At 42.8% G+C, this 72089-nt stretch overlaps 2 protein-coding genes and 1 pseudogene across 2 annotated transcripts; 1 reads left to right on the forward strand and 2 right to left on the reverse strand.

Annotated features, from left to right (window-relative positions):
* The first annotated feature begins 12808 nt into the window (after positions 1-12808).
* Positions 12809-15977, forward strand: LOC122052187 (annotated as a pseudogene).
* Positions 15978-24217: 8240 nt separating this feature from the next.
* LOC122053920 (probable WRKY transcription factor 49) lies at positions 24218-25999 on the reverse strand. Its single transcript, XM_042615824.1, has 3 exons — positions 25515-25999; positions 25296-25442; positions 24218-24894 (listed from the first exon to the last, which is right to left on the reverse strand). The coding sequence occupies exons 1-3, from the start codon at positions 25649-25651 to the stop codon at positions 24405-24407; spliced, it is 774 nt and encodes a 257-aa protein (XP_042471758.1). The 5' UTR covers positions 25652-25999; the 3' UTR covers positions 24218-24404.
* A 3542-nt stretch (positions 26000-29541) lies between these two features.
* On the reverse strand, positions 29542-36140 carry LOC122052188 (transcription initiation factor IIA subunit 1-like). The gene is made up of 11 exons (XM_042613597.1): positions 35859-36140; positions 35569-35733; positions 35325-35477; positions 35105-35159; positions 34931-34989; positions 34614-34739; positions 30897-31022; positions 30748-30802; positions 30499-30674; positions 30334-30417; positions 29542-29827 (listed from the first exon to the last, which is right to left on the reverse strand). The coding sequence occupies exons 1-11, from the start codon at positions 35973-35975 to the stop codon at positions 29804-29806; spliced, it is 1140 nt and encodes a 379-aa protein (XP_042469531.1). The 5' UTR covers positions 35976-36140; the 3' UTR covers positions 29542-29803.
* Positions 36141-72089: the final 35949 nt, after the last annotated feature.

The raw sequence follows: 72089 nt of genomic DNA on the forward strand, positions 1-72089 counted from the left end.
CCATCTGGATTTTCCCTTGCCTGGCTTCACTCACCAGGACTTTCACCTAGCTTCACTCACTATGGTTTTCCATCTGCCTAGCTTCACTCACTAGGACTTTCACCTGGCTTCACTCACCAGGATTTCCATCTGCCTAGCTTCACTCACTAGGACTTTCACCTGGCTTCACTCACCAGGATTTCCATCTGCCTAGCTTCACTCACTAGGACTTCCTTCTGCCTGGCTTCACTCACCAGGACTTCCTTCTGCCTGGCTTCACTCACCAGGACTTCCCTTCTGCCTGGCTTCACTCACCAGGACTTTCATACTGCCTAGCTTCACTCACTAGGTCTTTCATTTTGCCTAACATCCCAGTTAGGACTTCCCGGTCAAGTATCCGGTCAACCTTGACCTACTTGACTCTTCTTCAATCAATATCTTATTGTCAAACATCTAAACCCAAACCAAGACTCAGCTTGGTTACCCAGGTCAACCTTGACCTGAGGGATATTGCACCAACAGAGGGTGCTCGGCGCCTTGTTCGGACGTATGGGATTCCCGATAACTATGAAATAGTTGTAGCCGACCCGTCCGATCGGCCCCATAACCCGCCGATCGGCACCATTTACTTTTTTCTAGACCAATTCCAGGGCGGCCTTAGATTTCCTACCCATCCCTTTATTTTAGAGGTTTGTAACTATTTTCGCATCCCGCTCGGCCAACTTGTGCCGAATTCCTTTAGGCTGCTGGGCGGGGTGGTCGTCCTCTTTAAGCTGCACAGTATCCCTCTTGACCCCAAAATATTCCACTTCTTTTTCTACCCTAAACAATCCGAGTTGGGCACTTTCATTTTCCAGAGTAGAATAGGCTTTAAATTTTTTGATAATATGCCGACCTCCAACAAGCACTGGAAAGAATTTTTCTTCTACATCCGACTTCCCGAGCGGCCAGCATTTCGAACCAAATGGCAAACCGCCGTGCCGACCCAGCCGGAGCTCGGCAAATTACAAGATAGACCAGTTGCTTCTCAAGGGGGTGTTGTATATTTTCGGATTATCTCCCGTTCGGGCCAATCTCCCCTTCCGCATGAGTAAGGATTCTTTACTCTCTTAGTCTTTTTTGTCTAATTGATTTTAATTTCTTTTACTGCAGCTGAAGTCATGTGGCGCTCCAAGGCTACCGCTCATCTGAAGTTGAAGGCCGTGGAAATTGAAGCGGCCACCAAGAGAGAGCTCGCCGAGCGGGGTCTCATCCCCAGCCGCCCTGCAGATGCAGGAGAGGGGGGGGGGGCGCAGTCCGCCCCTGAAACAGAAGCTGCCCCATCCGCTTCAACGGAGGTTGAGGCGGATCCTGTTTCCTCAGCCCCCGCCGAGCTGGGCGTCCCCCAGGCCGGGGATCCACCACTGGAAGTTCGGCGAAAACGTAGAAGAGACTCCGGCCCTCCGCTGTCCCAAGAGGGGGAACCACAGGCGCCGATCGGCGTAGCTTCGCCCGATCGTACGCCGTCGCAGATCGGGATTCCTGTGACATCGCCCACCGCACAGCCCTCTGGCTCTCCTCCACGGACTCGTCGTCGCCTGCGACGGTTGGGCGAAACTTCCACCATAGGGGAGTCCTCAAGCCAGGCGACTGCAACTGAAGAAGCTCCGGCCGGCCACCATTCCATCAAGACTACCCTCCGATTCCCATCGGAGGAATATTTACTATCCGCCGATCGGCCTTCGAGCCCCGTTCACGAAATAACCCTGACTGGTCCGCTCGCCAAGCTCTTCGAGGACGCCCAGATTCAGGTGGCCCTCATGACGCCCAAGCAGCTCGGCGATAACAACATGCAGCAGGCCACACAGGTAAATTCATCTTTCTTCATGTGCCATGCTATTGTTTGATTCCTGATTTTATTATTTCCTTACAGCGTTGGGCTGAGCAAATCGCCACCAGCCACCGGCTAGCCGAGCTGGAGGATCTCCTGGAAAAACTCCAAGTATCGGGGGGTCCATCGGCCGAGCGGGAGAAACAAACCCTCGAGGCCGAACAGAAGAAGGTTGTCGATCTGGCTGCAGAGGTGGCCCGCCTCGAAGACTTGGTGAAGAAGCGGGACGGGGACGTGAAGCGTGCCAGTGGCCGGAAGAGGCGGGCGATTGCTGATCTGGATAAAATGAAAGTTGAAGTCCGGGCCCAAGATCAGCAGTCTAAAATGCTAGAGGCCGAGCTGAATGCCGAGCGGGAGATCCGTTCGGCAGAACACACAAAGGCCGAGGTGGACTTGAAGGCTGTCCAAGATACCTTAACCGCTTCCCGAGCGGCACTCAAAAAATATAAGGAGGGAGAGCCGAGTCGCTTAGCAGCAGCGCGCCAAGAATATCTCCACTCGGAGCGGTTCGGCGCAAAATTCGGCGACAACGTCTCCTCAACTTTCGCCGAGGCGGTCAAGGTCACCATGGCGTATTTGAAGAAGAGTGGCCACCTTCCTGCGGGAATGCATATTCCCGCCTCCGACCTGGCGGCCATGATTGATGACATCCCGGACGCCTTTTTTAATTTTGAAGACCCGGAGTGAGGCGAGTTCTTTCAAGTGCTTTTTGTATTTCATCCGCTCGGCGGATGCAAAAACTTTTTTGTACGTGCCGTTCGGCCTCCTTATGTTCCTTGTATTTTTTGTTTGCCTTTCATTGCCTCTCTTTAGTGCGTTGCTGCTTATTCGTATAATCTGTTGGGCTCCCCGGGTTTCCTACTAAACAACCGATCGGGTTAATCAATTGACTCGTTTCCTCAAAATCACTTAGCGCTTAACTATACTGTTTGCATTCAGTGCACGCGAAGTATTGGCAAACCGACGGCCGACCAGCATTAATCAATCTGGTACTTGTGAACGATCATGAGCTCGTCGGCGTGGATGTTTATAGCCGATCGGCGCGGCTCTCGATCTTTAACGACGGTGCTCGTCGGCGCGGATGTTTATAGCCGATCGACGCGGCTCTCGATCTTTAACGACGGAGCTCGTCGGCATGGATGTTTATAGCCGATCGGCGCGGCTCTCGATCTTTAAAGACGGAGCTCGTCGGCATTTCGCTCGGACATTTATAGACGTCGGCTCGTCTCTCGATTTTTAACGACGGTGCTCGTCGGCGCGGATGTTTATAGCCGATCGGCGCGGCTCTCGATCTTTAACGACGGAGCTCGTCGGCATTTCGCTCGGACATTTATAGACGCCGGCTCGTCTCTCGATTTTTAACGACGGTGCTCGTCGGCGCGGATGTTTATAGCCGATCGGCGCGACTCTCGATCTTTAACGACGGTGCTCGTCGGCGCGGATGTTTATAGCCGATCGGCGCGGCTCTCGATCTTTAACGACGGAGCTCGTCGGCATTTCGCTCGGACATTTATAGACGCCGGCTCGTCTCTCGATTTTTAACGACGGTGCTCGTCGGCGTGGATGTTTATAGCCGATCGGCGCGGCTCTCGATCTTTAACGACGGTGCTCGTCGTCATTTCGCTCGGACATTTATAGACGTCGGCCCGTCTCTCGATCTTTAACGACGGTGCTCGTCGACGCGGATGTTTATAGCCGATCGGCGCGGCTCTCGATCTTTAACGACGGTGATCGTCGGTTTTCCGCTCGGTTTTTATAGCCGGTCGGCGCGGCTCTCGATCTTTAACGACGGTGCTCGTCGGTTTTCCGCTCGATTTTTATAGCCGGCCGGCGCGGCTCTCGATCTTTAACGACGGTGCTTGTCGGTTTTCCGCTCGATTTTTATAGCCGGTCGGCGCGGCTCTCGATCTTTAACGATGGTGCTCGTCGGCATTTCGCTCGGACATTTATAGACGCCGGCTCGTCTCTCGATTTTTAACGACGGTGCTCGTCGGCGCGGATGTTTATAGCCGATCGGCGCGGCTCTCGATCTTTAACGACAGTGCTCGTCGGCATTTCGCTCGGACATTTATAGACGCCGGCCCGTCTCTCGATCTTTAACGACGGTGCTCGTCGGCGCGGATGTTTATAGCCGATCGGCGCGGCTCTCGATCTTTAACGACGGTGCTCGTCGGTTTTCCGCTCGATTTTTATAGCCGGTCGGCGCGGCTCTCGATCTTTAACAACGGTGCTCGTCGGTTTTCCGCTCGATTTTTATAGCCGGTCGGCACGGCTCTCGATCTTTAACGACGGTGCTCGTCGGTTTTCCGCTCGGTTTTTATAGCCGGTCGGCGCGGCTCTCGATCTTTAACGACGGTGCTCGTCGGTTTTCCGCTCGATTTTTGTAGCCGGTCGGCGCGGCTCTACGGTTTAACGTCTGGGCTAGACGGTCTTCAAGGCTAACTCCTTACCAGGTCGAGCGACCTTGGCCTTCATAACTTATCTCGCGTTTGAACAGTCTTTGTGCCCGGCCGAACAGCCGGGTCATTTGCTTGCGAATCCAACCAGCTGGGAGGCCTTTACTATTCGGGCGCTTGGCTCGGATAATCCATATGCCCCTTTCACAGCTGGGAGAACGTACTCCTGGCCGAACGGCTCAGGGTCTGCTTCGTCGAGCATTCTAGCTCGGATAATTTATATCCGTCCGGAAGGTACCGGGTCTTCGATCTTCGAGCGCTCGGCTCGACCCATTTACCTCCGGCTGAGCGGCGTGGGGCCTTCGTTCTTCGATGACGATGCCTTATATTTGTTCTTTTGACTTTTCATTTCTGCATTTCAAGTATTTAGTCGAAAAAAATACACAGGATGATTTACAGTGGTACACCTTTCATCCTGCCCGGTAAGGCTGGAGGTGGTTTGCGCTCCACGGCCTATCTAGTTGCCGACCGTCCTCATCCTCCAAATAATACGCGCCCGAGCGGAGCTTTTCGATGATTTTGAAGGGACCTGCCCACGGAGCTTCAAGCTTGCTGACGTCGTCGACCGGCTTGACTTTCTTCCAGACAAGGTCGCCGACCTGGAATGATCGGGGAATGACGCGCCGGTTGTAGTTTTGCTTCATCCGCTGACGGTATGCCATCAGCCGAACGGATGCCTTTCCCCTCTCCTCTTCTACCAAGTCCAGCTCCATGTTTCTCCGTTCGGCGTTGTCATCATCATAGCTCTGGATCCGGGCGGACTCAACGCCGACTTCAACCGGAATGACGGTTTCGCCGCCATATACCAAATGGAACGGTGTGACTCCTGTCCCTTCTTTTGGCGTCGTTCGGATGACCCACAAGACGCTCGGTACTTCATCCGGCCAACTTCCTCCCAAATGGTAGAGCCGAGCACGCAGAATATGGAGAATTTCCCGGTTGGCCACTTCAGCTTGACCGTTGCTATGAGGATAGGCCACGGACGTAAAATGTTGCTCGATGCCGTAGCTCTTGCACCAATCCTCTAACATCTTCCCTGTGAACTGCCGCCCATTGTCAAACACTAGTCGACGAGGGATGCCGAACCGACAAATGATGTGTTGCCAGATGAATTTTTTAACCATTTGTTCCGTGATCTTTGCTAGCGGCTCGGCCTCCACCCACTTGGAGAAATAGTCTACCGCCACTAGTAAGAATTTCCTCTGCCCGGCCGCCATCGGAAATGGACAGACAATATCCATTCCCCATTGGTCGAACGGGCATGAAACGCTTGACGCCTTCATTTCTTCGGCCGGTCGGTGGGAGAAGTTGTGATACTTCTGGCATGAAAGGCAGGTAGATACTGTCCGAGCGGCATCTATTTGTAAAGTTGGCCAAAAGTATCCGGCCAAGAGGATCTTCTTGACCAATGAGCGCCCGCCCGGATGACCCCCGCATGATCCTTGATGTACTTCCTGGAGGATGTAAGCTGAGTCTTCCGAGCTTACACATTTCAGCTTTCTTGTAAAGCTGATCTCCGATGAGTGTAAACCGACCGGCTCTTCTTCTGAGGAGCCGGGCTGCATATTCATCGGTGGGTGTGGTACCCGAACGGAGAAATTCTATAATAGGTGTCCTCCAGTCGCTTGGAAACGTGAGGCCTTGCATCCGATCGACGTGCGCCACCAGCAGTACTTTTTCAATTGGTTGCTGGATGGCAACTGGTGTTATTGAACTCGCGAGTTTGGCTAACTCGTCTGCTGCCTGGTTCTCCATTCGGGGGATCTTCTGTATAAGAACCTCTCGGAAAGTAGCTTTGAGTTTTTCAAAGGCCTCAACGTAGAGTTTAAGCCGAACACTGTTGATTTCAAAGGTTCCAGAAAGTTGTTGAGCGGCCAACTGTGAATCCGAATAGAGTCACCCGAACGGCACCCACATGCCGGGCCGCCTGCAATCCGGCTATGAGGGCCTCATACTCTGCTTCATTGTTGGTAGCTTTATAATCCAGCCGGACGGATAGGTGCATCTTCTCTTCTTGAGGTGAGAGCAGCAATATTCCAATCCCACTTCCGAGCCGAGTGGAGGATCCATCCACATATATTCTCCACATAGCTTCCGGCTCTGGCCTTTGCACTTCGGTCACAAAATCAGCCAAGGATTGGTCTTTGATCGCCGAGCGGGGTTGATATTGGATGTCAAATTCACTTAATTCTGTCGTCCACTTGATGAGCCGTCCGGACGCTTCTGGATTCAACAGTACTCTTCCGAGTGGACTGTTCGTCCGGACAATGATGGTGTGGGCCAAGAAATATGGTCGAAGGCGCCGAGCGGCTAGAACCAAAGCAAAGGCCAACTTCTCGAGCCCGGTGTAACGAGATTCAACATCTTTTAAAATGTAGCTTAGAAAATACACCGGCTGCTCTTCGCCGCTCGCCCTCACAAGTGCCGAGCCTACAGCATGCTCAGTTGACGACAAATACATATAAAGTGACTCACCCCCGATCGGCTTGGCTAGCACTGGCAGAGAATTAAGATATGTCTTCAATTCTCCGAAAGCTCGGTCACATTCTTCATCCCACTGGAACTTAGTAGCCCTGTGCAGGATCTTGAAGAATGGAAGGCTCCGGTCGGCGGTTTTGGAGATGAATCTGGACAAAGCAGTTATCCGACCGGTCAACCGCTGCACTTCCCTTGTATTTCTTGAAGGCGGCATGTCTTGCAGAGCTTTCACCTTGTTGGGATTGGCTTCGATTCCCCACTCGGTTACTATGTACCCCAAGAAACGCCCTCCTTTTGCTCCGAAGAGGCACTTTTGGGGATTTAGCTTGACTCCATATTTGCGAAACGTTCGGAAGGTTTCTTCCATGTCCTTGAAGAGATCGGCCGCTCGGACGGATTTAATAAGAATGTCGTCCACATAGACTTCCAGATTACGCCCGATCTGCTCCTTGAACACCTTGTTCATCAAGCGTTGATAGGTGGCCCCAGCATTCTTCAATCCGAACGGCATCACATTATAGCAATATGTGCCGTCGGCCGTTACCTTCTCGGGCGAGCGGCACTTGATGATATCCTTGATAGGCGTCAAGCATGCAAATTAATTCGCAGCCGGCCGTAGAGTCCACCAGCTGATCTATAAGTCCTTGGGGCATGCTTTGTTTAAGTCCTGAAAGTCGATGCAGACTCTCCACTTGCCGCCCGGCTTGGAGACTAATACTACGTTAGCCAGCCAGCTCGGGAACTGCACTTCTCGTATGTGGCCGGCCTCCAGAAGTTTCTCTACTTCCGCCCGGATGATGGCATTCTTCTCGGCACTGAAATCCCTTTTTCTCTGCTTCACTGGCCGAGCGTCCGGTCGGACATGCAATTCATGCTGCGCCAGGCTCAACGAAATTCTGGGCAACTCATGTGTCGACCAGACGAAGACATCATGATTTCGTTGGAGGCATTGGATCAGTTCCTTCTTCTGCTCCTCCTCCACATCAGAGGCGATAAAAGTTGTAGCCTCCGATCGGGTCGGGTGAATCTGTACTTCCTCTTTTTCTTCATAAATTAAAGAGGGCGGCTTTTCAGTGATGGCATTTACCTCGATTCGGGGTGCCTTCCGAGCAGAGTTGGATTCTGCTCGGACCATCTCGATATAGCATCGTCGAGCTGCTAACTGATCTCCCCGTACTTCTCCCACTTTGTCTTCAACGGGGAACTTCATCTTCTGGTGGAAGGTTGAGACAACCGCTCGGAATTCGCCGAGCGCCGGTCGTCCCAAAATGACGTTGTAGGACGAGGGAGAGTCAACCACCACGAAATTTATTGTCCTGGTCCTTCTGAGCGGCTCCTCTCCCAGCGAGGTAGCCAATCGGATCTGTCCGACCGGCTGAACTTCATTGCCCATAAACCCGTAGAGGGGGGTCGTCATGGGATGCAGCTCGGCTCGATCAATTTGCAGCTGATCAAACGCCTTCTTGAATATGATGTTGACCGAGCTCCCTGTATCAACAAATATGCAGTGAATAGTGTAATTTGCTATTACCGCTTTAATGAGCAGCGCGTCGTCGTGGGGCACTTCAACTCCTTCTAAGTCTCCGGGCCCGAAAGTGATTTCCGGTCCACTTGCCCGCTCTTGGCTACAGCCGACTGCGTGGATCTGTAGCTGCCGGACGCCCGCCTTTCTGGCTCGGTTGGAGTCTCCTCCAGTCGGCCCACCAGCAATAACGTTGATCTCGCCTCGGGCAATATTACTTCTATTCTCCTCTTCCCGAGCGGACGGTCGGGACCGTTCTCTGGACGCCCGTCGATTCTCCTGTCTCGGAGACCGACGCCGATCGGGCGTCTGTTGATGTCGCCTCTCGGTGCGTGTCCGGTCGGCTTCATGGGTCCTCTGTCTCCTGTCGATGGGAGGAGACCGCCGTTCGGCATTCCTAGGAACGGGATTAGCCACGAAGGGAAGACTTCGACAATCCTTCGTGTTGTGCGTATCGTCTGGTGGAAGGAGCAGAACATAGGGGTCCACCTCTTCTTTGGCTTGGGCCGAGCGGCAGCCACTTCTTGTACGTGCGACCTAGCGTGGGGGGATCGGATTGCTTCGGCTCTCGGTCCTCTAGGTGGCTGCTGAGCGGCATGCTGTTTCCGCTCGGCATGAATAGGTGCCCGCTCGGTAGGAGTTTCCTTTTTCCGGGCGGCTTGTGCTTCTTCCACGTTTATGTATTCGTTGGCCCGATGTAGCATATGATCATAATCTCGGGGCGGCTTTCGGATAAGCGACCGGAAGAAGTCCCCATCCACAAGGCCCTGCGTGAAGGCATTCATCATCGTCTCCGATGTGGCCGTTGGGATATCCATCGCACTTGGTTGAATCGTTGGATGTAGGCTCGAAGGGATTCTCTCGACTCTTGCTTAATGGCAAACAAGCTGACACTTGTCTTCTGATAACGTCGACTGCTAGCGAAGTGGTGGAGGAAGGCCGTTCGGAAGTCCTTGAAGCTAGTGATGGATCCGTCCGGCAGCCTCCGAAACCACCGTTGAGCCGATCCCGAGAGAGTTGTAAGGAAGACGCGGCACTTTACTCCATCTGTATATTGATGGAGTGTAGCTGTGTTATCAAACTTACCCAGATGATCATCCTGGTCCGTTGTTCCGTTGTACTCGCCGATCGTCGGAGGCACGTAGTGCTTGGGTAGAGGGTCTCATAGAATAGCCTCCGAGAATTGGCGATTGATCCGCTCGGGAGATGAGTCCGTCCGGGGAGCTTTCCCTTTTCTGTCATCCCGCCTTGGCATTTCGTCTGAAGAAGAGCCTCTATCTCTTCGAGCTGGTGCAGCTTCAGGGGTGCGAAATAAGGCCCGGTGGAATGCGACGGTGGCTTGAGGTGTGTCCGCTCGGCCACCCGATGCAGATGTTGCTTGTTGCTCCGGCCGCTCGGCTGATGCTTTTTGTTTTAACTCTACAAGTTTGGCGGCCCTCATCTCGACCAGAGCGTCGAGTTCTTTCGTCGAAAGCGTCACCGTGTGTTGTCGTCCAGCCTCGTCCATTGTTCCCTTTCGGATACAGGTGCGTTCCCACAGACGGCGCCAAATTTGATCCTGTTCGAACCAGGAGTCAACGAACGCTGGGGACGTGGCGCTCCCTGATGGACCCTCGAGCGCTCCGGCGAACCTGCAACAAAACCGAGCCGGGAGGGGTGTCCCGGCGACGGCCCTCCGACGCTCAAGTCAGGCGAGGAATAACAAACAGATGGCCTCAAGATGAAGACTTATGTACCTCCGGTGAAGAAATGGAGACCTTATATAGACCTCTCGAAGAAGCCTGGGCGCGCCAATCAAAGCAACCACCCGCTTTTGACCATGCCCAGGTATGGGTCTGTCAGAAGGGCCGTACCCAGATATGGATCTGTCAGGAAGACGTCCATGAGGCCATACTGCTACTGTATCAACCTTTCCATGATGTGATGGCAAGATCCTCCATCGTGCGATCTTATGTACGGCCTAATCATCAGACATGCTTCTGCTGATATCACATATCCCGAGCCGAGCACATAGGCCGCTCGGCCACCTTTGTACCCTCGCCCTTATCTTGGCCGCACGGACAACCCGCTCGGCCCTTTGGTCCCAGCCAAGCGGACTCCTGCTCGGCCTTCCGGTCCCAGCCGAGCAGACTCCCGCTCGGCCCTTCGATCCTCCTGCCTTGGCGTCGGAAACCCAAGCCCATGGATGGGTTATCTCTAGCTCCGCTCGGACCATTACCCGCTTGGCCAGCCCTCCATCCGTCCTTAGGCTGGGACCCTTCAGAAGGTGGGCCCCCCACTCTCACCGCCGGATCAGAAAGTATAGAAGCTTATATCGGAGAAGGTTTTTCCAAGCGAAAGAAAACCTAGCGGTGCGGTTTGGTGCGGAGGGTTGATCACGGCATAGGGAGAGCTTGTGTCGACAAGTGATGCCCTAGTTCGTCGGCAAGTGATGAGAGACAAGAAGGAGAGGGCTTGTGTTGAGGGAGAGCTCGTTGAACGGGAGAGGACTCGCGATGAGCAAGAGCTCGGAGAGGGCTCGCTGCGAGAGAAAGAGTCGTAGCTTCAGCGAGAGAGGGTGACGCGAGGCCGAGAAATATAGCATGAGATTTATGCTATAATAAGTCTTCCATTACACGAGTGGAGTTTATAATTTTTTTCTATAAACTGATTCCAAAATCTTGGGTCGGGAGTATATATATATATATATATACATATATATATATATATATATACATATATATATATATAAAGAGTTTATGCTCTCCCTTTTGACCGCAGGCATGAAGACAATATGTAACAAGGGTCTACTGTCCTATTTAATATGTTTTTATTATTTATTTAATTTTTTATCAAATTATTATTTTTACATAAATAAATGTGCAAAATTTAAAACACTAATATAATTATAAAACTTAAATTAAAATATTAATTAATATTATATATAGTAAATGAAAGTATAAATAAAAAGAAATGAAATATATAAATATAAATAAATAAATTGAAAGTGTGGTGAGAAAAGTAGAAAAGTTATTGAAAAAAAAAATGATAATCGCACTATCTCTAGGATGATCAACCTGGTGCCACAAAATTATATATATATATATATAAAGAGTTTATGCTCTCCCTTTTGACAGCACGCATGAGGACAATATGTAACAAGGGTCTAATGTTCTATTTAATGTGTTTTTATTATTTATTTATTTTTTTATCAAATTATTATTTTTACATAAATAAATGTGCAAAATTTAAAATACTAATATAATTATAAAACTTAAATTAAAATATTAATTAATATTATATATAGTAAATGAAAATATAAATAAAAAGAAATGAAATATATAAATAAATAAATTGAAAGTGTGGTGAGAAAAGTTATAGGAAAAAAAAAATGATAATCTCACTATCTCTAGGATGATCGACCTGGTGCCACAAAATTTGCGCACGACCAGTTCAGAAGTCCAGTATTCTTTGGTTACACTCCTCATTTGAAGGAAAAATTTTTATAAATAGGTCATAGTTAGGGTTCGAACCGCGGGTATCTGAGTGACAATCTGTATATCTTACTGTGATACCATAACCCCGAGAACGATCAGAGAAGTTATTGGAGAGATTTATAATAGTGGAGAGAAGTTAAAAAAAAAAAGGTTATATTTTAACTTTTGATATGGCGAAACGTAAACTTATATAAGTAGAGAGGTTTACAACTACAAATACTCTTATACCACTATTTATGATTCTATTATAATTTTATAATAGCTAATTAACTAATTATAACAGTTTAAAAATGATTTTGATCCCTTTAAAATGATTTAAATAAAAATTTAAATAATTTATCAAATTGATTGGATTATTTTATATATAATAATTTTGATTAAAATAAAATAATTAATTTTTTATTAGCTGCTATAATAATATTGAAATAAGATATATTTTTGATATGTTTTTTAGTTTTTCTAAAATAATATACTCTTTCTTTGGATAATTTACATAATTTTAAATATTTTTTAAATTTTTATACTTTTAAATATAATAAATAATCATATTTTATATTATTTTGGAAAAGATTATAATGTGTTTTAAATTATTATTATTATTATTAAATGATTTTTTTTTAAAAAAAAACGGTCTATTCTATTTTTTATCTTAAGAAAATTGTATTTTAATATTTTATGTCAGTCATCATCAAAGTTACTGTACATAATAAATATAATAAATTTGGTTATAATTATTCTTAATTTGTAATCTATCATTTTTTGTGTGTTTAGTTAACAATATTTTAAAATAATTTTTAATTAAATTTATAAAAAAATAAAAAATACTTTTAATCAAATCTCCGCCACATGGCAGTATTAGAAAGCAGCATCTCACGTGCGGCACTGACACGTGTCGGCTAACAAAAGAGTTTCAGCACCTCCTCCACCCCCACTCTTCGACCCTCAACTCTGTTGCCTTCGCGGGCCCCACGCGGGAATGGGCACGGTGGGTACTTTAGGTAAGTTCGACACGAGATCTACCACGATCGAATCAGGGAACCCAACGAGCATTTTGATTTTTGGGTCGTCGAATTCCCTTTGGACGGATGATCTTCGCCTACGCCGCCTGGTTAAGCGCCGATAAAAAACCTATATTAATCTTACGCCGAAAAAGGTGCGGTGGGGAAGCCATTGGAGCCTGCTCTTCTTCTTCTTCTTCGCGAGCTCGGCGTCGGAAAGAGGTTAGCTTTTCCTCCTCCTCCTCCTCCTGCTCTTCACTCTTTGATTCGATCTGTTCCGTAGCTTTTTCCAAAGTAAAGTTGCCGTCTTTTTTTTTTCTTTTGTGGGTTTTCGATGCCAGGTGAAGTGATTCCGTGAACACATAAGAGGTATCCTTAAAGTTTTGCTTGATCTTAGTGGGAAATCGAGTTTCGATGCGTGCAGCTACTAGCTTTGAAAAGGCCTTTTAGGAATCTGAGTGGTTGATTTGACGATTGTTGGATTCTTCTTCTGGACCTTCTATACATTGCTCATGATCTAGAGATATTAAGTTTTGCAGGGACTGTTACAGCTTCGTGATCTCGCTGCGGCATGATGAGCGGACTGACCTATGATGATTCGTTCTCCGATCAAAACATTCTTCGGGCTAGTGGATTGGGAGAACTGCAGCCTTGTCTAGGTCATAACAACAGTGCGGAATTGCCCCAAATGTCCTCTGGCACCAGCACGATCACGGAGGGAGATAATCCCGAAGATAGTGATATCTTCTATTCAGACATGGCCCTTAGCTACATTAGCAAAATGCTCATGGAGGAAGATATAGATGAAAAGATCAGCATTCATAAGGAGGAAGAGTCAGCCCTTAGAGCCGCAGAGAAACCCTTCTATGACATTCTTGGACAGAAGTACCCACCATCCCCAGATCTACCACTGCTTCAAGTTCAGCAAAGTTTGGCAAATCTCAACTATACAGACCATGGCTGTGTTGGCAATAACTCTCTCTGCAAGTCTAGCAATCGCCATCAGTTGGGTTTGCAATCTAGTTCCTTTAGCAATTCATTTTGGTCTCCGTTGAACTCTTGAGCAGTATCAGCAGCGAAAAGAAACCCGGTGTTGATGTTTTCATGTCTCCTAGTCTGTTCTTCAAAAGTATGCCTGCTTGGCAATTCAAGAAAGGAGTTGAGGAAGCAAGCAAGTTCCTTCCCAGTAATGATAAATTGGCAGTCAATTCAGATGTTTCATCATCTCAGCTACTGAGACGAGATAGACCAGTCAGTACCACGGCTAAGATGGACAGTGAAGAATCTCCCTTGCATGGCTCTAGAGGTCGAAAAAATCCAAGCAGATATGACCTCGACTTGGCTGAGGGGAGGAGTAATAAACAGTCAGCTATTTCCTTTGAGGGGGAAGTGAGGTCAGAAATGTTTGACATGATTTTGCTTTGTCAAAGAGGCAAATGCCAAAAGAAAATATCTGACTTAAGGGAAGAAAAGCAAAATGAAACTATCAAAATAGCACAGGATTGTTCCTCAAAAGGATCGAATGGTGGCAAGACACAGGGAAAGAAACAGACCAAGAAAAAGGTGGTGGATCTTAGAACTCTTCTCATCCTTTGTGCTCAAGCAGTGGCCGCAGATGACCAACGTACTGCTGATGAACTACTGAAGCAGATTAGACAGCATTCTTCTCCGGATGGAGATGCGACGCAAAGGCTGGCATATTGCTTTGCAGATGGTCTCGAGGCTCGATTGGCTGGTATGGGAAGTCAGATTTATCATGCCCTTGTGGCTAAAAGGACAACTGCCACCGATGTATTGAAGGCCTATCATCTATATCTCGCCGCATGTCCTTTCAAGAGAATTTCATATTTTGTTGCTAATCAGACAATCCTTAATGTTGCACATAAGGCATCCAAAGTGCATATCATAGACTTTGGCATTTATTTTGGGTTTCAATGGCCATGCCTTATCCAGCGTCTTTCGACTAGGGATGGCGGCCCTCCAAATCTGCGGATAACTGGAATTGATGTGCCACAACCAGGTTTCCGTCCCACAGAAAGAATCGAAGAGACAGGGCGTAGATTAGCAGATTATGCCAAAAGTTTTAGTGTCCCTTTTGAGTATCAGGCCATTGCTTCTAAGTGGGAAAATTTTCAGGTTGAAGATCTTCACATCGATAAAGATGAGGTTGTGGTTGTCAATTGCCTGTACCGCTTCAGAAACCTTGTCGATGAGACTGTTGTTGTAGACAGCCCCAGAAATAGGGTCCTGAACACGATAAGGAGGATGAACCCTGATGTTTTTATACATGGAGTAGTGAATGGATCATACAGTGCTCCCTTCTTCGTCACACGTTTCAGAGAAGCTCTATTCCACTATTCTGCTTTGTTCGACATGCTTGAAACAAATGTGCCGCGCTACAATGAACAAAGGTTGCTGATCGAGAGGGATCTCTTCGGCAGAGATGCTCTTAATGTTATAGCATGCGAAGGCTCGGAAAGGGTTGAGAGACCTGAGACTTTCAAACAGTGGCAGGTTAGGAATCTCAGGGCTGGATTTCAACAGCTCCCACTTAACCCGGACATCATCAAGAGAGCAAAACACAAGGTGAAAACTAATTATCACAAAGATTTCGTCTTCGAAGAAGATAACCGATGGTTGATTCAGGGATGGAAAGGTAGAATCATTTATGCGATATCAACATGGAAGCCCTATTGCGCTTAGCATCATAATCTGAAGCCTTTCATCAAGCTGTACATGCATTAGTCAGGAGATAAGTTACAATTGCACATACAAGCAATTCAACATGATTCATCTGGACCAATATATGACGAGGTACATCCTTTAAACTGACTGCCTTTCTATTGTGTACTTCAAGTGTCAGATAAGATTCAGATAGTGCCTTGCTAGCTATGCACTCTGATTGAACATATTATCCGTATTTCCAAAACCTAATTAACTTGATAGGAGATGTTGACAACAGACCAAGAACAACCAATAAATTGTGGTGCTGCTCTTGTTGTTTGAACTATTAGAAATTGGAAAATAAATTAGTTAGCCAATGACTTGTTCTTGAAGTGATGTGGTAAAGATGCCCACCAGCAATTTTGTAGTTGTTTATGCATGGTGGATTGTTCTGTTATTGTCTAAAGCATATGCAGTTGCATGGTTGATGTAGGGAACATTGCATTAATAATAAGAATAATAAACTGTTTTTAATTGTGGATGATGGTGCACTTTGCTGGTTTTGTTTGCCATTCAGTGGATGGCTCTCACAATAAATAATTGGGCAAAAATAAGAAGGACGCCCCAAATTATATAAATTATCAAAGGGGGTTTCTTTTTCAAAAAAAAAAAGTTCAAAAGAGCATTTCGTATTTGACGTGTTATCTCAAGAATATCCCTTATTCCAGTGTTATTATAGCAACTATCAGTAGCTGCCACCATAATAACATCTAGAAGTTACATTATAGTTGCTCCAATGTGTAAGAGTTAACTTGTAGTTGTAATTAAAGTACAATAGATGATTTTTCACGTTGTTACACATACTTAGTGGCTGTTATACGTTGTAACAGTTATTGATAGCAGCTACACTTATAATTAAATTTTAAAATTTTGAACCTTAAATTTTAAATTTTAAAAATTATTATATCAAAATATTTTTTAGCAACTTTGTTAAAATTATTTAAATTTCATCAAAATTATTTTAAATTAATTAAAATTACTTTAAATGAATCAAAATCACTTTAAAATAATTATAAAAGCTACTACAACAGAATTGTATTAGATGTGAATACTTTCTATACGTTTTAGCAACTAATGGTAGCCACTACAATAATGTTGAAATAAGGAATAATGTTATAGTAGTTATTTTATAGCTTTTACATTTTATAGTATCTACTTGTTGTTATTACAACAACTTTTGAATAAGAGGTATTTTGGAGATAAAACATCTATAGGGTGCCCTTTCGTTTTGATATTTCTTTTAATTTGGGGCATCTTTTGTACATAGGAAGTTTTGTGAAAGAGAAGATGCCCTACTGTTGAAGTGATATTGCACTTCTCCCACTTTTAAGGTGATGATTGGTGTGTATGTGATAGTTATATTTATTATTATAGTTGATATTTTTTTTCTGTAATGTATAATACAAATATCATAAAATGCCTGGCTACTTTGTTTCCCATTTTTTTTACTTAGTTTTCAAATTTGATATTAAGGTTAAGCTTTTATACTTTTTGATTAAATTATTTAACTATCCTTTGCTCAATATTAATATAAAATTATAATCTACTCCTTTGACTTTTTATATTCTAATTTAAAAATTTTCTTTATCTTTATTTTATTCTTGTTCATTGTTCTAAAAATCAGCCGAAACGGCCGTCTAGACACTAAACATTAGTCAACCGTACTAAAAACATACTAGTCGACCAACCACGTGGGCATGAGATTTTCATTGTGGTGTTGTGAACAACATATGAGGTTGTGAACAATGTTGGATAACTTTTTAGTGAGAGAGTTTTTGATGTATACCAATAGAGGGAGAATGTAGGGTTTAAGTTAGGTTTTTGCCCCTCTAGAAAAGTTAGGGGGAGAATGCAAGGTCTGTACTATGCCTTCATTACCTTAAGAGAGAGTTTGCCCTCTAGGAAAGGGAGAGAATGAAGGAAACCCTCATTCATGCTTTAGCACGAGGAAGAAGTTGAGACTATGGATTAGTCTAACTTAAAGGAATTGCCAAACATCAAAAGGGGGAAATAGTTGGTGCAATATCCCCTGAGTCAAGGTTGACCAGGTTGACTAGGCTTGAGTTGGCTCGAGCCTGAGTTTTGATGTTTGGATTTCAATGTTTGACAATACGTGGAGATTGTTGGTGCAATTTCCCTCTGATCAGGGTTTGACCAGATTGGTGTGAAGAAGAGTCAAGTAGGTCAAGACTGACCGAATACTTAATTGGAAAAGTCCTAACTAGAGGTTAGACAATTGAAAATCCTGATGAGTGAAGTCAGGCCAAGGAAAATCCCGATGAGTGAAGCTAGGTGAAAATCCTAGTAAGTGAAGTTAGGTGAAAGTCCTGGTGAGTGAAATTAGACAGATGGAAAGTCCTGGTGAGTGAAGCCAGGCAAAGGAAAATCCTGATGACTGAAGCCAGGTGAAAATCATAGTGAGTGAAGCTAGGTGAAAGTCCTGATGAGTGAAACCAGACAGATGGTAAGTCTTGGTGAGTGAAACCAGGCATGTGGAAATTCAGGTGGGTCAAGGTTGACCGGACACCTAGTGTTGGGAAGTCCAAGTAGGTCAAAGGATTGATCAGATACTTGGCACGAGGAAATTTAGATGGGTTAAGGATGACCGGACATCTGGTGGAAGTCCAAGTAGGTCATGGAGGACCGGACATTTGGCACGAGACGGTAAGTCCAAGTGGGTCAATGTTGACTGGATACTTGGCACGAGGAGAAAAGTCCAAGTGGGTCAAAGAGATTGACCGGACACTTGGTGAAGAAGTCCTAGTAGGTCAAGGTTGACTGGATGTTAGGCATGAGATTCCAACAGGTCACGGTTGACCGAATGTTGGATTTGGAGACACTATACTTGGTTTAAGCAAGTCAAGGGGAGACCAATCGATCAATCAATCGATTGAACAGTGGTTCAATCGATCAGTCGATCGATTGGCACTGTGCTACGACAAGCATCGACCTAATCGATCGACCCCAATCGATCAGTCGATCAATTGGGAGCCTTTGTCATAAGCACTAAACGCTTCCCAATCGATCAGCCGACACCTCCAATCGATCGGCTGATCGATTGGGGGCTAGTTTTTCTCGCGCGGTCGCGAGAAAGCCTGAATCGATCGGTCAATCAATTCAGGCATTTTCTAAAGAACACAAAAGAAGGTTGAATCGATCAGCCGATCGATTCAACCGGTTGATCGATTGGGAGGCGACTGTTGCGCAGGATAAAGCCGTTGGCGAACATCTTTCTTCATAATTCTTCCACTCCACTTCCAGCGATCACTCTCAGAGATTCAGGCCAGTTCTTGAAGCTTTCTTGGAGCAAAGTGTTGCTGCACTTTCAAGATCAAGAGACATTCCACATAAGAAGAAGAAGCTAGGGTTAGAGTTTTATATTAAATCTTGTAAGATTTTACTTGTATTTGCTTTCCTTTTTTTCTTCTTGTATTGAGAGTTTGTACAAGGCTTCTCCGCCTTCGGTAGTTACCGAGAAAGAATGTTTTGATTAGTGGAGTGTGTGTCGTATGTAAATGTTGGTCCCTTTGGAGGCCGGCAAGAGGGGAGGGGTGAATTGCCCTACAAAATAAAACTCGAACCTTTCTCGGATTTCAACTATATAATGAACACTTGTAATAAATAAATAAAAGAGACTAAGTAAAGAAAAGCAGACACCAGAGTTTTACTTGGTTTGCAATCAGGGGATTGCTAATCCAAGGAATGTAAGCGCACTATCTGATTCTTCTCTGGGCGGAGTAGCCTCTTTACAACGTTGACAGCACAAATGAAAAAGAACAGAATTGAAAGCACAGAAAGAATTGATTACAAGTGAGTTGTCTTGAATGTACGGATCAGTACTTTATTTATAGTACTGGTCCGGGTGCCTGGAAGGGGTTCCGGGCGCCCCCGGGGGGGGGGGGGATAAATTTTATCCCCCAACGGTCAGCTTGCGATCTGGTCAATTATGAACCCCCGGGCGCCCGGAATGGTTTCGAGCGCCCGGAGGTTCGGGCGCCCAGAATTGATCCGGGCGCCCGGACCTGTCAAGTCAACAAAGTTGACTCTAGTCCAGGCTCTCTGCTCCAGTTCAGCTCGTCTCAGTTCGGCTCGTCTTGGTCCAGGTCTGTTCGCTCCGGCTCCGCTAGCTTGGGTGATCTCGGCCTTCTGGAATAGGGCTCACCCGAACCCATGTTCCGGCCTTCTCCTCGAGCAGCCTTCCTTCCCGGTTTCTCGTCTCTCGAGCGCCACACACGCTCTTCTCGTCCACCGGTGTACTCTTCCGCGGACACCTCGTCCCTCGGACGCACCGAGCCGGTCGGCTCTCTCCCGTGCCGTCTTTCTCGCTAGCCGCGTCTTCCGCTCGACTTCCTGTGTTCCTAAGCTCCTGCACACTTAGACACAGGGGTTAAACACAACAGGACCTAGCTTAACTTGTTTGATCACATCAAAACACCTCGGGGTTCCAACAATCTCCCCCTTTTTGATGTAAGCAATCCAAGTTAAGCTAGGGTAACACATATGCAATAAAAATAATTTAAATTGCAATTAAGTCCAAAGATTTTGCAAAAATATGTACCTCCCCCTAGACTTAACATATACTTCTCCCCCTTTGATCGCATAAAAAATGGGGTTCTGTCTAACAAGTCTAAGGTAAAAAAAACTTTAAGTGTAAAATATTTAATAATGTCTAAGTAAAGACACTCTTCAGAATTTTTCGTTCGAGAAAAATTTAAGTAAAATATTTTTTAGATAAGAACAGTCATAAGTGTTAAAACAAATTTAAGTTTGAAACTTATCTCAGCATTCCCAAATTTTTTTTTCTAATTAATTAAAAAAATAAGTTAATATTCTAAAAAAATTTTAAATATTTTCTAACACAAATTGAATAACTCTTTTAAAGCATTAAGTAATTTAAATTAATGCTTTTTCAGTTAGTCAATTAAACTTTTTATTTCGATACTTAGCTTCCAGGTCGTGGCGAGGCACTAGGCCTTCTTGGTTATTGGAGCAACAACCACTTCCTTAGACAAAGCCTCATAAAGAAATTAGTTGTTTAATTTCCTTGCTGAAAATGTTAAGTCTAATTTTAATTTTAAATTAAATAGGTTTTTGGAACCCAATAGAGGTTCCTACCTATAGGATTAACCAAGTATTTGCTAGGTATATAGATTTTTGATATATTTCTAATTTGACTTTGATGAAATCTATAATACCAATTTAAACCTCTATAATTTCTAAAAGTAGAAATATTTGAACCATTTGATTTTTTCAATCTTTCTATTTCTTCTTTTAGTTTTTCATTTTCAATTTTCAATTTTTCAAAATCCTCTATAAGACATGATTTTGCCAAAATTCTCTTTGTTTCTAAAATTTTATTTTCTAATTTGACATTTTTATTTTCTAATTTATACATGGATTTAGTCATAGCTTTGATACCAAAGTAAAGTTCATCAGGGGGTAAGAGGCATACCTCACTTACTATATCAGACTTGAAGCCTGAATCTCCCCCTGCTTCACTACTTCCATTTGAGGTCGCTCCCCCTTCATCGATGCTGGGTTCTGATGTACTTTATCCTTCGTAGCTTGCCATCAGTGCTATCCCGGCATATTCTTGAGCTTCTGATTCGGATGAAGAAGTGTCGTCCCAAGTTGCTTTTAGGTTGTGTTTCTTGGGAGACTTCCTTTTGACCTTTTTGAGTTCTGGGCAGTCTTCTCTTAGGTGTCCCTCCTTCTGACACTGGTAGCACCGCACCTTTCTTCCACCTTTTTGATTCTTTTTATTCTGCATTTTAAATTTATTAGATCTATAAAACTTTTTAAAATTTCTTACCATGTACGCTTCTTGATCGTCTTCGGAGTCTGACTCGAGTTCATCCTTCTGAGTTGCGTTTAGCGCCATAGTCTGGGTTGTATCCTTTGTCGTTGCTGCACACCTGGTTTCATGCAATTCAAGAGTAGAAAACAACTCTTCTAAAGTACTTACCTCTAGGTCTTTTGAGATGTAGTAAGCATCGACGATTGATGTCCATTCCGGAGTTCTTAGAAACGCGTTGAGCGCGTAGCGTATAGTGTCCCGGTTTGTTACCGTTTCACCAAGGTTCTCGAGACCAGTAACTAGTTCTTTTACCTTTACATGTAGACCGACTACTTTCTCACCTTTCTCCAGACGGATGTTCATCAGTTTGTTGCGGAGGATGTCCCTTCTAGCGAGCTTCGCTTCGGACGTGCCTTCGTGGAGTTCCAAGAACTTCTCCCAAAGTTCTTTAGCAGATAAATAGTTTCTGATGCGGTTGACCTCTTGAGGTGGTAACACGCTCAGCAGGTGATGTTCCGCACGGTTGTTTGCTACCGCCTCATTCTGCTCCTTCTTTGTCCAATCGCTCTCTTCTTTTTCTTCTCCATCTTTATCTATTGGAGCTACAAAACCATATTTCATAATAAACCGAATTTCAAAATCTATTTTTAGGAATACCTCCATACGACGCTTCCAGTCTGCGAAGTTCCCCTCGAATTTTGGTGGAACAATGCTTGGTCCGGCCATCTTTGTTGCTTCGATCGGCGGTTAGTCCTCCTGAAGCACCTCGCTCTGATACCACTTGTTGGTCCTTTTGGAGGCCGGCAAGAGGGGAGGGGTGAATTGCCCTACAAAATAAAATTCGAACATTTCTCGGATTTCAACTATATAATGAACACTTGTAATAAATAAATAAAAGAGACTAAGTAAAGAAAAGCAGACACCAGAGTTTTACTTGGTTTGCAATCAGGGGATTGCTAATCCAAGGAATGTAAGCGCACTATCTGATTCTCCTCTGGGCGGAGTAGCCTCTTTACAACGTTGACAGCACAAATGAAAAAGAACAGAATTGAAGCACAGAAAGAATTGATTACAAGTGAGTTGTCTTGAATGTACGGATCAGTACTTTATTTATAGTACTGGTCCCGGCGCCTGGAAGGGGTTCCGGGCGTCCGGGGGGATAAATTTTATTCCCCAACGGTCATCGATCAGTTCGATCTGGTCAATTATGAACCCCCGGGCGCCCAGAATTGATCCGGTCCAGGCTCTCTGCTCCGGTTCAGCTCGTCTCAGTTCGGCTCGTCTTGGTCCGGGTCTGTTCGCTCCGGCTCCGCTAGCTTGGGTGATCTCGGCCTTCCGGAATAGGGCTCACCCGAACCCATGTTCCGGCCTTCTCCTCGAGCAGCCTTCCTTCTTGGTTTCTCGTCCCTCGAGCGCCGCGCACGCTCTTCTCGTCCACCGGTGTACTCTTCCGCGGACACCTCGTCCCTCGGACGCACCGAGCCCGTCAGCTCTCTCTCGTGCCGTCTTTCTCGCTAGCTGCGTCTTCCGCTCGACTTCCTGTGTTCCTAAGCTCCTGCACACTTAGACACAGGGGTTAAACATAACAGGACCTAACTTAACTTGTTTGATCACATCAAAACACCTCGGGGTTCCAACAGTAAATTCTTGGATTAGTCATCTCTTCTTGAGGTGAATACCAAGTAAATCCTATTGTTAGCATTATGAGCTTGTTGTGAAGACTATCCGCTGCAAATCATCATCACGGAGCAAACAACCAAAGTGCGATGAACTATTCACCCCCTCTCCCCTCCTCTAGCACCAAACGACCCTAACATTAAGCTTTTATACTTTTTAATTAAATTATTTAACTATCCTTTGCTAATATTAATATAAAATTATAATCTACTACTTTAACTTTTTATATTCTCATTTAAAAAATTTTTCTTTATCTTTATTTTATTCTTATTCAGTGTTCTACAAATCAGCCTAAGCGATCGCCTATGCGCTAGACGTTAGCCAACTGTACTGAAAACATGCTAGTCGACTAGCCTAGGTGGTCTTGGCGCTCAGGCAAGATTAGACAACCTTGGGCGCTGATTAATCGGTCGAATCGTCTAGGGGCAGTATAAATAGTGTAAGATTTTCATGATTTGTTTTAGTTTTGACCCTTAAATTTAAAACTCAATTAAAAAAACTGAAATTTAACCTTGAGTTTATGGCCGATGATGATATTGAATTTATATCCGATGAAGAATAAGTTGTCGAAAATTATGAAGAACAAGAAGTAGAATAAATTTATGATATTTTATTAGCCGTGTAATTTTGAACTTATTTTAAATTGATATTTGATGCGATTGTGTTGGAGATATATAATGTGATTTATTATGTAATTTATATTGATATTGTGGAGTCCGTCTAATGATGCTTAGTTCCCGTTTAGATAACTTAGGCGTTGGTCTAGCGCCCAACTAGTGTTTAGTGAATTTTAAAACTTGTTCTGTTTTTACACTTACATATATTCATATAATTTTAAAATTTTTATTTCATTGATATCTAAGTGATTATGAATACTGAGTTGTTCCAATTCAGTTAATTTAATTGTTTTACTATTATTTTAATTTGTTATATTTTATACCAATAAATTAGTCAAGCGATCGTCATTTTTATTTTACAAATATTTTTTAAAAATATATTTTTGTATTTCTTTTTTTTTTAATTAAAGATGAGCTTACAAAGTGAATGGTTGTTATGCCAAATAATTTTTTTATTGGGTTATCATCTAACAAGTTTCCTTTTTTTCTTTTTGAAAATGAAAATTTTTATTTAAAAATATATCAAAAAAAAATTATAAACAATTTTAAATGTCCAAACACAACCTTCGACGAGCTCGGGTGTAGTCAACTATATTTCGCCTCTCATTTTATGGCTCGGTTAGTATATCAAACAAGATCTCGCTTATCAGGTTTATACATGCATATTGAACATCTTCCTACATCCAACTATTACATCGAAAATGGAAGTAAGAACATTCTACCATAGCAGATATCGATATCCTGATCCAATTCATATCGAATTTCGATATAATTTGAAGTTGAACTTGCTTGCATCTGGTTGTTCACTGCTCACAGGATGCTGGAAAAGATATTCATATCAAGATAAGAGGAGACAGGGCTCCAAGATCGCGTCGAAGATGGAGACCGCGTCGAGAGATTATGATCCTCTGACGATGCGGCTGAGACGACTGGCTTCCGCACCAACAAGGGCACAACATCTTCCAATAGGCCTTGTGATCTATGCACGACATCTTCAAGTATACAATTCTGCATTCTGTCGTCTGCAGCATTCTTTGTACTCCGTTCAAGTTCATCGTTTGGCCCTCTTTGGTCTGTTCCTAGCGACTGATACATCGGAACATCAGGCTGTAGGATTGTCGTGCACTTGGGCTTCTTCGCGGTGTAGGTGAAATAGTCCTGGGTCTGAGACAGCAGGAATTGTGCAGTATAATGGAGGTGGAGACCTTCGTATGTTACGATAAGCATCTCGGGATCTTCTGAGGACCTCTCTACTTGCTTCTTGGCACTGCATCGCGGGTTAGTGCATTTGTAGTAACTCCTGCACTCAAGTAGAGGAAGCATCAGACAACTTGCTGCAAGTGGATATGAGTAGAGTATTCAGTTAAAATTAAACCGACCGAATTGAATAAATCACACATTTTAATCAAGATTTTACTCTCAATATGCAAGTAAATGTGGCAGATACAAGCACCAATGTGATTTCAAGTCGAATTAGCAACACAATTTCAAATTGTTGGCGTGAGGCATTCTGAATTGGGGGATGGTTTCTACTTTCTAGTTGTTGGTCTTCGACAACTAAAGCTTACACGAATGCTCGAGTCTTATCGGAATGACGATATATTTGGGTGCTGTAAAGGCTGATCGATACCTAAAGCATTCTGCTTTTACGGTGAGCAAACAAGGGACGCATATCGTTGAATTTATCATTTGAATTTCTACCTTGGATTGGGACTGTTCTTGATAGATTTCTGACCATATTTTCTCCACTTGTAGCCGTCGTCAGCCAGCCCGGTACCGCACATCTTCATCCGCAGCGTGTACTTGCTGTCCAACTTGCTCGCTAAACTCATCTCTGGTGTCGAAACCCTGCAAGAGAGGATCGGGATCAAGCTGACCGTCTCACCCGCAATTGAATATGTCAGCATGTAAAAACCGCACCTGCAACACATTTCAGCTGCCCGAAAGGCTGAGTCCCCCGGGCCGTGCCCCTCCCCCGCGATAAATAGAGAACGAGTGTTGTCGTTGAGCCACTCCCCGACCCAATTGGCCTCCGATTCATCTCCGCCTCTTGCCATCGAAGAATTGAGCAAACGGCGCTGGAAGCATGTGAATTTTCTTTCAAGGAATGCTAGGCCTTTTAAAGCATGAGGATTCACTTAAGTGGACTTGTGGACAAATGTCAACCACTAAAGTATACATTTGATGGGCCGTATCCAACTAATGCATGATCTTTGTCATGGATAAAGTCAACTAATGCATGATCTTTGTCATAGTTAAAGTCAACGTCACCACGTAAAAGTCTCTTAGCTAATGGAGGGGTTTTGATCACTTCCTTCAGGCACAGCAGTGGGGCATGTTGCTTCTACCTGCTGTACTTCATGGGGCAACCACCACACTACCGAAAAAGTTTCGGTTTCGATAATTGTATTAGCTTAGGGCGCGTAACCATCTCTTTGGCAACCGGAACATCGAGAGAAAACGATAAAGAGAAGGTTGAGTGAAAGCCATCACGGACCCTTACTTTCTTCGATGATTGTTTATGGGTACCTACGGTCTTTGGTCCATTCAATATTCTAGAGATTGAGAATATGCACCTCTGTGGGTTATATAAGTTTTCGAATTATATTGTTTTAGTTCAAATTTAGCTGATATATTTTGCAAAAAAAAAAAAAAATTTGTTGGTGCAGGGTTTTTTTTTTTTTTTTTTGATCGAGTTGACTTTTTTTGAATAAAAACGAGGACAGTTGAAGTCAAGCCTCATAGGTTATTTATTGAAGTGCGGGTTGTCGGTGAAAGCAGAAGAAGAAGGTAAGTCAACGGCTGGTGGAGCCGGAGTTGGCGTTTACCTCGGGTGGTTGCCTGAAGGTTTGTTTGTTTGCGTGTTTACGCGCGACCGTGCAGCAGGTGTACTTTCTGTCCCCTTTCGATTTATTATTATTATTATTATTATTATTTATTTATTTATTTTCTTTCTCTTTTATAAAAGAGAATTTCAAAATTAATAAACAATGTGTGACGTCATTGCACTTGATTTTTTTTAAAAGAAAAAGAAATTGAAAAATGTTGAGAAATAAAAGAAAAACTTAGAAAATTGAAGAAGTTGATTGTTTCTGTATTTAAATATGTATGCCCATTGATTTAAGTATGATATTTCGATTTTTTTTAATGCAAATGATGCATTTTGTTTATGTAAATAGTTATTTTAATTTTAATGAATTTTCATAAAATAAATAATTTTTAAATTTAATCGTACATAAACTTACATATTACTTACTTTGTCTGATTGAGGTCAACAATTAGTTGAATAGGTGATCAACAATTGTTTATTGTTGGTTGATTAAATAGTGAAACCCAAACCCAAGACGACTGGTTACACCTTTGCCATCAGGCCCTCCCCCTTCCAATTTACGATTGATTGCGGGTGGAAAACTATCGAAAAAAAAATCCTAACCCAACCTAATCCAGGTCCTATTACATTAATTTATAATTTGAATCAGAATATTTGAGCAATCAGAATATTTAGCAAGAAATGGTAAAAAATAAATTTTCCTTTATGCAGGTCATATATGCTAGTGATTTCACCTTTGATTTCTATCATTTTGCTGGTGATTTCTGTCAAATCAATTTTGCTTCATTTTTTAAGGAATTTTCAACTCGATTTCAAATCTTTTGTTAGAGTTTTTCAAGCGGTCAATGGTTAGAAATTTTACCGGTCGATTTAGCTGTAATTTTGACCGTTTTAAAACTCAATTCCATCTTATATTGGTCAATTTACATACTATCTTGAGTGAGAATTTTACTAAATTAGTTTAATTTTTAATTCATATATCATATTAATATTATTTATTGATTAGTTTATTGTTGTATGTTAAAGTTTGTACTAAGTTTGACATTGAAATACTCGTATGGAAGCTGATTATAAATCTAATACATTAACAAAATAACTTAATTAGAGTTGAGCACCATTATCAATAATGCAACAATATTTTCAAGTTAAAAATCTTCATAGTATATTCAAGGATGGAGGAGTTGAACTTCTTAAGCTTAATTATTCTTTGGAAGTTAAAAAAAACTTTATGCTTCTCAACAATGATCACATTTATGACTTATTGTGAAATTCTATCCTCTTAATTTCAGTACACAAGATTTTATATTTATTTAATTGACCGATTGAATTCGTTTTGTTTTAATTCTTTCCATTTATACAACAACAATGGAATATATATATATTTTAATTATAAAACTTGTTAAAACAACTTATTTTCATAATAAGATGGAAGAAAACTTTCCATTTATATTTATTTATGGTCATTTGCATTGAATAAGAATTCATATTTTTACTCCATACTTTTGAATTATATTAAATATTTTTTTCCATATTTTTCAAAAATTAAGATATACAGATTTTTAATTTATATTTTTAAATTAATTAATTTATTATATCAATTATAATTGACGATTGAGTGCTAGATAATTTGAATTTCTGACTACATCCCTAAAAACATGTCAAAGAGGATAGGGTTAGTTTTACAATTAGTCATTCAACTAACGGAGTAAAGTTGGAGTGATCCATAAAGTGGGCCAACTCAAATGAGTGTAACGGATTGGACAAGCTAGGGAGGGATCATAATGTAACATAAATCTCTCTTCATGTTCCAAACTAAATTTTTTATAATATTATTATTGGAAAATAAAAAAAAAATATTTAATAATGTAATAATTTTTTATAATTAAAACATTATGCTCTCAATTTTAGCATATTGCATTATCTGTTTACTTTAGAAGATAAAATAAGGGGATGACCGAACTGGCCCTTTCAGACTAACTCGATCAACTTCAGTTCATGGATCAATCTAAGATGTTATTAAAGATATCGACCTATCATCCTTATTTGCTATCTCCATTTCACAAATTGGCTCCTCCAACAACCATCATCACTCATGTTTTTTTTTTCAACTGTAAAGACCCTCTCTCCACGATCTTCGGTTTATATTTGGGAGACGAAAATAAAAACTGAAAAAATATTTTTACGATGGATAACTTTTCCTTATTGACTGTAAAAAAGGTTGACTTAGTTTCCTTTCATTTGGTAGGCAAATGGATTTAAGAATCCATCCTCGAAACATTTTTTAATCCGTGCAAAGCTAACCGAAAATTTTCCTACATCTCAACGTGTCAACTCTCATTTACAGTCAAATTTCTCCCAACCCAACTCATGATCAGGCCTAGCACGGCAGCGCCACCTCAGTCAGCAACTTCATGCGAGGTTGCCTCGAGCGGGCGTCATCAACAGCAACCCGCTATCAGCAACCCTGTGCACGCGAGGTCGCCTCCGCGGCCAGCCTGAGACCCCACATGCACAAGGTCATCTTGGAGATCGAATCCTCTAATCCATTTTTTATATATAAAAAAATAATCCATAATACAATTATAATCAAATCACAACTACGATTTGATATCAAATGATTATGATCCCTCTCCGAGTTCATCTTCCTACTCAGACTATAATTTAGATCGAAATGGATAATGAATCCTCCGCTCGGCGTCCGACAGCCCGGCCACCCACCTACTGTTCTGATCACCTATCCCGACTCAAACTAACGATAAATCCAGAAAAAAATCATAACCAATTACTCCAATTACGAGCACAATTTAATCACAATTATACTGTAAACCATCCCCTATCCAGCATCCTTGCTCCACCATAGGCAACCACAAGCTACAGCCCTGCACGTGTGAGGTCGCCTCAGGCAGCTGCGTTTCACTTGAGTTTTTTCTTCTCATTTATTTCCGCTGCCTTTTCCCTAGGGATTTTTGTCCAAGTCCACGTTGCATGAGTTCAAAAAGGTAGATTGTTTTCTCAAAGGACCTAGTGACCGCGACTTCAATTTGGTATTGAATTAAAGAATTGCTCTCTTCGCATGGACAACTCAGAGGATAATCACATCGCATTGCTCGTAGATCGTCTAAAGATATACAAGGTCTCGGTCGGTATTACTAAATGGTGCAGTATCACAAACTCAAGGGCATCTAACAGAACATGGTCGTGGATATGGCAACATACTGCAATTAAAAGAAGCGAAAGGGACAAGGAAAAAAAGGCCAAGAAACAAATTTGAAGGTTTAGCGTGTACCATCTTGACAAGAACGCAAATAGCTTCCAGAATTGCAAACACCACAGTTCGTTCATGCTTCCAGTTGACAAATTCAAGAGAGCGAGAGGAAAATCAGAACTCAAACTCGCCATTCGCCTGAGAAAAGGAAAAAAATAGGTGTTCGATGTGAATTCACATGCCACATTAAGCTATGAAAAACACTAATGTAGGGCAACATAGAATTTACACAAACGAAGGAACATATGAAATAAACCTGCAGTTTTGGGGTTCTTCACTAATGATTTTTCATCGGATGTTTGCATCCAAAATCAACAACACTGCTAAATCTCCTTAAAGCTAGAAAGAAAAAGACTGCTAAAAGGAAAAAAATAAAGACCTTGAAACCTCATAAAGGCCACATTTGAAATGGACTGTAAATTATGAGAACAATGTTGGAGACCTCAACTTGCTGAGTGTGACATAAACCATCAATCTTCGTAGCATCATTATTATATTATGAACTAATGGATGGAACATAATAGAATTCAAGAACACAGGATTGTCAACATCTAGACCAATAAGGCACGAGCATTTCAATCCTGATAATTTTCTCACAAATCTCGATTAAAAGAAAACATTATAAACTAGCACTGCTAAATTACCTTGTTAAAAAGAAGATCCCTGTCATTGAGATGCATTATGCCATTCTTAAGGGTACACTTCCATCTACTTTTTGTCCGAGTCACCTATAGAGACCCAACGACCAACATTAAAATTTACAAAATTATTTGTTGATGATATTAATATGAAAAGTTACCAGCAACTACCTTATCAAAGAGAGCTAGAACCAAATGCTGAGCATTTGGCTCATCATCATCTTCATCATCATCCAATTCGTCATCATCGTCATCATCTTCATTGAGGGGTGGCTCATCATCTTCTCCTGCTTCGTCTTTATTTGGGTTTGGTGTAGCAACAGCAGGAGTCGGAGCACGTAGTTCAGCTGGATGCCAAGCAAAAGGGGAAAACATCATATCCAGGTGTCAACAAGTTTCACATTAGATATTAGAAATTACCATGGTCTCCAGGTGTATTGTAGTCTTCAGTAGTCACACCTTGGATCGGAAACAACTTCGGGAAGAACAAAGAAAAAAAAACATGATGTAAATAGACGATAAGGAAAGGGAAACATAGTTTATATAACTATCAATGGTATATCGGATACATCATCATATTCATCCTGTACTCCATCACACTGAGGAAGTACTGTTGGTTGTCTTCTGTTGGGAATGAGCTTGGAAGTTGTCGATCCTTGTCCATGCCTAGGTGATGGCTTCTGAAGTGGGTTTACCTGATGGCAGACAAAGAGAAAGATTTGTCATAAATTCTAGTATCAAAGAAACAGAAAGATAGAAATCTTGTATTTTTAATAAATCCACATAGATTGGACAAAAATTCTTATTATGAACACTAGCATTAAAAAACATAGAATTTTGTCAAAAGTAAAACAAATAACTCTACTTCCAATTTCCAAGTGTGTGGAAACTATCCTAATAAAGAGAATTTATACCAATTATTGAAAATTTTGGTTTTCTTGACCTAATATTTTGATACATGGTCAGAGTATCTTTAAAGTGAAGTGAACCATAAGTTGTCAAGTTGGCAAAAGTCTCGCCTCTAACGCCCCCGCCAACCCGTCCCAGGGCCAATACGGAGGAAGTAAATCACGGATGGCTACTGACCCTTGAAATAATGACTAGCGCATGAGGGAGGCATCCATAAGTTGTCAGATAATCCCAGTTAGCCTCAGACTATCCCTGGAGTGATCAATCACGCCCCATGGAAATTTCCTACCGGCCACCAGTATAAATCGGGAAGTGCACATGACTGCCAGTCCAAAAACCCAGCATCCTTTGATTGCACCCCCCATTTGCTCTTATTTATCATTGCTATGACTAGACAGCATCAGGTCAACTAAACAAATCCCCACAATATGGCAGAAATTCTCTCTGATATTGATTGGCTCAAGAGCAACTCTAGACACTCGAACACTCACAGCAGGAGCTAAGCTGATCATTAACTGAGATAAGAAAAGAATCAATTCTTAATTTTTGGTTTTGACATGAAGTTAAAAGAGGCGCTTTCAGATAATTGAGTGCATATTATTATGGATGCTTAAGTTGATTCAGCAAACAATGGTTTAAAATATTACCATACCACTCATACCAAGAAGTACATATTAACCCAACAAAGGACTGGCACTGACACCCCTCAACTTCAGGCATTCATGGGTGTATTGTGCGTCCAAAGTGGTACCAATCAAAATTTCTGAGCGGTATAATCCCATGTCCATTGGGCCTTGGCTCAAACAAAAAATGATTAACTTAAAGTTTTATTTCTTTGTATATATAACATTGAATTGCAATAGTCTATATAACAAGAATTTGTATTTTAAAGATAAACAATGGAGACAAAATCAAGCACTGAGTAGTGAAAATTAAAAAGTTGAAAGCATATATATTAGATGATCAGTGGAAGAATTGCTTAATGGTATAAAGGAGAGGGGAGCTTTAAATGATGGCTCTATTAACAAGATAAATATTTAAACAACCTATGTGCTGGAATACAAATCAGAGTGCGTGCTATTGATATATGCTGGAATGGACAATAAAAAGCATGTGTCGAAATTACAAACTCAAAACTCAGCAGGAAAGCACATGGTACAACCTACTAAAGTAAAGAATCAATCAGACATTATCTAATTCCTATTCATTCAATCGGAAATATAATTAACTATTTTATTGTTTTTCCTTAAAAAGAAAATTGAGACACTTGACACCAAACCATCTGAGTTGAAACATATCACTCCATACTAACACTTGCTACAGTACAAGAAAGCATGGACCAGTATTGGTATTGGGTTGAGAAATTTTAAACCGTGTTACTTGGTAAGTATGAAATACAAGATGACACTAATTGACAAAGGGGGGAATCTTCATTGTGTTTGATATTTCTGTAGTTTTAGAATGCCTAGTGACAATGTTTTTCAAGTTTCAGTCAAACAACTAATACAAATGAATGAAATAATAGAACATTAAGTAAAGGTGCCTTTGGTTTGGCTCATATCAGGAATAATCAAAAGCCGATTCAATAAAGACCAGTGTATAGCCTGTCAAATCAGCAGTGCAATCCCTCAAGGCCTCAACAAAAGCTATGATGAGTTTTACCTAGAATTTATTGCATCTCTTATCAAGTATAACATGCAGTGTGCCTCAAGTACTAGAAAAAGACAGCCTAATAGCACAAAGCACCATGCACATCCTGGAAAGTATGAGTGCATATAATCTAACCCTTGGTGGAGAACAGATTGTTACCAAGGATTGGCTCAAATCACCAAAGTTACAAAATGTATGAGGAACTATATCCTGAGAAAAGACACAGCTATGCTAAATGAATAAAATTTAATATGCACCTAAGAATAAACAGTTGAAACCAAAGAAATATTTTATCATAGTTAGTACCATGCCATTTTAAGGACACAGCATTTTGAAATAATGCACAAGCAAATTCCATGGTTACAGCAAATTCAAACAGCCAAATAAAATGCCTTAGACATTTTTTGAAGAAGATCAATCTTACCCCATGGTCCACACAAATTGGCCCAGTAAAATGAATAACAATCATGCCCCTAAATCACTGCACTTAAGATTAAACTCTTGCATTCTTTGTAACGTCCCAAACAACAAGCCCTAGATTTTCACATCATTGCTTTTCAGACATCTAAACGTATTGTTGGAATCAGAAAAACCACTGCTTAGCGTAATTAATTAAAATTATCCTTTTAATTGATCCCAACAATTCATGTTTGACAAAGACAAATTGTTGATCCGACAAGACCTAAATCTATGAATGCAAGACCAATTAATGAGTAACAAAAACATACCCATCTTGTGATTGTAAGATAATGTGAAAGATGTTTCAAATGTGTAGCCTTAAGAAACTCATGCAACCATCTCTCGTGTCGTCCTCCATAAATGGGGAAAGTACAATGAAAGCATCATGTATTTGACTGTTACCTTGCTGGCCAGTTCTTGTGATAGGCTCATATAAACTATTTAAGATAAAAGTATGTGTAGGGTAATGTTGAAGGGGAGCCTTGGTACAATGGTAAAATTGTTGCCATGTGATCTTGAAGTCACGGATTTGAGTCGCAGAAACAGTCGCTTGCAAAATGCAAAGTAAGGTTGCATATAATAGTCTCAATGTGGTCGAACACTTCCTAGGACCCCGCACTGGAGCTTTATGCATTGGGGGCTGCTCTTTTTTTTTTTTGTGTGTGTAAGGTAATATAGTGCCGTGACTAATTAATTTAACACCAAACCAGGAAAAACTAGTCTCCTATTGAGATACCAGGAAATTATTCTCCAGCAAACCAACCAAATTATTAATAAGATATCCTTGTCTATGATAATAATTCAGATTATAGTGACATTAGCACAATAGACAGCAGAACCTAATGCAATAGGATTTAAAGGAAAATGCAGTTTGACACCCAAAGTTTCATTGGACTTGAAATTTATTAGGCACAATGCTTTTTATCTAATTCAGTTCCTTTGATTCAGGTTTAAAATCTCAAACTAGCACTTACCCAAAATCACAAGTTTTTGAGTGATAATTTCCACACACTTGTAGTATGATCAAACTTTTAGAATACATATATAGTTGGAAGTTTTTAAAGAATTTACAGTGTTAATAATTTTAAGGAGAAGAGAACCTCAATCAAGAGGCCAAATGAGATTCCAACAAAAATAGACTAACTTGAGAAACCAATCAAACTTTACAGCAACTGAGTAAAATTTCCCTATGATTTACATTAATTAAATTCAGTTATATCTTAAACGGGCATCAAAGTAAAAGATTTACAACTCAAAAATGCATCTACCTGGAGCAAAGAAAATTCTATTGAAATGTCCCCACTTCCATCTTGTTGTGGTAAATGACCTCCTGGGTTAAAGCGGGATGGATGGTCATCTCTTTTACGTTTCCCAGAGGAATTCATGAAAAAGTCCTTCATTCAATATGATAGCTAGTAAATGATAGATATCAAACATATACAACCACTCACAATTACAAAAAAAAGAAGAGCAAAATGACACATTAGAACCTACACAGAGGAAAAATATCAACAATCATCAAGAATGCAATTACTAGGCCTCCTGTACCTAATACAACTAAAGTCAGGCATTGAGTACTCTGTACCTGAGTCATAGCTTGCTGAGATGAGCCTCTATCAGTTTCTTCACGGCCATCAACATAAGCTGCAGTAAAATATACACCAGCAAACAAAGCCACACTTACTCCAACCTCACACTTGATGAAGGATTGCAGTAATATGTAATCAGACAAGGACATCATTATCTCCTTTCAACATACCAACATTGACATCGACTCCAAGAGGCCTTTGGTTCAGCCAAGGAGAAAGTGGTTGCTTGACCAATAAGACAATGCAACTAAATCAGATCCCATGTTATAACAATTCATGTCCGTAGACAGAGCACAACTCATGGCATTAGGTGAAACATGAGGAAGATATATCACTGGAGAAGCATACAAATTTTTTTTTTAAAAAAAATGATAAATCACATTGATGTACCATGTAAGGACTAGGCCTTCCACTTTTCAAGTCCATGCTACTTCTGATATCAGTAATTGGAGACGGAGCATAATCAGAAGGGCCGGTGGGAATGTTATACATCCCCGAATCAGTTCCAGGGAGTGGTGTCTGGATAGGAGTCTGCAATGGAGTCTGCAAGATACCCAAATGTACACTAATCCCGCATTGGACCAAAAGTATACGATCAAGTGGAATTAACAAAAAGAAAACGCAATGGACTCACAGGTGGAAAAAGCATTTCCGCAGTTGGGGTCTCGTATTCCTCAATCGGCCCCTCGTAAGGCACGTTAAGATCATGCACCGGCGTCGGGGCAACATTCTTCTGGGCAGCCGGCCTCTCGATGTTGCCGCTTATTGCGCCAGCCTGCATCATCTTCATCTCCCAGATCTACGTCGACGGAAAAACAATCAAAGTAAGTCGAAATAAAATCCACCAACTTCTTGAAAAGGAAGGAGAGCCCAGCAACGAGACAAGGTAAATAAAGATCGGAGCGAGGAAAGGGAAGGAATTACCGCCTGGATCTCGGCGAGCGCTCTCTCCCCGGCACCTTCGTTGATGAACTCGTCGCGGATCTTACTGATGACGTCGTCCACCACCTGGATGTACACGGCGGAGACGTTGGTCGCCATTTCCAGCGACGGATCGCCCCTGCCAACGATCGAAGAAGCCCTGGGAGGATTCGATGAGCGGCGCAGGAGGATTCAAGGGTTAGGGATCGTCCTCAGGCGGAGGGGTGGAGCAGGGAAAGGGGGAACAAGGGCCGATCGCGGACGGGAGCGCTGGGAATTAAGGAGGAGAATATAAATAGGTTTGCATCCGGAAGAAAGTCGTGCGGACACGTGTCACGATTGGCACTTAATATAAATGGGTTTGCACTTTAGGCGGCCTATTTTTTTTTCTTCGGAGTTTTCCCAAGGGAGAGGGCGCATCCACAATTTTCAAAGGATCGTATCATACACTTATTTTTATTTATTTATTTATTATCAAAGGACAGCCTTCTCTAGGACTGTAACTATTTTTTGCAAGCACCTAAATCATAATTTTAATTTTAAAAGTATTTTTTTTTAGTTTTAGTATGTATATAACTTTAGACCATCTGTCTTGAAAATGTTAATAAAAGAAAATAATAATAATAATAATAATAATAATAATAATAATAATAAAAATTTAAATTAGTTTCATTGATTATGTTTGAAATAATCTATTTGATCCTATGAAAATTTTTCATTGATTACTTGAATAAATTGAGAAGTACATACGCTAGTTAATTCAGAAGCCCAACATCTTTTAGTTACGTCCTGTATTTAGAGAATTTTTTTTACAAATACATCATAATTAGAATTCAAATTTTAGATATCTAAATGATAACCTAAATATTCTACCATGATATTATAACCCCGGAGACATTAATCGAAAAAAAGAAGAAAAACCAGAAAGAAGATTTTAATCTTCTATTAAAAATTTTAAGATATTATTTATACTAGTGTTGGAACAGCCATAGAGTTTTTGGTCGCTAATGGAGTTAGCAATCAAATTTTAATTCATTCGTTAATTTAGTAACGAATTATATTTCATCCCTATATTAAAAATATTCTGGAGCTAATTTAGTAAGTTAAATTTCATCGCTAAATTTAATTAAAATTTTGACATCGCACCCTTTAATTGTGATTTAAATAATATTTATATCCAAATTTAAATCTAATATTTAAAATTATGATTTACATTATAAACCATGAATGACACATTTAACATTCAACTCACGATGTAAAAAAAAATCATATTACCGATGGAAATTCCGTCTGAATTGCTTTGACTACATAATTATAAGAAATACATAGTAAGAAGATATTATGTTAGAGACATTTTATCCGTTGCTATATGGGGATGGAATAAATTTTCGTAAATAAATATATCGACCAAAATTATAACTTCGATTATCAGAAAAATACAAATTCTGTTGGTGTTCATCGACAAAAGTTATAATTCTATTACTATTGATCAAACAAAAATATAACTTGTTGCAATACCTATGACAGAATTTGTATTCCATCAATAATTATCCAGAGTCTATATGTGTATACCGATAACAAACAACATTCATTAGTAAACACCAAAGGAATCCATGATTTCATCGGTGTTTACCATAGAATCCATGATTTCGTCAGTGTTTACCGATAAAAACCATTATTATTTGCTAATATTTATTGTTATATATTCACAAATAACTTGTTAAGATATTATTCTTCCCTCGTACTATTTTGCAATACTTGGTTGGAATTATCCCTATGATATGTGGAGTGTGGGTTGCATTCTTGTTGAGCTTTGCTTGGTTAGTTTGTTTCCACTCATCAACTCTCCAGTTTCTCTTTCCTTCTTGGTTTCACATATGATTTTTGAGAAAATTTTATTGATTAACACTAGAATTTGAAGTGTGATCTTCAACCACTTGCAAGTAGTTATATTTGCCACTAACTAGTCTCTTCCTTTTAGCTTTCATTGAGGAGCATCTCTATTTAAATGCATGTGATAATATTTTTCTTGTTCATCTCCATGCATAGATTTCTTGAGAAGACATACTTCAGATTAATTATTATGACTTCTTCAACTCTATTTCATTCATATAAATTTTTAGCTCACAGCATACTCAGCCCTATTGAATTTCCTTTTTCTTGTTCACTAATTTGAATACAATACATATTAGTTGTAACAATTTCACTTGTGAAGATATCTTTCTTCAATTCATCCCATGACTTTTGTATCATACAGTTCTTCTACTATTGAGGTCTACTTTTTCTTAGGAGCTTATCTTGTAGCCTAGATATATGAGTAATTAATGTTGTCACTTTTTATTAATGCGAGGTGTTTTTATGATGTTATTGTTGTTGTTGAATTATAATAAAATCATGTGATTTTTATTTTCATAGGTAGGAAATGATATCTTAGAAGATACACAAGTGAGGAAATTTAATCCAACAAAATATTTTGGAATTCATATGTGATTTTCTATCTGTTTTGGGTGTTATTTAGTTTTATAAATTTGACTTGGAAGTTTATGGAATATAGCTACATATTTGGATTGATTTTATATAAAGTTTGATTGATATATAGTTCGAAGTGTTGTTAGTCTAATATTTTTTAATTATTTAAATAATTTATCCTTTAAATATAAGATAATGGTTTTGTAAATGTATTATTTAAATAAGATAATAATTTTAAAATGATGCAAAACACAATTAAAGATAACGGTTTTTATTTATTTGTTGTCCAACTGCTATCTACTCCACCCAAAGATATTGGTTTAAACTCGTTGTAAAACTATTGTCTAAAGCACTCAAAGATAACAATTTAAAATCATTATTAAATTGTCGTTGATTACGCTAAAAAATAACAGTAAAAATTATAGTTAAACTGTTGTCATTGACCAAAAAGATAACAGTGTTTAACTATTGTCTTTGAGCACTCCTCTTAACAACACACCCTTTAATAATAGTTTTGTTGATCTATGACAATAGTGAAAAATTGTTGTTAATGAGAGTTTTTATTGTAGTGATTGCATTGCAATATCATTAATTGATGATTCCCTAACAACAGTTGTGTTATGGCAAACCACTAGAAGATACAATTGGTTTATACAGATAAGGCTTTCTGTGATAGTACTAGTGTAATAATTTGACACAAAAATATTTCTACATGCATATATTTTCACGGTATTTTCATCATGAAAAGCTTTATTTCTACATTTATAATAATTACACGGACAATGTAATTCGATAACATTCATACATTTTGGATGACTCTTAGCAAAGTTCACAAAGTGTTCAACTTCAGTAATAAAATCATCTCTAACAAAATTATTTTCTAATTGATTGTACATTGAAGCGTTGTTCATATAGATTATTATCTAATGAGAATATACTTTCAAATATTATTAAATTTGTACTATTTGAATTAAGCTTGTACATTATTAAACTTGTAGTATGTGTCAATCTAAATTACAAGAAACCAAGAATTCAGATCAGACAAATAATAATATTATCATGCATTCAGTATTCAAGAAACCTATAAATCACCAATATAATTTTAAACTAAAGAGTCTTTGTAAATGTTTTATTTGTAAGTACTATATAATAAATTATATCTGAAGATGTGTAACCAAAGATGAGTAGCTGAAGAGGAGCAAAAAATGCAGTATATTACAAACTCTAAAAAATAGCTTTAATCTTGCTAAAAAATTAGTACATTCATCATCATCACATTTCATCATTTTATATTGCAACAAGTATAATATGATAGGTTATTAAAAAAAAGTACATCATTCAAATTTCACCACATTTTCTATTTTGAAATAATTGTTCATATACGAATCTAAAGTTAAAATATATTTACACAAATCTAAAACTACTTATCAGAAAAATACACAAACTGATAAACATAAGTTTAACATGTATAAAAATATATGCCATAATGATAGAATATATATAATATCAAATCCAGTTTTTCAAATGCTAACCTTTTGTCTAGATTGTTCCTAAAAAGATGTAATAGATTTTGAGCTGTATATAGTATCAAAATTAATAGAATCATTTTGCATGTTTTACGAGTGATAAGTAAAAAAAAATTAAGTTGAAGGTCAACACACCTCAAAAGAACTATTGTTATTATGAGTTTCTTAATTATTAGTAGCATTTGGATCTTGATTCTCGTGTGATCAAAACTATGTGGCGTTGGAAAAGTAGAAAGATTCATTAATGACAAGTGAGATATGAATTCTTACATTTGTCGCTATACTACCGTCTTGACCCTATCTTCCAGTGATTGTTCCACTATCGTGACCCGATCTTCCATTGACTACTCTAATATTATGACTCAATCCCTCAATTCTTGATTTTCTTGTCTTAATACTTGCACTTCAATAGATGAAGAACTGAGACGACTTCTAAGGCTAAGAGTCATCACATGATCATATATAGCTTTTAAGTGAGAGCCAAGGCCATAGAGAGAATTCTTGCATTTGTCGCTATACTGCCATCCTAACCCTATCTTCCATCAACTGCTCTATTGTCGTGACCCAATCTTCCATCGACTGCTCTAATGTCATGACCCTATCTTCCATCAACTGCTCTAATGTCGTGATCCAATCCATCAATTCTTGATTTTTTTGTTTTAATGCTTACACTTCAGTAGATGAAGAACTGGGATGTCTCCTGAGACTATTAGTCATCACACGATCATATACAACTTTTACCTAAGAGCCAAAGCCATAAAGAGAGTTCTTTTTTCCTTCTACTGACAACTTCATAATATATATCATTTATAGTATCGTGTGAGAGAGTCTGTAAATCCTCTCCCTCTATAGCAAGCTGAGATGCCTGTGCAATTTGATCAGTCATATCATCCTACATAAAAAAAATATTATTATTATCTAATATATAATTAATAAAGCTAATCATTATTAAATATGAGCGATAATAAAATTTATATTCTTATGTCTATAGTATTTGATCGAATATTGACAAAAGTATCATCTTTTTTTGTGTGCGTAGTACGAAATACCTTTGAACAATTGTCAAGTCTATGTAAGATCTTTGTCTACATACACAAAAAAATTTATAAATTAAAATAAGTTGATTAATAATTAAAAAGTTCTTATTTAACTTTATTATAAATTCACCGAGTATATTGCATGCTCTATAATAAATCACGACCAACCGTATACTTTGTGGATCTCGTGTTTAGACCAGCGAGCTTAGTATTTCTATTATTATTTTAAGAAGTTAATGAATTTTGCTACTATTTTTCTGCAACCCAAATGTCCTTTCGTGCATCTCAAATCTCAACTAGTATATAGAATGACTTTGTTTCCCTTTTTCTCCACTTGTATAATAATTCCTTGTATAGTTTTTGATGATAATTGTTTCATATTTCTTTAAATTCTATCTCATGTTCTGGCTCCCAAACATATATTTTCTGTAATAATATCGAGAAAATTAGTATAAAAGAATATCTATATAGTATCAATAATATTTAAATTACTTACTAAAAAATTATAATAATAAAAAGCTTTAAAATCTTAGTCTATATGTCTCCATGTAGAACGAGAATCATACTACCGTTCTTTAATTTTTTTTTTTTTTTTTGTAATGTAAGCAGATACACTATGACCATTGATAGTAAAACTACATGAAAAAATGTTCATTTTTCGAAATAATAAATAAAAGATTAGATAAATTTGAATTGCTAATAATAGTTATACTTACCAATCTCCAATAACTCTCAACCTAATCTGGTCATTGTTTAGAGGTGCAATATCTAATATACTTATATATGCAAAATATTATTATAATATAAACATGCTCCAACTAATAATTAAATTAGAATAATAATATCTTATATGGTAGAACTAGTGAGATTTACATGTAAAAGGCAAACATATCCATAATTGAATCATTAACATTAATCCTAAAATTTAATAATATCATTTTTACTTTACCATAGTTTTCAATTATAAAATTTAATTATTATTACAATATGAATCATTAAAATTAACAGTTTCTTAGTCTTCATCATGAAACTCTATTAGTACATAAGGTTCATCATTGCTAGACATTTTTCATCATTTATTTTTATGTGACATTTATATCTATAAGTAATTGGAATATGGATTGAATTTATGAATCAACTGAATATATCTCTACTTTCTCATTTTGAAATGCATCATAGTTTTGGCTCATGATGCAGTTTGACATTTTTATGTTCGAGCTAGGCTTCATATAACAAACTGCTAACAATTCACTAGATATTCTTCTCTTCGTTGGGTATTTAATATAGAAAACTTGATCAGCTTGTTCCACAAAAATGAAATGTTCAAACTTATTGAATTTTTTGTTTGCATTAATTTTAACTGAATTGTAGGTTGAATGTATTCTAGTACATGTTCTTGGAGAAGGATCATACCATGAAAATTTAAATAACACACACTTTTATGGGTAAAGAGGGATATTCAACCTCAATAATTTTTTCAAATCTACCATAGTAATCAAATCTAGTATTAGTATTGTTGATAGATTTTTTTATGCAAACACTTCAATTATAAGTTAGTGTTTGTGAATTGCGTTATGTTATGTGAAATTTGAAGTCATTAACATAATAACTAGAGTAGAGACTTACAGAGAGTCCTTGATACAAGATTCATTGTTTTTTGATCTTGCCCATTTGATCTATGATCCTTCACCTAGAAAAGTAGTTATGATATAATCATTAATTATACAATACGCTTAAAGAAAATAATTTAGTCTTTAACTTACACAGATTTTAAACCATAATAAAAATTTTGTCTCTAACTTTTTCTCTACCTCACTTGCACCTTTTGATGAATTTTGTAGTTATAGTTATTGTTCATATAAACTGTCAAGAAAAATAATTTTAAGAAATGTGGTATAACAAATAAACATAAGAGAATAAATGTTTGAATATAGAAGTTAACTCACTTTATATGGTATAATATGTTGGGTGATCGGTGGCCGGCATGAAGGGGGGTTGGATAGACGACGCCCCCAAATCGATCGCTTCTCCTACAATGTTAGCTTGCGCAGCGGAATACAAACAAAACAAACAAGCTAAAGGCTAAAACTAAGAAAGGAAATGCAAACCGCTAACACGTTCGTTTAACGTGGTTCGGAGATTAGGGCTCCTACTCCACGGCGTGTCCTTGAGGTGGACGATCCCGATCCGTCGGTGGATTAGCCCCCGGCAAACTCCGGCTATCTCAAGTAGCTCCTTGTGGGTGGAGAAACCTCACCACAACACTCACAAACACTTGAGAACAAGTAAAATACTAATTAGGGTATACCACCACTAATTTCGTCAGGGATAACCAAGCTTCCAAGCCTTGGTTATATAGGCCGCGGGTTGAAAACCCCGCCTACCAGTCGACTGACAAATCATGCAGTCGACTGCCCTCTATGGAAATTCGACCGTTACATCCCAACGGCTCGATACCAGTCGACTGCTAAAACTTGTAGTCGACTGGTGCAGTCGACTGCTAAAACATGCAGTCGACTGATCCACACTGACCGAACGAACAGAACCATTTTGTTCGCACCCAGTTGACTGCGCGGTCGACTTCACCAGTCGACTGCTAAAACTTGCAGTCGACTACTACATTACTGCTACAGTAATGCTACAGTAACCCCCTAAAACTAGGATTTTACTCCGAGTACAATCACTCGTGCACTCATACCCTCACCCTTATGACTCACTTGACGCTTCTTTGCAGCCTTGACCTCTTGCCTTCAAGTCTACTTCCTTTGGCTCTCGTCCCTCGGATGCATTCAAGCCCGCGGCTCGTCCCCAATGCCATCCTTCGCGTATGCCTCGAAGTCGCTTCCCTCGGCCCTTGTCCTCGCTGCCTTGTCCATGGTCCCTCGGATTCTCCATCCTTCACCGGACCCGAAGCCATCAACCTGAGTCACATATGTATCCTGCATACCTGCACACTCACATACACATATCAAATACAAGGGTGAACCTAACTTAAACCCTTTGCCCAAACACCAAAACACATGGTCGCATAGACCATTGGGATTGCTCCAACAATCTTCCCCTTTTTGATGTTTGGCAATACGTTTAAGTTAGGGAAAACAATAGCAAATAAATATGCTAAAACAAATGGACTTACATTGTCAAGGCTATACACTTGGACTTACACCGCCGAATGGACTTATGATGCCAAGGCTACACACTTGGACTTACAACGCCGAATGGACTTACGATGCCAAGGCTACACACTTGGACTTACTCCGCCGAATCACAAACAATGAAACATGCATTTGAACCTATCCCAAGGCTCCCCCTACACCTACGCTCCCCAATGAGCTAGGATTTTTACAACGGACTTTTTAAGAACCTATCCCAAGGCTCTCCCTATGCAAAGGAACTTTCAGGTTTTCCCAACTAAACCTTACTTCTCTCCCTTTGCCTAACATCTAAAAAGTTCTCCAACAATATCCCAATTGTTGAAAACTTGTCATCCAAATTGACCCTAAACCCATGTATTAATCCCCCATGGATTTCATACACATATAAGAGCTGACCCGGTCAAAATCTAGTGCTGAAAACACTTTCAAACTGGTATCAGTCGACTACTAGAAGTACCAATCGACTGCCAGAAGAACCTTGACCTAAAATCCTAGTTTTGGCTTCCTCTTGATGTATTTGCCCATACTAACCCATAATGCATCCCTAGCATTGGTTTATATGACATCTATACATCCAAAACCAATTATCATGCTATATGACCCTAATGTCATATTTCCAAGCATGAAACACAACCCATGTGTGCCAATTCCCTAGGTTTGAAACTCAAGTCCGTCTCCAAACCACTTGACACATTCCATGACCTAACCTAGACTCCCAAGTAAAACCCACTTGAGATCCATTGGCCATGAGTCCCAAATTGACTTTTTGAACTCCCCTAGAGCTCTTAACCTTAGCCACCTCCCTAGATGACTCATCTACAATGGCTAGGCCATATCAGTGTACCTCCGGTGACACTTGGCCTACAAACCTAACCTTCTTAACCTTGGACACCTTGTCCTTGGTTAATTTCTCCTTGCCTTTAAATGACTTTCCCTTGCCATTTATTGGTTTCTCCTTGCCATAGTCATATGTCACCCTAGCATACAACTTTCCCTTAGCCTTGGAGACCTCTCCCTTGCCATGATCATTTGCCACCCTAGCATATGAACTCTCATTGGCCTTGGAGGGACTAGATCGGTATCCCAAGTCTGATCTATCATTGTTGGGTCTTTGGCTACCCAACACCATACCTAAACCCTTAGATCCAACATTGAATCTTTCTAGGGTTTTCTCCAACTTATCAAGCTTTGCCTTCAAAGCTTGATTTTCCCTTTCTAGGTTCCTAAACCTAGAGTCAACATGTCCACCTTGGACATTCTTAGACCTACCCATTTTTCTAGGCATATGTCTACCCTTCTTGGGATCAATGCCTTGGGTCTCCTTAGGTCTACCATTTCTAGAATTATCATGAATGAGTTTCCTAGGGTTATGATCCATATTTACCCTATTTCTATCATGATATCTAAAACCAAAATTATGCATTGGTAAATAATAAGAATTATTTCTAGCATGCATGGGAGTGTAAGAATTTAAATTTGAATTACACTTCAAATTAGGATATACCTTCCTTACCCTTGAAAATCCCCCTTGACTTGAGCTTTTCTTCTTCTTCTCTTTCTCCCATTTCTTTAATTGCACAAGCTTCTTGATCTCCCTCTTCTTGGGGCATTTTGTGTGGTAATGTCTCTTCTCCCCACACATGAAGCATATGATGCACATCTTCTTCTTTTGGACTTCTTCATTCCTACAACCCACATTAGAATTTAAAATAACTTGATTGGGTTTAGGATTTACCTTCTTCTTACCCATAAGACATCTATTCTTGTAGTGTCCCTTCTCATTGCACCCGAAGCATATTATATGGTCTTTTGACTTCACTTCGGTGAAGGTGCTTACTAGGTTGATTTCCAAGACTTCTTCTTCTTCTTCACTTGTCTTGGATTGTTCTTCAATCTTTGAGGATGTCTCCTCATCCACACTAGTGGATGACATTTCTTCATCCTTCTCTTCTTTCTCCTCAGAAGTTGAGTGCTCTTCACCTTCCGGTTGCTCCTCCTCTACTTGAGCTTCTTCATCCGTTTCTTCGGATTTTTCTTCTTCTTGTATAGGCATAGGTTCTTCCCATTGAGCCTTCTTTATCTTGCTCCACAAATCGTGAGCATTCTTGTATTTACCTACAAGGCACATTATGTCATTAGGCAAAATATCAATTAATATTGATATTACCTTGTCGTTTGCCTTTGATCGAGAGGTTTGCTCCTCCGTCCAATGTCATGGTCGGAGCTTCTTCCCTTTCTTGTCATTCGAGACTTCGAATGACTCTTTGACCACCATCATGGTGTCCCAATCCGTGTTGAAGAAGACCTCCATCTTCATCATCCAATATGTGATGTCCCATAAGTCTCTACCTTCAAGCTTTGGCGGTTCAATTAAGCCAGCCATCTTTGCTTCCTTGGCGGTTAGTCCAATGGAGAGCGGCCTCGCTCTGATACCACTTGTTGGGTGATCGGTGGCTAGCTTGAATGGGGGTTGGATAGACGACGCCCCCAAATCGATCACTTCACCTAGGATGTTAGCTTGCGCAGCGGAATACAAACAAAACAAACAAGCTAAAGGCTAAAACTAAGAAAGAAAATGCAAACCGCTAACACGTTCGTTTAACGTGGTTCGGAGATTAGGGCTCCTACTCCACGGCGTGTCCTTGAGGTGGACGATCCTGATCCGTCGGTGGATTAGCCCCCCGACAAACTCCGGCTATCTCAAGTAGCTCATTGTGGGTGGAGAAACCTCACCACAACACTCACAAATACTTGAGAACAAGTAGACTACTAATTAGGGTTTACCACCACTAATTTCGTCAGGGATAACCAAGCTTCCAAGCCTTGGTTATATAGGCCGCGGGTTGAAAACCCCGCCTACCAGTCGACTGACAAATCATGCAGTCGACTGCCCTCTGTAGAAATTCGACCGTTACATCCCAACGGCTCGATACCAATCGACTGCTAAAACTTACAGTCGACTGGTACAGTCGACTGCTAAAACATGCAGTCGACTGATCCACACTGACTGAACGAACAGAACCATTCTGTTCGCACCCAGTCAACTGCGCGGTCGACTGCACCAGTCGACTGCTAAAACATGTAGTCGACTACTACATTACTGCTACAGTACTGCTACAGTAAACCCCTAAAACTAGGATTTTACTCCGAGTACAATCACTCGTGCACTCGTACCCTCACCCTTATGACTCACTTGACGCTTCTTTGCAGCCTTGACCTCTTGCCTTCAAGCCTACTTCCTTTGGCTCTCGTCCCTCAGATGCATTCAAGCCCGCGGCTCGTCCCCAATGCTATCCTTTGCGTATGCCTCAAAGTCTCTTCCCTCGACCCTTGTCCTCGCTGCCTTGTCCATGGTCCCTCGGATGCTCCATCCTTCACCGGACCCGAAGCCATCAACCTGAGTCACATGTGTATCCTGCATACCTGCACACTCACATACACATATCAAATACAAGGGTGAACCTAACTTAAACCCTTTGCCTAAACACCAAAACACATAATCGCACGGACCATTGGGATTGCTCCAACATAATATTCCATGCTGAATTTTTCTTCTTCTCTAATATGCAATTACACTACTTTTAATGAGAGTTATTAGGCATTCTAGATTTAATAAGTTCACTATTTTTATTTCAAAAGATCATGCAATTATTTATACAGCAAACAATCTTTTCTACAAGTAAACATAAATGCCTAATCATTTTCTTTAAATTGTAGGAGCTATCAATCATTATATTATCAACAGGAAGCAACTCTGACATTAATTGACAAATATCATCATAACATTGTTTTGAGAAATGATATTTTTCTTTGATGTTCAATAGCTTTGCAATAGTTGATAGTTGGGATGACCAGAAAGAATGACTTCTTATACTTCTTTTTCACTAGCCTTTAATATATCATATATTTTCTAAACGTCAAGTGTTGGTATTTCATTGATATTTAAATGATCAAGTGCATGCATTGTGTCATAGACCATTGATTGCATTACATTGTCATTAGATATTGATTCCTCTCGAGCAATAGGGTCAAATGATGAAGCAACAGAATGTCTAATTGGCTCAATCAAATAAGCACTGCAACAAATTTGACTTTCCGTGGCTCACAATTATACTATCCGTAGCGCGCATCGTACGTTGCACAACTACAAGCTGTTGAAAGTCATAAGACATTTACAGCGCATTGCATGCGATGTGGTTAAAAACATTTACAACGCGCGGATAAGAGCATTCACAACATGCGAGTACATTGCGGTTAAGGACATTCGCAACACGCACCATGCGCTGCGGTTACGAGCATTCACAGTGCCCATCGCGCGCTGCGATTAGGATGTGATATAATTAACAACATCACACAATTATCATTAATATTTATTTAAAGTATATAATTTAAATTTAAAATTTAGGCATCATCATAAGTCACTCGTAACATAAAATAAAAATTCAAAATACAAGCAAAATGTGACCTCTAAACCATTTGAAATACAAATTCCCAAGTTTCAGAATTTTTGATTTTCAACTTATTGATCTCAATGATTCTCTGCCCATACAATATGAGTATAATCCTCTAGCAAATCAAAGAATGAGCATCATTGACAAAGAAGAAAAAAACTCTGAATGAAGTGTTCCTTTCAGATGATTATAAGTTGGATAATTTTTTTTTTTAAAAAAAAGTTGATGCAGTAGAACTTGTCCAACAAAACCTATTTCGTGCCAACTTCTCTTGCTATTTTTGATCAGAAACAAACTAAACTCAAGCCCTATTAGTTGATGCTAAAATGAGATTTCCTTCCAAGCTAAATCCTTGATGATTTAAGCTGAAAATCCCTTGAATTCTAGATTCTGAAATTGGAGTTAAAAAAATCAAAATTTAGAAGTTAGTATTTATTTGATGTTTGAATTTATATAATGCAGAAATTAATTAAGATTGAACCAGAATAAGTTTCTCTTTACTTCGTATCAATGAGAATTCCAAGTGAAGTCCTTGCTCTTCCAATTATCATTTGGTGTTGGTGATTCAAAACCTATATAATCCCGTCCGGAAGCTGAGTCGGATGGAGGCGGGCCTTGCTAGACTGGAAGTTGACGGAAAGTCATTGAAGCGTTGGATCTACCTGGTACCCCTCTGGAAAGGTTCGCACGGGTGGCTGACGAAGAAAGATGACCAGGACGATGACGCTGTTGCTCTGCGCACACTCAGACGAGCCCACCAGTCATTAGAGACCAGAAACCAGGGAAAAAGTCCCCGGGTTAGGCCCTCCAATGCTCAAGTTAGGTACTTTTCCCCCAAAAATCATAGAGAAAGGACGAAAGGTAAAGACTAGTGAGAAATGACGAGTGAGCGTACCTGCATAAGGGACAAAGCATCCCTTTTTATACTACACCGGATGTCTCTGGGACCTGGCGAGTTTTAGGGAATGTCGGCTGTCAGGCTTTGTCTGGCGGTGATTGACACGTGGCTCTTCCCAATAGGCTGGCGGCAAAACCAAAGACGTAGCGAGCCTCGACTGTTAACATATTCCCTGACACATTGATTGTTCTATGATATTCTCTGACAAGCGGTTACGATTCCTTGGCTTGTTTGTCCTGTAGTGCCTAAACGTTAGGTCTGCATCCTGACCTGCTTCAATCCACTGCAATCCATGGCTTGTAAGTTCCGTCCTGCCCGACCGGTCTATTTCCTGACCTGCATTTGTCTACTATAATCCATGGCTTGCACATTCTGACCTGCCCGACCTGTCTGTTTCCTGACCTGCCTTTATCTACTGTAATCCATGGCTTGCACGTTCTGACCCGCCCGACCTGTCTGTTTCATGACCTGCCTTTATTTATCATTATCCTTGCCTTGTACATCCCGATTTGTACGCCAGGTTTGTTTCCCGACCTGCTTTTATTTACCGTTATCCTTGGCTTGTACGTCCTGATCTGTACGTCAGGTCTATTTCCCGACCTGCTTCTGTTTACCGTTATCCTTGGCTTGTATGCCCCGACCTATACGCCAGGTATATTTCCAGACCTGCTTCTGTTTACCATTATCCTTGGTTTGTACGTTTCGACCTGCCTGACTTGTCTGTTTCCTGATCTGCCTTTATTTACCATTATCCTTGCCTTGTACATCCCGATCTGTACGCTAGGTCCGTTTCCTGACCTGCTTCTGTTTACCGTTATCCTTGGCTTGTAAGTCCCGATCTGTATGTCAGGTCTATTTCCCAACCTGCTTCTGTTTACCGTTATCCTTGGCTTTTATGTCCCGACCTATACGCCAGGTCTATTTCCAGACCTGCTTCTGTTTACCATTATCCTTGGCTTGTACGTTTCAACCTGCCCGACCTGTCTGTTTCTTGACCTGCCTTTATTTACCGTTATCCTTGGCTTATACATCCCAATCTGTACGCCAGGTCTATTTCCCGACCTGCTTCTGTTTACCATTATCCTTGGCTTGTACGCCCCGATCTGTACGTCAGGTCTATTTCTCGACCTGCTTCTGTTTACCGTTATCCTTGGCTTGTACGTCCCGATCTGTACGTCAGGTCTATTTCCCGACCTGCTTCTGTTTACCGTTATCCTTGGCTTGTATGTCCCGACCTATACGCCAGGTCTATTTCCAGACCTGCTTCTATTTACCATTGTCCTTGGCTTGTACGTTCCGACTTGCCCGACCTGTCTGTTTACCGTTTTCCTTGGCTTGTATGTCCCGACCTGTACGCCAGGTCTATTTCCAGACTTGCTTCTGTTTACTGTTATCCTTGGTTTGTACGTCCCGACCTGTACACCAGGTCTATTTCTTTTACACCGAGGGCCTTCTTTCGTTTGCCTTTACTAGGCTTGTGGGCTCAATATTCAACTGTACCTGACCCATGGGCTTTGTCCTTGACTGCTATCAGGGATGACCCTTGTCTGACTTATACTCCTATCCTCTGACCATCCTGTCAGCTGAGACTTTGACCCAGGCCACGTGAGTTTGACTTCTGACCAGTCATGGAGGCTTGACTTCTGCCCTCCACGCAAGCCTGACTTCTGACCTCCACGTAAGCCTGACTTCGGACCTCCACACAAGCTTGACTTCTGACCACCATGTAAGCTTGACTTATGACCACCATGTAAGCTTGACTTGACTTATGACCACCACGTAAGCTTGACTTCTGACCTCCACGTAAGCTTGACTTCTGACCACCTCATCTTACAGACCCCACGAGCATGCACCGTATCACAAGCCTCCCCCTCAAGTCTAGTCGAAGGAGGATCTAGTCCGACTGACTAGACCCATGTTCTTGAGTTACCTGACCTGGCTCCCGCGTTCTCCGCCGACCTGTCTTCCCTCCGTATTCTACAAAGTTTTCCTCCATCCTGGGAGATAGACGGGCTCCTTCTACGCGTATGCTGACTCCTTAACTTCCGAGCGTACTCTTTCCTTATAAATGTCACACGGTTCTCCAAGCGTCAACCCCAATTCCGAGGAAATCCCTTCACCTTCTCCTTCCTTATAAAAGGTTCGAGCCTCTCCTACAGCTTGCCAACACAGTATCTTGACTTCATGGAACCCCGACAGAACCTAGCGAACTTGCTTCTTTACTTCGACAAACTTCCCATTTACTGGAGTTATCGGCTCAAAAAGAGGAAGCCTCGCTTCAGCAAATTGCTATTGGTGCAACCTTAGGTCAAGGTTGACCTGGTTGACCCGACTCGAGTTGACCTGACTCGAGTTGTATTTTGATGTTTGACAAAAATAGAAAAGTTGTATCTTGATGTTTGACAAGAATACAAACTTGGGAGATTGTGGGTGCAACCTTCGGTCAAGGTTGACCTGGTTGACCCGACTTGAGTTGACTTGATTCTGAAAAGTCCAAGCATGGAGACTTGGCACGGAAAAGTCCAAGCAGGGAACTTGGCACGGGAAAAGTCCAAGCAGGGAGCTTGGCACGGGAAAAGTCCAAAGTATGGAAGCTGGACCAGATGAGGAAGTCGGAGAGGGCTCGGTAGCTCGTTCTCTGGACCGGACGAAGTCGGAGAGGGCTCGGTAGCTCGTTCTCCGGACTAGGTCAGAGAGGGCTCGGTAGCTCGTTCTCTGGACCGGACGAAGTCGGAGAGGGCTCGGTAGCTCGTTCTCTGGACCAGACGAAGTCGGAGAGGGCTCGGTAGCTCGTTCTCCGGACTAGGTCAGAGAGGGCTCGGTAGCTCGTTCTCTGGACCGGATGAAGTCGGAGAGGGCTCGGTAGCTCGTTCTCCAGACTAGGTCAGAGAGGGCTCGGTAGCTCGTTCTCTGGACCGGACATGGGAAGTCGGAGAGGGCTCGGTAGCTCGTTCTCCGGACTAGGTCAGAGAGGGCTCGGTAGCTCGTTCTCAGGACCAGGTAGGGTTTAGGGCTGGGAGCTCTAAACCTGGATCGGTCTGGTGACCGATCCAGTGATACGCTGGTTGACTGATCGGTCTGGTGACCGATCAGTAACCAAACAGTGTGTTTCTGTGAATTACCTGATCGGTCTGGTGACCGATCAGTAATCATACAGAAGCGAAGAAAATCGGGAGAAGAAAGAGGGGGAGCAGTCTATGGACCGATCCACCTGAGTCCTGATCGGTCCACAGACCGATCAGAGAGTTCGACAACTCTCTGTGAAGCATGCTGATCGGTCTGGGGACCGATCAGCATAGGTCCTGATCGGTCCCCAAGACCGATAAGAGAAGGTCTGGACCGATCAGGGTGGAGCCTGATCGGTCCAGGTCTAGCCATTGAGACACAACAGCTATATTTCTCTCTGTGTCTTCTTTGTCTTCTTCACAGGTTCATATAAGAAGGTTTTCTACAGGGAAGGGTTCGCGGCTCTGGCTGCCTCTCTTTTCTTTCTGATCTTACTGCAATCAGAGCTTTGCTGAGCTCTCATTTTCCTGAAGCTTCGTGGAAGCTTCCTTCGGCTGGTTCCTGCTGTTGTAGGTGTTTCGTGAAGTTGCTGCTTCATCCAGTCGATGAGAAGGCAAGCTGTGTTTTTACATTCTTACTGCCTTTGTATTGTGCTGTATCTTTATACTCCTATCTTGCTGTTGCAAGAAGTTTGTGGTGAGGTTTCTCCACCCAGAAGGAGTTTCTATTAGCCGGTTTTCCGACGGATTGATAGGCTTCGTCCACCTTACGGACACGCCGAGGAGTAGGAGTTTCATCTCTGAACCTCGTTACATCGTCGAGTTTAAGGTTTGCTATTCTTTGTTTCATTTCTACATTGTATTTCCGCTGCGCTAACTAAAATTGTAGGAAGAAACGCGAATTTGAGGTCGGCTATTCACACCCCCCCTCTCTAGTCTCGACCGTCGATCCTAACAAGTGGTATCAGAGCAAGGTTGCTCTTCGTCGGATTAACACCCGGGGGAGCACAAGCTAGAGAATGGATCTACTTGGAGAAGACATCACGATTCCACCCTTCTACGATCGCGACGACTTCGCGTATTGGAAGGTAAGAATGAAGTACTTTCTTATGACTAACCTAGTGAATTGGGATTGTGTACGAGTAGGTTTTACTCCTCCGGTGGATAAAAAGGGAGAACCTCTCGAGAAGAAGAAGTAGACGAAGGAACAAATCCACCAATCCACAATCAACGACGAGGTAACGAAAATCCTTGAATTTTCATTACCTAATGATATCTTGTGTAAGATAGGTGGATACAACGATGCCAAGGATTTGTGGAACAACTTGGCTAAGTTCCATGAGGAGAGCTCAACTTCAAGTCATGAAGAGGAGTCAAGTGAGCCAAGTAGCTCACATCATGGAGGAAAGGAATTAGAAGTTGAGGGCTACTCAACATCTAAGGAAGAGGAGGAGGAGAGTTCTTCTTCAAGATTGGAGCAAGAAGAAGAAGCCTCTACTTCCAGAAGGGATGAAGAAGAAAGCATACAACCATCCTCAACCTTAGGTAACTCAAGCAATTTACTTTCAAGTAAATTACATATAATGTGCTTTGAGTGTAGGGAATTTGGGCATTACAAGAGTAAATGTCCAAAGAGGATTAGGAAGACTCCACCGGCGCCAAAGGTCAAGGAAGCCGGAGTCCCGATACGCAAGGGCAAGGAGCACGTGGTGTGTTTCCAATGCAAGCAAAGGGGACACTATAGGAGCCAGTGTTCGAGGGGGAGGCAACCTCACAAGGACAAGAGATCGAGCACATCGATAGGGGGAGCTAAGGCAAACCCTAAGGTAACCTTTAAGGCACATTCTTGCAATTTGAATAAGACACATGTTAATAGTAGTTTTGTTGCAATTATCAATAAAGATAGGCATGTTAACAATAGAAATCAATACATGTGCTTAGGTGCCAAACATGTTAGCCTAGGTAAGGACAATTCTAGAAATGTTAACCCTAGAATTAACTCATCTAAGGCTAAGGAGAACCAAGGTAGAAATCCCAAAACAACTAGACATATGCCTAGGAATACCTCAAAGATAAATGACAAATTAAAACTTGAGGTATTAGAAAAGGAAAATCAAGTCTTGAGGTCAAGATTTGACAATTTAGAAAAGGCCCTTAAGAATTTAGAGAAGTCAACTCTAGGGTCTAAGGGTCAAAAACCAAAGCCCAAGGACATGAGAGGTTTGTGTCACAAACCTAAGTCTCAAGTAGTCAAGCCCACTTATCATGATGTTCCATTCGATTATGGAACAAGACCTAGGGCTAGGAAGACCATCACCAAGGTCACAAGGGGAGTCACCCCTAGAGTTGATCTTGATGAGTCTCAAATGACCAAGGCTTTAAAGCCTAGGAGGGTCATTAGGAGGGTTGCTAGGGAAGTCATACCTAGTGAATATTTAGTGAACCCAATGAGCTCAAATAGGTATTGGGTTCCTAGGAGCGTGATTCCATCACGCTAGATGACTTAGGGTGTGCCCACCTTAATTGGATAGGTAGTTAACCTAATCATGGCAAAAGGTGGCATTTTAGGAATTTTCAAGGTGTAATCAAGCCTTGAAAATGAAATTTAAAATTTTACTCATTCCTAAGGTGATTAGGATGTGCCAACCACACTTGAGGAATTTTCTAGGGTCAATCTAATTGGCACATAGTGATCTAAAAATCTTTAGTATATGATTTTAGATCTATTACACTTAGGAATATAGAATTTGTGGCAAAATGATCAAAATTATCAAAAATGACAACTAAAACTAGAATTAGGTATTTTCTATACCTTTATATGTTATTTGCCATATATTGTTTGCCATATGCCATGTCATGACATCATATCTAATTTACTATCATTTGAAATGTCATGATAATGCTTAGGTTAGTTATATGTCATGCCTTATTTAAGTTTCATACTTTATGCCATGACATCATGACATTGACATATGTTTTCACTTATGATATTATTTTATGCCATGTCATCATCTCTTGCATTTATGATCAATTAAATTGATTTAAGGATAAAAACACAATTTGATATGAAGATCAAATTGTTGTCTAGAAAATGCATGAGAACTTAGCTTAAGATGACCTAAACCCATATCTCACATCAAAATTGACTTGGATGTGTTTGATACACCTTAGATGTGTGTGAGATATTAGGATTATGAGTTAGGATCAAGGTGCATAGTTCTTGTACCTAGATGAGCCTAATTCAAAATGGAGGACCATAGGAAAAGCTTGTGTACATGTGTACATTTAGCTCTAAGATTGTGGTCCTAAATTGAATGGTTTAAAATCATTTCAAAATTGATTTGAAAAACCTTGATGAAGCTTTTCTAGTGATAGCATTCATCATTGAGCAAGTTGATACAAAGATGGATTAACCTTGAGCTATTTCAAAGTTATTCAAACGTTGTATCAAGATTTAAAAATGGAAGTTATTTTCATAGAAAACTATTTTTCCATGATAGTATATGTTATGAGGAATGTATCCTCAAAATTTTATAATTTTTGGAATTTTCTGTAATTTTGTAGGGGTTTCTGAATTTCAGGAGGAAGAAATTCAGAAATCAGAAATCAGACATGTGTGACCGATCAGGAGGTTCCCTGATCGGTCCAGGGGATGCTGGATCGGTCACTGGACCGATCCAGGGAGCTCCTGATCGGTCTGGTGACCGATCGGGCGTGCCAAATTCTGTCTGAAATTTCTGAAATGTGCTGTCTGAAATTTCTGAAATTTCAACTGATTAGATTGGTGATTTCTAAAGGGTTAAAACTCTCTAAGACATTGTTGGTGCAATGGTCAAAGGGGAGTTGACCTTTAGGGGGAGTTTTACCTATTGGTCAAGCGGGAGTTGACTTTTAGGGGGAGTTTTTAATTAGTGATATGAGGATTGTCACTATGTTGATTGTTGTATTTAGTATCAAGGGGGAAATTAAGGGTTTCAATGAAAGGTATGGGACTTTCATTAGGAAGAAACTCTTGACCTTGATTCACTCTTTTTGATGTGTGTCAAAAAGGGGGAGAATGTTTAGAAAATGTTCAAGGAAGAATATTGGAGTTTGGGGAGAATGTTCAGGGAAGAACATTGATTGGAGAACTATTGGAAAACCCAAGTTAGGTTATCGGGTTAACCTAACTTGATTATGGTTTTTGTCAAACATCAAAAAGGGGGAGATTGTTGGTGCAACCTTAGGTCAAGGTTGACCTGGTTGACCCGACTCGAGTTGACCTGACTCGAGTTGTATTTTGATGTTTGACGAAAATAGAAAAGTTGTATCTTGATGTTTGACAAGAATACAAACTTGGGAGATTGTGGGTGCAACCTTCGGTCAAGGTTGACCTGGTTGACCCGACTTGAGTTGACTTGATTCGGAAAAGTCCAAGCATGGAGACTTGGCACGGAAAAGTCCAAGCAGAGAGCTTGGCACGGGAAAAGTCCAAGCAGAGAGCTTGGCACGGGAAAAGTCCAAAGTATGGAAGCTGGACCAGATGAGGAAGTCGGAGAGGGCTCGGTAGCTTGTTCTCCGGACTAGGTCAGAGAGGGCTCGGTAGCTCGTTCTCTGGACCGGACGAAGTCGGAGAGGGCTCGGTAGCTCGTTCTCCGGACTAGGTCAGAGAGGGCTCGGTAGCTCGTTCTCTGGACCGGACGAAGTCGGAGAGGGCTCGGTAGCTCGTTCTCTGGACTGGACGGGGGCAGAGAGGGCTCGGTAGCTCGCTCGCCCGGACGAAGTCGGAGAGGGCTCGGTAGCTCGTTCTCCGGACTAGGTCGGAGAGGGCTCGGTAGCTCGTTCTCTGGACCGGATGAAGTCGGGGAGGGGTCGGTAGCTCGTTCTCCGGGCTAGGGCGGAGAGGGCTCGGTGGCTGGTTCTCACCGGACATGGGAAGTCGGAGAGGGCTCGGTAGCTTGTTCTCGGACTAGGTCCGAGAGGGCTCGGTGGCTCGTTCTCGGGACCGAGTGCGGTTTAGGTGGGAGCTCTAAACGGATCGATCAGTGACCGATCGGTGATCGTTGGTTGGTGATCGGTCGGTGACCGATCGGTAACAAACGATGTGTTCTGTGAATTACGATCGATGCGGTGGCCGATCAATAATCATCTGATGAAGAAGATCGGGAGAAGAAAGAGGGGGTCGGTCCGTGGACCGATCTGATAACCTAGACCGATCAGAGAGTTCGGCAACTCTCTGTGAAGCATGCTGATCGGTCTGGGGACCGATCAGCATAGGTTCTGATCGGTCCCCAAGACCGATCAGAGAAGGTCTGGACCGATCAGGGTGGAGCCTGATCGGTCCAGGTCTAGCCGTTGAGACACAACGGCTAGATTTCTCTCTGTGTCTTCTTTGTCTTCTTCGCAGGTTCATATAAGAAGGTTTTCTACAGGGAAGGGTTTGCGGCTCTGGCTGCCTCTCTTTTCTTTCTGATCTTACTGCAATCAGAGCTTTGCTGAGCTCTCATTTTCCTGAAGCTTCGTGGAAGCTTCCTTCGGCTGGTTCCTGCTGTTGTAGGTGTTTCGTGAAGTTGCTGCTTCATCCAGTCGACGAGAAGGCAAGCTGTGTTTTTACATTCTTACTGCTTTTGTATTGTGCTGTATCTTTGTACTCCTATCTTGCTGTTGCAAGAAGTTTGTGGCGAGGTTTCTCCACCCAGAAGGAGTTTCTATTAGCCGGTTTTCCAGGGTCTCATCCACCGACGGATTGATAGGCTTCGTCCACCTTACAGAAACGCCGAGGAGTAGGAGTTTCATCTCCGAACCTCGTTACATCGTCGAGTTTAAGGTTTGCTATTCTTTGTTTCATTTCTACATTGTATTTCCGCTGCGCTAACTAAAATTGTAGGAAGAAACGCAAATTTGAGGTCGGCTATTCACACCCCCCCTCTCTAGCCTCGACCGTCGATCCTAACAATTGCCACTCTAACGGAGTTACTGGCTCAAAAAGAAGAAATCCTGCTAGAGATGACTGAGAGCAGAGATCTTCAAGCATCCCTTACACACGAAATGGAAAGCCTATGGCTGGCCGCCAAATTCAGGACCCGAACCGAAATCACCCTTAAGCTTAAAGCTCAATCGGACTTCCAGAGCCAGGTGCACTATATTATTTATTTGAAGATGAAGCATGAAGATGAGGTGCCTCTCTTGAAAGAGGAAGGACGGATCAAAGACGAGACCATCAGGCAACTGAAACGCTCCATCGATCTTATTAAGGAAGATTTGACTAAAGTTCGGGCTCATCTGACTAGAAAAGATCAAGCCTTTGGTTCTGGTAGTCATGTAAACCCTTGAAAAATGTACCTCTGTTTTAATGGAATAAAACCTATTTTCTGCGCCCCACTCATGGTTACTACTCGGGTAGCATCATGTCTTTATAAAACACCTGCGTTTGTCTAATATTCCTAGCAAAAATAGCAAAAAATAATAAAGATAGCTTGCTTACCCCATCTTCTTTTTTACCTCGTAATGTATGAGCCTTTGGTCAAAGCAAATGAAATGCTTGAGAATGTGCATGCAAGATTTCATATTTAGCCAGAACCCTTGAAATATAGCTTACTGACCGGTCCAACCCGATAACTTGGATTGCTGCCTTTTGCGTCGGCGAATATAAGGAGTACTGACCGAGAAAATCATTGCCCTGACTGAGAAGGTCGTTGGTCATGAGAGCATGCTCACTTATAACTCGCAGAGGCGAGAGTCTGGGACCCGACCTGGACGGTTGTTGGGCATGAGAGTCTTGCTCACTTATAACTCGCACTGGGGCAAGAGTCCGGGACACCCGACCTGGAAGGTTGTTGGGCGTGAGAGCCTTGCTCACTTATAACTCACACTGGGGTGAGAGTCTGGGACATCTGACCTGGAAGGTCGTTGGGTGTGAGAGCCTTGCTCACTTATAACTCGCACTAGGGCGAGAGTCTGGGACAACCGACTTGGAAGGTCATTGGGCGCGAGAGCCTTGCTCACTTATAACTTGCACTGGGACGAGAGTCTGGGACAACTGACCTGGAAGGTCATTGGGCGTGAGAGCCTTGCTCACTTATAACTCGCATTGGGGCGAGAGTCTGGGACAGCCGACTTGGAAGGTCATTGGGCGTGACAACCTTGCTCACTTATAACTCATACTGGGGTGAAAGTCCGGGACAACCGACCTGGAAGGTCGTTGGGCGTGAAAGCCTTGCTCACTTATAACTCGCACTAGGGCGAGAGTCTGGGAGAGCCGACCTGGAAGGTCGTTGGGCGTGAGAGTCTTGCTCACTTATAACTCGCACTGAGGCGAGAGTCTGGGACAGCTGACCAAGAAGGTCGTTTGGCGTGAGAGTCTTTCTCACTTATAACTCGCACTGGGACTAGAGTCTAAGACAGCCGACAGGGAAGGTCGTTGGGCTTGAGAGCCTTGCTCACTTATAACTCGCACTGGGGCGAGAGTCTGGGATAGCTGACCTGGAAGGTCGTTGGGCGTAAGAGCATTGCTCACTTATAACTCGCACTAGGGCGAGAGTCTGGGATAACCGACCTGGAAGGTCGTTGGGCGTGAGAGCCTTGCTCACTTATAACTCGCACTGGGGCGAGAGTCTGGGATAGCCGACTTGAAAGGTCATTGGGCGTGAGAGCCTTGCTCACTTATAACGTGCACTAGGGCGAGAGTCTGGGACAGCCGACTTGAAAGGTCGTTGGGCGTGAGAGTCTTGCTCACTTATAACTCGCACTGGGGCGAGAGTCTGGGACAGCCGACCTGGAAGGTAGTTGGGCGTGAGAGCCTTGCTCACTTATAACTTGCTCACTTATAACTCGCACTGTGGTGAGAGTCTGGGACAGCCGACCTGGAATGTCGTTGGGCGTGAGAGTCTTGCTCACTTATAACTCTCACTGGGGCGAGAGTCTAGGACAGTCGACCTGGAAGGTCGTTGGGCGTGAGAGCCTTGCTCACTTATAACTCGCACTAGGGCGAGAGTCTGGGACAGCCGACATGGAAGGTCGTTGGGCGTGAGAGCCTTGCTCACTTATAACCCACACTGGGGCGAGAATCTGGGACAGCCAATCTGGAAGGTCGTTGGGCGTGAGAGCCTTGCTCACTTATAACTCGCACTGGGCGAGAGTCTGGGACAGCCGACCTGGAATGTCGTTGGGCGTGAGAGCCTTGCTCACTTATAACCCGCACTGGGCAAGACTCTGGGACAGCCGACCTGGAAGGTTGTTAGGCGTGAGAGTCTTGCTCACTTATAACTCACACTGGGGCAAGAGTCTGGGACAGTCGACCTGAAAGGTCGTTGGGTGTGAGAGCCTTGCTCACTTATAACTCGCACTGGGGTAAGAGTCTGGGACAACCGACCTGGGGGTGTATTCCCGACCAGGGTAGATGTTGCCGACCTGGGGGTGTATCCCTGACCAGGGTTTACTCGAGGAGATTGCTTCAACTTCGTCTGCAATCAAGAAATATACCATATCAGAGGTACTGTGAGGAAAAGATATTAAAATCTTACTCAGTCCCGGCCTCGCCACATTCGAATTTCTTCCCGCCACTTTTCTTCGTCGCTTCCCGAGAAAATCGCGTGGTAAGCGTTTCCGAACACCCGCTTTATCTCATGATTTCCTTATCACATCCATCATTAATACATTTCATAGGGGATCGACACCTATCCCATGCCTTTATTGCTTACGTCGTATGACGCCGTCGACTCCCCTCCTTTTTGTACACGCCTTCCCAGAGGAGCATGTCGTTATGTGATCGGACGATTTTGGGCGCTTTACCCAAAAATATACTCGACACATCTTTTCGATATTCCCTAGGAAAATCCTCTTTATAAGCCCTAAAGGCAGTCCACCGTCATTGCCTTGAGCGCTTCGACTGCCTTCGTCTTCTTGTTGCTTCGCCATCTCTGGTGTCTCAACCCTTCTCCTTTTAGACTCTTCACGCCTGGTGCTCCTCTTATTCTCGATTGACCTCTTCTCCAACCTACCCCACCTTGATAATGACTGACGGTAAGACCACCCTTTGGTATTCGTGCTTCATTTCTGACATAGATGATCATGATTTATCTATGATTCGGTCCGACCTGCAACTTAGTAATGCTTATAAACTTAGAGTTCCTACACCCCATGAACACCCCGCGAACCCTCCTAAAGGCTTCATGACTATTTTTAGAGACCAGATTTTAGGAGGTCTTCGGTTTCCTATACCTCCATTCATCTCCTCATTGAGCTGCTACTTTGGTATCTCCACCTCTCAATTTGCTCCCAACTTTTTTAGGGCTGTATGCGACACTATCATCCTATGTCGCATATACCAGATTCCCCTGACCGCTCAGCTCTTCCATCATTTTTATTCTTTCAAACGCTCGGAACCGGGAGTTTTTATGGTACAGGCTAGGCCTGGTTTTAAGTTCTTTTCTGACATGTCCTCTTCCAACAAGGGGTGGAAGTCACGCTTCTTCTTTATTAGATTACCTACATCTTCACCCTTGGTCAAATCGACCCCTGGCGTTCTGATATTCCCTCCAACCTTCCTGTACATCACCATCATCCTTCCTGCGACGCCGCTTCAGAAAAACTTCAAGGAGCAAGCGTTCGCTTGTCTATACTACTACTGGAAGGCTTTTTGTATTTGTTCAGGACCAGCCCAGTTCCGGCGGAGATAGGGGCTCCGTTAGGTAAGACCCCGTTTTCCTCTTTGCTATTCTTCGCTAACTGAGGTATTTTTCTTTCACTTTACAGAGGCTGCCATGCTCTGGGCTTATTCTTCATATATAAAACACCAATCCTTCACCATTTTGAAAGCTTTATGTGTGGAGCTTAAGCAAGGCTTAGCGGCTCCTTCCCGGTCTACCCCTTCTGTCGCACAGACGGTTCCATCCGCCTCACAACCTGCTCCACAGACGCCAGTTCAGGAGGAAGCTTCCTCAATTCTTCCCCTGGACGTGGCTCCTGTAGAAGACCTAGCCACTGTGGAGCAGGTCGAGGAAGAGCGAGCCACATCTCCCCCGCTGGCCCAACGTTTAAGGCTCCAACGCAAGAGGAAGTGGGTCACTCCAGCAACTCAGGCGTCCCCTCCAACGCTTCCTTCTGGCCCTCGCCCATCAACCACCTCTCGATCTTCGGAGGCCAAGACTGATACCCCCGACCGGGAAGCTGCTTTGGGATTAGAGATTCCCATTCTGTCGCCTCAAATATCAGCCCCAACCCCCGGTCGGGCTATAACTCCCGAACAAGCCTCTTTCCCCGCTCAGGCCCCCTCTCCCGGGCAGCTACCCCTTCCCTTAGTGAATCAACCCGGGAGTTCTGCAACTCAATCTGCCTCCCTTCCGTTAGTTGCTCCGGCCTCTACCTCTCGATCTAGGGGGAAAATTCACAAGAAGTATGCCTTTATTGACTCTTGGCACCTGCCTTATTCCACAGAGTCTGGCACCGCCGAAGAAGCTATAGGAGAGGCTCCTCCCCCTGTTGCCTTGGTTGAACTACAGGGCAATTTGGCGGCGTCCTGGCGATCGGGCAATCGGAAGTTTTGGAAGAATCCTCCGATGGAGGGGCTGGATCAAGCTGCTCGCCAGATAGTTTCCGTAAGTTTTCTTGTATCAAGGCTCCTCTGCAGGAATCTCTTATAATCTTTCTTCCTATATCTAACGTAGGCCTGCTCCGCCAATCTGAGTGCCATTCAGTATGCCTCCCGCCTGCAGAGGGAGAATGAAGTGTTGAAGGCTCGTCTTGAGGAGTTAGAGTTGCCGCTAACTCCCCGCGATCCCCTCAACCCGACCCCTGGGGACTTAGCGCATTATCTTCGATTGATTGGGGAGTCTGCAGAGTCTGCCCGTAATATTTCTCATGTGGCTTTTGACAAAATAAAGACTTTGGAAGCGGCTTTGCAGACAAGCGAGTCCAAATTGGCTTTTGAAGCGGAGAGGCGTTGCTCACTGGTAGTGGAGATGGATGCAAAGGATGCCCGGTTGACGAGTCTGCAGGAAACCCGGGAGGCTCTTCAGAAGAATTTAACTGATGTCCAGGGTCAACTGGCCTCCAGTTCAGACCGGGAGAAGGCCCTTCACAGCCAGTGGGAGGCCAGCCAAGCAACCCTTAAATCAATGCAGGTCGACCTTTTGAAAGCTCAAGAGAATGTTTCCCAGGGTCAACAAGATTTGACTTTGGCCCGAGCTGATGCGGAGAGGGCCAGAGCTGATACGGAGAAGGCCCGGGCAGAGTTGACAGATTACCAGGCGGGAGAAGTTGGTCGTCTGAGAGCCTACAGACGAGCCTACGTCACCTCCCCCTTCTTTTAAGGAAAATAGGGGGTTTAATAAATTTCATGCTTTGTTGCGGCGCGGCTGGCGGAGCTCGACAAATGTTTGAGCAGGATCTGCTTCGCGCTGCTCCCTCAGAGGATTTCTTAGATACTTCCCGCCTAATGAACGAGCTCCCGGACGGGTCACTCCCTTCCTTTAGAGATGATGATGACCTATTCCTCCTCCCAGAGCCTCCTGCTGACGCTGCGCCTTGCCCCCCTAAGCCTCCTGCTGACAATAATCCTTGAGATGACACTATGTAGTGCACTTTAATGTAAACATGAAGCTGTCAAACTTTTATTTTGCTTGTAATTTCGAACTTGAATTTATTTTAGCCTGTTTAATCTTCTTGTGATATGACCTGACCGCTGTCTTTCGATTTTCTCTTATAGTATATCAACTTTCTTATAGTATGTCCACCCTTTTATCAATTGCCTCATGTATGTACCGACCGATACGACCCTTGGCCCTGCAAATGTGTGATTTGGCCTCGGTCGAGAATCCCTTTTTGACCCCGACTTGTCTTCCTTGCCTTTTTCTGCTGACCGTTCAACTAAGCTTAACAAAGCGCCCTGGTCTGTGCTGATATCCTGACCTGCTTAGCTTGTCTTTTTCTACTGACCGCCATGGCTCAGCCATACCCCCTGGCCTGTTCTTTTCCCCGTAATCCAGGTCAGGCTAACTTCAGACTGGGAAATTGAGGGTTAAGCCCAGATCGGGAAGGCGAGGGCACTTTTCCATAAGACAACTGGTGTCTTTTCCTGAGATCCATCTCCTCGTACTTCGCGCCAGTACGTTTCCAAATATACCCTTGGGCGTTATTTTCAAAGAAGATCCGTCGGTTCTCTTTGTTCCCGCCAATTATTGTGCACCGGTGGATGATGCCTGACAAAATTGCCCCTCTGCCCAGCGGCTATAAATAATCTCCTCTAGCTTTGCCTCCAAACCTTGCACGTGTTCTTCTTCCTACCGCTGGAATCAAGTATCCTTCCCGAATCTCTGCTTTTGCGTTGATAGCTTCCCGTTCGATCTCTTCTTCTTCTGTTTCTTTTCTCATGGCATCCCCCTCTTTTCTTCCTTCTTTGGCGGTGGTGTACTACCCTGGTTCATCCATTTTCGACGAACTGGATCGGGATGACCTGTGCTACACCTACAGCGTCGGGGATAATGCCCATGTGATCATCCCCACCGGAATACACCAATTTTTTGCCCCTCCCCATGGATACTACACTTTCTTCAAAGAGCAATTTGTAGCCGGCCTTCGTCTTCCTTTGCACCCCTTCTTTTCGGATGTGTGCCGTCATTTCAAGATTCCTCTAGGACAACTGACGTCGAATGCTATAAGGATCCTCTGCGGCTTCGTGGTACTTTGCGACTTTTGCGAGTTGTCCTGGTCCGCCCACTTGTTCCATTGCTTTTTCACCCTCCGGTAACAGGAAGAAGGCACCTTCCGCTTCCAGCCTCGCCTTCGGACTGCTTTTTTCTCGCCCCTGCCGCCTTCTGAACCAAGCTGGAGGAACAAATTCTCCTTCATCCGATTTTCCCAGGGGGTGGAGTGGCTCATGCGATGGCAATCTTCACTTCCCCTGAGCCCACCACTGGAGGATTTTCATCTCGATACCTCCTATATAGAGACTTCCTCTCGTTTAGCGGGCTGACAATTAAACTTAACCCGCTTATTGTCTGAAGAGTTGCTTGCCTACTTCCGCCTGAGCTACCTTACTCCGAATACGCCTCATTCCCTGGGTAAGCTTCCCTTTCAGTTCTGTCACCACTTCATAAGTATTTTGTTTTTCCTATTGTAATTGACCTCCTACTTTACCCTGTGCAACTGAAGTCTTAATCCATGCCTCAGAGGTTCAACCTCTTCCTCTGAGTGACATGGAAATCATGAGGTGTGGTCGAGTTATTTTACAAAGAAGATCACTCCCCTACTCGTCTTCGACTTCCGTCGGTGGAGCTTCCCCGGCAAATCCTCGATCCCGTCCTTCTCGCCGAGGCTCTTCGGCTGTTCGGTCTACTTCCTTTGCTCGTCCCACTCATCCTCGAACTGCCCGATCACCCCGACCGGTCACCCCTGTTCGTCCCCGGGCCCCACGCACAGACCAACCCATTACCCCGATCCCTCTTCAATCGGTCAATCCTCCCCGAGCTACTTATATCCCTAGTCTGGGCCTCGGTCGAAGATCAGGCAACGTTCCCTACGCCAGCCCTGCTTTTAGAGAGGCTTCTCAGGCGGCTCGTCAAGCACGCTCTGTAAACGACCGCTTGAATTGTGATGCCCCTCCTTCTCGGCTTAGGGTTCGGCTACTGTCTGAAGAGTCTGACTCGGATGATCAGCCGTTGGCTCAGAGACTTCGCCACCGAGCCCCCCAACTTGTGCCAGACTCGGGCCCTTCCGTTGTTCCTTCACCGCCTCCTACTGCAACCACCACTCCTCCTTCGCCTCCTATTGTAGCCCAGACTCCTGTCCCGAGCCAAGCAGATGTTCCGTCGGATCCCTTCACGGTTCCGGTTGATCCTCCGCCAGCTCCACCTTCTCCGCCAGCTTAACCTTCTACCTCGCGGCAGCCTCAAAGCACCGAGGCCGACCCATCGCGTCATCCCTCCCCAGTAACCTCACTGCCAGAGCCGTCTCCCGTGCCCCCTTCAGCTCCTTCTGGGTCGGCTGCTGGGCCTTCTTGATCAGCTGCGGGGCCTTCCCAACCGCCACCACCAGTTCCTCTTCATTATCTTACCACCGCTCCTTCTGAGGCTGGGCTACAGTCCCGGCGTGATGTTCCCACCAGCACCTTGACTATGAAAGGTCGCCTGGCCTCTGTGTGGGAAGAAAGTAGGCATCAGATGGAACTTTTGCCGCCCTTCGCCCAGATGGATAGATTTTCTGAGCTATATATCAAGGTCAGCTTCCCTGATTGTTTACTGCAACTATTATATTCCTCATCCTTATCAGATGTTTCTCCTATGTCCCAGGCCTGTGTAGAGTCTTTGACAGTAAATCAGTCCTTCCATGTTGTTCATTGTCAAAATAAGATGCTGTAGGACAAGGTAACTGAACTAGAGCTTCAATTAAATAACCCAGCGTAGGCTAGTTACGCCTTGAGAGCTGAAGTAAAGGCTCTAACCAAAAAGAAGAATAGTCTGGAAGTATCTTTGACGGTATCTGATAAAGAGCTTAAGGGCCTCCAGGAAGAAAAAAGCCAGGTCGAGGCCGTGCACCAGCAACGCATGGACCAACAAACTTTGGAGTATCAGTGAGCTATGGATCAATTGACTCAGAAGCTGCGTGCCGCCAAAACTTTAGCGCAGGAGCAAGACAAGAAACTAAAATCCCAGGCGGCCCAATTAACTTCTTAAGCAGCAGAACTGTTGGTCGCCCGGACTGAACTACCTCAGGCCCGGACTACTGCAAGGGGTATCAACAACCCTGGCCATTTACAAAGAAGGAGAGAATGCCCGCTGTCAACAGAGCCGCGCTTTGTACCTGCGTTTCCCAGAGTTCTGTACCCAAGCAAGGCAGTGCTTCTCCACCTCTGTTATTTATGGTGCGTCTGGGTCTCTGCGACAACTTTATGAGCAGGACTACCTGAAATCAGCTCCTCCTCCTGAATTTTTAGATCATGACCGGATCCTTAAGGAAATTCTGGATGAGATTTTTGCTCCTTTCAAATGAGTCTTCCTGACTACTTGTGTATAATGACTTAACAATTTCTTGTAAATTACTTCGCTATTTTTCTGCTTGCATTCAAAGGCTTTCTTTTGCTAAAATTGCTTAGTTTTTCCATAAAAGTATTAGGACATACAATTTCCGCTTTCATATCCTCTCCCTGCTCTTTCTGATCTTCTTTTCCCCGGTCTGCTACCCTGGTTTATCGAGTAGGTGACAGCTTGGCTGACAACCCGACTTACTCTTATTTGTATGCTCCTTTAGACTCTGTAAGGTCGCAAGTAATTAGCGCTCCATGGTCGGTCTAGCTTCTTGCCCCGTTCATCTTGTAAGTAATAAGCCCCGAACAATAATTTTTTGATGACTTTGTAAGGTCCATCCCACTGGGGTGCTAATTTGGCCACGTCCCCCACGGGCTTGTTTGCTTCCAGACTAGATCTCCTTCTCCAAAGAATTGAGAAATTACTCTTCTATTATAATTTTGCCTCATTCTTTGTCGATAAGCCTCCAGCCGAGCCGTCGTTCTGTCACAGGGTTCGCTAATGAGATCCAGCTCAGCCAACCGCCGCTCTGTGTTTCCTTCATCATATACCTCCTTACTGATGACACTCCAATTTCTATGGGTACGACTTCTTCATTTCCATAAACCAGATGGAATGGTGTCAGACCTGTACTTTCTCAAGGTGTTGTACGATAAGCCCATAGGATGCTTGACAGCTCCTCCACCCAGTTACCTCCCACATGATCCAGCTTAACCTTCAGACCTCATACTATTTCTCGGTTGACTACCTCAGTCTAACCATTGCTTTGTGGATATGCTACTGAAGTGAAGACCTACGTTATGCCAAACCCCTTGCACCAGGCCTGAATTTTTTACCCTTGAAATTATTTTCCATTGTCTGACACCAGTTTGTGAGGAATACCAAATCTGCAAAGAATGTTCCTCCATAGGAATTGGATGACGACATCTTTTGTGATTCTGGCCAAGGCCTCTGCTTCCACCCACTTAGAGAAATAATCTACCGCCACCAATAAGAAACGTCTCTGACCTGGCGCCATCGGAAATGATCCCACAATATCCATGCCCTATTGATCAAAAGGACATGAGACTATAGACGTTCTCAGCAGAGCCATAGGTCGATGTGTTAAATTTTGATGTTTCTGGCAGGACAGGCAGATATTTACCAATTTGTGAGCATCTCTTTGTAAGGTGGGCCAGAAATACCCGGCCAAGAGTACCTTGCGAGATAATGTCTGACCGCCTACGTGATTGCCACAGCATCCCAAATGTATTTCTCGCAAGGCCTGGTCGGCTTCCTCCATACCCAAGCATTTGAGTAAGGGTCTAGAGAAGGACCTCTTGTAAAGTTGATCTCCGATCATGACATAAGCATGGGCTTGCTTCCTGATCAGCCTTGATTCTTCTGGGTCAGTTGGTAAGATACCCTGTCTAAGATAGTTGATCATGGGCGCTCGTCAATCAATAGTTGCTTCTCTATTGTTTTGCAGATCTATCTGAGCTATAAGGAAAGTTTGTGTCGTTGACCGATCCAACACCCAAGTGGTTAAGGAGCTGACCATCTTTGCTAGCTCATCTGCCTTCTCATTTTTCGACCTGGGGATCTTGGTTACGGTGACCTCTGCAAATTCTTCTTTCATCTTCTCATAATCTTCCCAGTACACTTGTAATTTATCGCAATTTATCATAAAGTTACCGGCTACTTGTTGAGCTACTACCTGGGAATCTGAATAAATGATTACCCGGGCTGCCCCTACATGCCGATATGCTTGCAGTTCTGCCAACAAAGCCTCGTATTCTGCCTCATTGTTGGTGGCTCTGAAATTCAATCGAACCGTCAATTGGAGTATATCCCCTTGAGGAGATATTAATAAGACCCCGACCCCGCTTCCTTGGTGATTAGCCGATCTGTCCACATAGACCTTCCAGGTTTCTTCAGAGTTGGTCTGATGAATTTCTGTTAAGAAATCTGCTAAAGCCTGCGCCTTAATGGCTGTGCGCGGCTGATACTGTATATCATATTCCCCCAACTCCGTCGCCCACTTGATAAGTCGACCCGCTACTTCTACATTAGTTAGAGCTCTTCCCATAGTACTGTTGGTCAAAACTGTGATAGGATGTGATAAGAAGTAAGGTCTCAACCGCCGAGCCATAAGGACCAATCCATAAACCAATTTCTCGAGGGTCGTGTATCGAGCCTCGACTCCTTTCAATAGATGACTGAAGAAATACACTGGCCATTGTACATTGTCATGTTCCTTAACAAGCACATCCCCTACGGCCTCGAGGGTGGCAGATAAGTATACCCATAAGGGTTCCCCAACAACTAGCTTAAATAAAGATGGCAAAGTCTCCAAGTACTTCCTCAGCTCCTCAAAAGCTCGGGTACAGTCTTCATCCCATTGGAATTTGGAAGTCTTCCTGAGGACTTTAAAGAAAGGAGCGGCACGGTCTGCATATCTGGAAATGAATCTTGACATGGCTGTTATTCTATCGACCAGCTTTTGAGTTTCCTTCAAATTCTGAGGAGGTTGCATATCCTGCAATGCCCGAACTTTTTCTGGATTGGCTTCTATCCCCCGCTCGGTCACTAAGTAGCCCAAGAATTTTCCTCCTTTAGCCCTAAACAGGCATTTCAAGGGGTTCAACTTCAACCCATACTGTCGGAGAGTCCTGCATGTTTCTTCTACATCCTTGATCAGGTTCACGGCTAACGGGGATTTGATGAGTATATCATCCACATAAACCTCCACATTGCGCCCGATCTGCTCCTGGAAGATTTTGTCCATCATTCTTTGGTATGTGGCTCTGGCGTTCCTGAGACTAAAGGGCATGACAGTATAATAGAAGTACCGTCAGCCGTAATGAAGCTAACCTTTTCTTGGTCCGCCACCGCTAAAGGTATCTGATGATACCCTTGATACGCATCCAACATGTAGATCTTCTCGTAGCAGGCCGTGGAATCCATCATCTGATCGATCCGGGGTAGAGGATAACAGTCCTTGGGACTGGCTCGGTTGAGGTCTCGGAAGTCTATACACACCCTCCATTTATTGTTGGGCTTTTTTACTAAAACCACGTTGGAGAGCCAGGACAGGAACTGCACTTCTCGAACGTGGCTTGCCTTCCTGAGCTGGTCCACCTCGGCTCTGATTATTTTGTTCTGGTTAGTCGAGAAGTTCCTTTTCGATAGGTCGGGAGTCTGGTAGTAGATGTAACTTATGCTCGGCTACCTCCGGCTTGACCCTGGGTAATTCCCCTGTAGACCAGGCGAAAATGTCCCGGTTACGAATCAAGCATTGAGTTAACTCCTCCTTGAGGGGAGAGGGAAGGTCGCTTGCCAAGCGAGTCACACTTTCAGGACGTTCAGCATACAATTGCACCTCCTCCCAGGGGATGGACTCTTCTGCCATGGGCGAAGGCTCTTCTTGGACAGCGTGTACACCTCCATCTTGCATCCTTTGATTTTTCCGAGCCTCCACTCGGACCATGTCAATATAGCATCGGCGAGAGACCCTTTGTTCTCTTCTAACTTCGCCGACTTGCTTGCCAATGGGAAATTTGATTTTCTGGTGGAAGGTTAAGACTGTAGCCCTAAATTCGTGTAGAGCAGGCCTTCCCAAAATGACATTATATGATGAGGGGGAGTCCACTACGATAAAGGTGCTCCTCTGTGTGCACACTAATGGCTCGGTGCCCAGAGATATGGCCAGCTTAATCTGACCCATTGGCTTCACTTCATTACTTGTAAATCCATATAGAGAAGTAGCTACAGGTTGAAGTTCAGTGGCATCGATTTGCATCTCCTCGAATGCAGTTCTGAACAGAATATTGACCGAGCTTCCAGTGTCCACGAAAACCTGAACCACCCGGCTATTGGCGATGATGGCTTTGATGATGAGGGCATCATCATGAGGTAGCTCCAGACCTTCCAGGTTTGTAGGCCCGAAGCTGATAACAGGGCCAGCAGCCTGCTCTTGACTGCATCCAACAGTATGAACCTCCAAGCGACGCACATGGGACTTGTGCGCTCTCCCCGAATCACCACCAGTTGGCCCCCCAGATATCATGCCAATCTCTCTGGCGGCGGCATTGCCTCTATTCTCAGCCTCCCGTGATCCTTTTGGCTCTTTCCCCTGACCGGGTTGATGCATACTAGGTCCAGCTAAGTCGGGGCGGGATTGCCCGGCCGGTCCAGCCGCGACTGCTTGTTCCTCCATCATCTTGATTACTTGAGGGGCTAGCTCGGGCTGCGGTAAGCCTAACTCTGCAGCTCGCTTGGAGTCCCGAGCAAACTGGAAACAATGATTAGTATCATAAGTTCAAGAACGATGGTAAGTGCAATACCGATTGTTCCATGGCCCTGATCGGGGAGCATGCACGGCTGCAACTCAGGGAGTTGGTCGGATCTCCGGCCCAGGATGGAAAGCAGGTCTAGCTTTCCGGGCGCACGGCAGAGGTTGAGGAGGTGGTTGAGGCACTCTTCTCTCTGGCTTGTTGGTAGAGGGAGGTGGTCTTTCGGCTTTCCTCCGAGCCGCTTGTGCTTCTTCCACTTTGATATAGCAGGCAGCTTTTTCCACCATTTCATCAAAATTCCGAGCGGGATTTTTGATGAGGTCTCTGAAGAATTTGTCTTCCCCTAATCCGTGAGAGAATGCGCTCATTAGAATCTCCAAAGTGGTGGTGGGGACATCCTGGGCCACTTGATTAAAGCGG

The sequence above is a fragment of the Zingiber officinale genome, chromosome 3A (assembly GCF_018446385.1).
Source record: "Zingiber officinale cultivar Zhangliang chromosome 3A, Zo_v1.1, whole genome shotgun sequence".
Taxonomy (NCBI): domain Eukaryota; kingdom Viridiplantae; phylum Streptophyta; class Magnoliopsida; order Zingiberales; family Zingiberaceae; genus Zingiber; species Zingiber officinale.

What these genes read in the sequence shown, in the direction of transcription:
- LOC122053920 (XM_042615824.1), bottom strand. Translation starts at nt 25,651, where the DNA reads ATGGCAAGAGGCGGAGATGAATCGGAGGCCAATTGGGTCGGGGAGTGG. An exon ending in GCAGCTGAAATGTGTTGCAG is followed by an intron (nt 25,443 to 25,514) that starts GTGCGGTTTTTA and finishes CCTCTCTTGCAG; the next exon opens with GGTTTCGACACCAGAGATGA. An exon ending in AAGAACAGTCCCAATCCAAG is followed by an intron (nt 24,895 to 25,295) that starts GTAGAAATTCAA and finishes ACTTGAGTGCAG; the next exon opens with GAGTTACTACAAATGCACTA.
- LOC122052188 (XM_042613597.1), bottom strand. Translation starts at nt 35,975, where the DNA reads ATGGCGACCAACGTCTCCGCCGTGTACATCCAGGTGGTGGACGACGTC. An exon ending in TAGAATTTTCTTTGCTCCAG is followed by an intron (nt 31,023 to 34,613) that starts GTAGATGCATTT and finishes GTCTGCCATCAG; the next exon opens with GTAAACCCACTTCAGAAGCC. An exon ending in CAATACACCTGGAGACCATG is followed by an intron (nt 30,675 to 30,747) that starts GTAATTTCTAAT and finishes CTTGGCATCCAG; the next exon opens with CTGAACTACGTGCTCCGACT.